The sequence below is a fragment of the Urocitellus parryii genome, chromosome 5, assembly GCF_045843805.1.
Source record: "Urocitellus parryii isolate mUroPar1 chromosome 5, mUroPar1.hap1, whole genome shotgun sequence".
Lineage (NCBI taxonomy): Eukaryota > Metazoa > Chordata > Mammalia > Rodentia > Sciuridae > Urocitellus > Urocitellus parryii.
Window position 1 is genome coordinate 7,876,963 of NC_135535.1, and position 60,948 is coordinate 7,937,910.

The 60,948-nt window shown below is 42.5% G+C and overlaps 1 protein-coding gene, 1 non-coding gene and 1 pseudogene across 2 annotated transcripts; 1 reads left to right on the top strand and 2 right to left on the bottom strand.

Moving 5' to 3' along the window:
- Positions 1-27,738: 27,738 nt before the first annotated feature.
- On the bottom strand, positions 27,739-45,995 carry Rbx1 (ring-box 1). Its single transcript, XM_026405966.2, has 5 exons — positions 45,880-45,995; positions 43,895-43,973; positions 36,722-36,792; positions 33,458-33,543; positions 27,739-27,929 (listed from the first exon to the last, which is right to left on the bottom strand). Exons 1-5 carry the CDS (start codon positions 45,955-45,957, stop codon positions 27,917-27,919), a joined length of 327 nt encoding a protein of 108 aa, XP_026261751.1. The 5' UTR covers positions 45,958-45,995; the 3' UTR covers positions 27,739-27,916.
- On the top strand, positions 38,206-38,307 carry LOC113194756 (U6 spliceosomal RNA). Its single transcript, XR_003302334.2, has one exon. It is a non-coding gene; the product is annotated as a U6 spliceosomal RNA (small nuclear RNA).
- Positions 45,996-46,127: 132 nt separating the features above from the next.
- On the bottom strand, positions 46,128-50,549 carry LOC113194731 (SNW domain-containing protein 1-like; annotated as a pseudogene).
- Between the last annotated feature and the right edge of the window lie 10,399 nt (positions 50,550-60,948).

Genomic DNA, 60,948 nt, shown 5'->3' on the forward strand with positions numbered 1-60,948 from the left:
TGTCCTTCCTTTATGATTTGTCCCTCAGAAGAATCCAATAGGGGATGAGGAGAATTTTCTCTTCATGAAACTATTCCAGCTCCTCACAGAAGAGTCATGAGGAGAAGCCTAACTCCTCAGCAATGGGACCTAAGCACTGAACACACATGGCTGCCAACTTCACACCAAGGACGACAACTGGGCGTTTCTTGCCCCCTAACTGAAAACACACATCTCCTGTCAATTAGTCTTATCAAACGCTGTCATGTGATCAAGATTTTGATTAAGCTATCAATTTACAGGAAATTCAAAGGACAGAGAGCTTGTTAAATTATACTGTAGGAATGCAGTCATGAAAACGCTGTGGGATGGGATAAAACAAAAGATGTGTTTGAGATGGAGGGGGAAAATAGAGATAAAAGAGAACGAAATGGCACCTCAATTAATTGCACAGTGCACTCTTATTTTTTTATTTGTGCTGGGGGCTGAACTTAGGGCCACAGGCATACTAAGCAGGCACTCTGCCACTGATTACACCCCCAAACCAATGTGGTCCTGTTTTTATCAAGCTTAAAAAAAAAAAAATTAGACTGGGGATCTCAGTGGTAAAAGCCCAGGTCTTGGGTTCCATTCTCAGTCTGGGTGGGATGGAGATGGGGGTCTGCAACAGGGAAACGTGTAATGTCATTTATGAGACCTTGGGAATTTGAATAGTGCTGGGCCATTTGGTTGTTACAATAGTATGTGGTGGAGTTCCTTCTTTCGTTCTCTCTCTCTCCTCTCTCTCTCTCTCTCTTTCGTTTATGTAGTTGTTTTCTTTTGTACTGAGTTACATCCTCTGCCTTTTTGTTGTTTTTCTTTCTTTCCCCAGCCCTTTTTATTTTATTTTTTAAATTTATTGTTATTTGTTTGTTTGTGGTACTGGGAAGTGAATCCAGGGGCGTTTTACCACTGAGCCACATCTGCAGCCCTTTTTAATTTTTATTTAGAGACAGGGTCTCACTAAGTTGCTAAGGCTGCCCTCGAACTGCTATCCTTCTGCCTCAGCCTCCGGAGTCGCTGGGCTTGTAGGCCAGTGCCATGTGGCCAGCTGCACAATTTTTAATCTTACTTAATTTTGGTGTTTTATTGAAATGCTGGGGAATGAACCCAGGCCTTTGGTCATGCTGGGCAAGGGCTCTGCCACTGAGCTACATCCCCACTCCTGGGTGCACCCCTCAACACCCCGCCCCTGCCACTGCGCTGGGGATCACGTCTGAACTTCGACTTGCCCAAAGCCACACCAGCTAGTACATGGCAGAGAAAGGATTTGAACCCTGGTCTATGTGCTTGACCCAGGAACTCCAGCTCTTTCCTCTGCGCTCCGTGGCCCCGGGAGCTGTATTTAACGTGGTGCGCTCCTCCATTCTTTTCTTCATTCAGAAAATAGCTCCCAATCCTCCGCCACCCTCCCCTGGACGCGCCAAGCCCAGTTCTGCTAACGTTACTGCCTACAGAGCAGGGCTGGGGGGTTAACAAAAAACAGGAGCTCCCAGGCAGCTCCCAGCGGTTGGCTTCGGGAGGCGTGGAAGACGGGGTGAAGGGAGGTGAAAGGCTCGGGGCAGCGCGGAGCAGGCCGAGTCGGCAGGGCCGGCAGGAGGGCCGGCGGCCGGAGGACCCAGGGGGACCTTGGGCGGCCCCGCGGCGGCGCTGCGCTCAGCCCCAGGAGGGCGCCCGGGCCGGCGTCTCCCCCGTTTGGCAGCGGGGATTGCTGCAGCGCCCCTCGCCCACACTTCCTCCTGACCTTCCCGGCCCTGGCCTCGCCGGGGTGGTTGGCCGGCTTGGCCGCGCTGCGCCCAGCCCGCGGCCTCCTTCCTCCAGGCCCGTTTACCTGGTGCGCAGGACGGTGCAGGGTGTGCACCTGCCGCCTCCCTCCCTCCCTCCGCCGGGAAGTCAGGGGTTACGGTGGGGGGCTGGGTCTGCCGTGATGGGGAGCATCGGGTCAGAGCACAGGCACTCGGGCCGGCAAGGAGCCGCCCCCTCCCCCGTGTTGACTTTGCAAAGCCCCCAGAGGCCCCTGTTGCCCAGGCCGCCATACCTGAGCTCCTCCAGGGCAAGGCCCGAGATCCCTTCATTTGTGGGTCACCAGTAAGCAGTGCAGGGCTTGGCATTTTGAGGGGGAGGGGTTAGGTACAGGATGGTGAAAGATTTTTCGGAATGAAGAAATGAAAGAGCCGGGCACTGTGGGGCACGACTGTAATTCCAGCGCCTCAGGAGGCTGAGGCAGGCGGATCGCGAGTTCGGAGCCAGCCTCAGCAAAAGCAAGGTACTAAGTAACTCAGTGAGACCCTGTCTCTAAATAAAATAGAAAATAGAGCTGGGGATGGGGCTCAGTGGTCGAGCACCCCTGAATTCAATATCCGGTACCACCCACCAAAAAAAAAAGAAAAAGAAAAAAAGAAATAAATTATGAGTGCACCATGTTAAATACAGTACCAGTGGTCACCGAACAAAGGAGAAAGGAGCTGGAGTTCCAAAGTCAAGCAGATAGACCTGGGTTCAAATCCTTTCCTGCCATTTACTAGCTGTGTGTTTTTTTTTTTTTTTTTTAAAGAGAGAGTGAGAGAGAGAGAGAATTTTTAATATTTATTCTTTAGTTCTCGGCAGACACAACATCTTTGTTGGTATGTGGTGCTGAGGATCGAACCCGGGCCGCACGCACGCCAGGCGAGCGCGCTACCGCTGAGCCACATCCCCAGCCCCTAGCTGTGTGTCTTTGGGCAAGTCATCTAAAACGTTCTGAGACTCAGGTTCCTCAACTGTAAAAAATGAAAGCATTCCAGCTGGGTGCCCCCCACCCCCTGCCTGTAATCCCAGCGTTTTAGGAGGCCAAGGCAGGAGGTTCCCAAGTCTGAGTCTAGTTTGGGCAATTTAGGGAAACACTGTCTCAAAATAAAAATAAAAAGAGCTGGGGGTGGTAGAGCGCTTGGGGGTTCAAACCCCAGTACTGAAAAAAAATATTATCTACCTTGTTTATAAGGAATGTTTGTAGAATATGTGGCAGGCACATATTAAGCTTAATAAATGGCCACTATTATTATTATTAGTGTTACTAATTTAACAAATATGTGTCAAGCATCTGCTTAAGTGCAGGGTACTTTTCCAGGCACTGGGGCCAGATCAGTGAACCAAACACTAAGATCCCTTCCTCTTGGGGTTACATTCAGTCAGGAGAGAGGGACAATAAACACTGCCAAAGAGCAAATGGAGTATTATGTTGGGAGGTGACAAATGCCTTGGGGGAAAAAAAGTAGAGTGGGGGAGGGTGAGAAATGAAGGAGGATGGTCATTTAATTCTTTTTAGTTTATTTTGTGGTACTGGGGAATGAACCCAGGGTGCTGTTCCACTGAGCTACACCCCCAGCCTTTTTGCTTTTTATCTGGAGACAAGGTCTGGCTGAATTGCCAAGACTGGCTTCTGGTTTGAGATCCTCTTGCCTCCAGGATTACAGCCTTTTGCCACTGTGCCCAGCTCTGATTTACCAGCTGCCAGTTTGAGCCTAGACTGTTCCGGGGAGGAGAGAGGCAGGGAGAAACCAGTGTTGTGGCAGTGGCGGAGGCAGGTCATTGTTCCAGAGAGAAGGTAAGGGTAGAGCCAGCCTTTCTCCTGAGGGGTTGGATGTAGAGTGTGAGAGAACCTGCCAAGGCCAGCTGCAGGGCTTGCCACCCACTGAGATGGGCCAGGCTGCAAATGAAACAGGTCTGGGAGCAGAAAGGGAGAATCAGGAGCTCAATTTTGAATGTACTAAGTTTTGTTTGTTTGTTGTTGTTGTTCTGTGCTGGGGATTGGGATCCAGGGCCTCAAGCGTGCAGAGTAGAGTACAAGCTGTATTACTGAGCTGCACCCCCAGCCAGATGTCTTTAAGATTTTAGGTATCAGTTAGACATGCTTGTGAAGATATCTGACAGGCAGTAGGAGTTTGGGAATCAGGCTGTGGATGTACATTTGGGATTTGGGATTAGCACTGTTACAACTATTTTTCCTCCACTCTTGCACTTGATTCTCACACCAGTTAATAAGTAAGGCAGGGCAAGGATCAATCCCTAGCTTGGTGGAATCTATGCAGGTATATACCCAAAAGAATTGAAAAGAGGTATTCACAAAAATACTTGCACATGAATGCTCACAGCACAGCAGCACTGTTCACAGCGGCCAGAGATGGAAACAACCCGAATGCCCATCACCCGAAGAATGGATATATGATCTAGTCAAAAAATGACGTATTATTCAACCATAAAGAACAATGAAAGACTGATGTATGTTACAAGATGGACCAACTTCAGAAACATGTTAAATGAAGAAAAGGAGTCATGAAAGATCACATATTGTATGATCTCATTTCTTTCTTTGTTTTTATTATTTTCTTCTGTAGGATTCCATTCATGTAAAATGTCTATAATAAGTAAGGTCACAGAAGCAAAAGCAGGGGTTTCAGGGAAGAAGAATGGAGAATAATTGCCAAATGGGTCAGGGTAGGCTGTGAATATATAAATGGTGCAGAACTACATTGGGGGTGGAACCCAGGGGTGCTTTACCACTGAGCTATACCCCTATCCCCCCCCCCTTTTTTTTAAAGAGAGAGAGAGAATGAACCTTTTTTTTTTTTTTTTAGATGGACACAACACAATGCCTTTAGTTTTATGTGGTGCCGAGAATCGAACCAGGGTCCTGCCTGTCCTAGGCGAGTGCTCTACTGCTGAGCCACAATTCCAGCTCCCTCCAATCCCTTTTTATATTTTGAGAGAAAGTCTTGAAAAGTTGCTGAGGCTGGGCTTGAACTTGGAATCCTCCTGCCTCGGCTATCCAAGTCTCTCGGATTACAGGCATGTGCCACAGCACCTGGCTGAATCCTAGAGTTTAAAATAGTTAACTTTATGTTGTATGAATTTTACCTCAATTTGAAAGAAAGGAAGGAACGGAGGGAGGAAGGAAGGAAGGAAGGAAGGGAGGGGGAAGCAAAAAGGAAGAAGAAATGGAGGAAGGAAGGAAGAAAAAGAAAGAAGACAACCTCTAGAAAGAAACTTGCCAGGCTCCTAGGTCCCAGCACTGTGCAGCTCCTGCTGCTGTTCTCCAAGAACCCATCAGTCTGGGGACTGTGACCACAATTGAGAGGTTCTTCAGCTATGGGAAAAGAGTAGCCCAGGGAAGCAGAGGGACCTGTCCCCTGTGATGTCAGTGTAGGGCAACTGGATTTCTCAAACCCGAAACCAGGAAATCTGGTCCGACAAGGATGGGATTCACGGCTGAAATCAGCCCTGTGGCTGGGGGTTGCTGGCGTCAGAGAACCTGCACTTCCTGGTCTGTTCTGGTTGGGAAGGAAGGAGCCCCAGAGCTTCCACATTTAACCCTTCAGGGCCCAGGGTTCCAAGATCAGGGAGTTTTTAGTCACCACCTAGGAGGAAATGGAAGCTCCAAGAAGATAGAGATCTTCTCCCAAGTCACAGAGGCAGTCAGTAGCTGAGCTGGGATTAGAAGGGAACTGACCTTTACACAGCACCGACTTCATATCCAGGGGCCTTGTCCTGCAAACAGTGAGTCAGAAGCTCCGTTCTACAACTGAGATTCAGAGAGGTTTCGTGACTGGCCAACTCTGCACAGCTCTGAAAGGCAGGGCAGGTGGCTGACCGAGATCCACCTGACCCCAAGTCTGCAGGTCTCTCCAGCGCTGGGTACTGTGGAGTGTTCAAAAGTCATTCCATGAAAGAATGAATGGCCGAGTCACACGCCTCTCTTTTCCTTCTGCCACACCTCCATCCTGATACACCCGCTTCAAGGTCAGCAAACATTCTGGGGCTCCCATGCTGTTGACATCGGTTGCCATCCTGACAGAACTTTTAGAAATAACAGCTTTTGGGAAAACAGGACAAAAACAGTGGACTCTTCTTTTGCTACTAGTGAAGACTCTTCTGTCCAAGTTGGCAAGAGTTAACACAAAGCCCCGAAGAGCCAGATCTCCTAACAGACCCTTAAAGTTATTAGCACTGACCCCCTTTGTTTGCTTGCCGCACCCTGTCACCTTCACCACAGATCTAGGTTTTAACAAAGTTTTTTTTTTTTTTTTTTTAGTCCTTTTTATTTTTAATTTTGAGACAGGGTCTCACTAAGTTGCAGAGGTTGGTCTGGAATTTGGCAATCTCCCTGCTTCAGCCTTGCTGGGATTACAGGCGTGCTCCACCCTACCTGGCTCAGATCCATGCTGTTTTTTTTTTTTTTTTTTTTAAGAGAGAGAGAGAGAGTGTTTTAATATTTATTTTTTAGTTTTCAGCGGACACAACATCTTTGTTTGTATGTGATGCTGAGGATCAAACCTGGGCCGCACGCATGCCAGGTGAGCGCACTACCCCTTGAGCCACATCCCCAGCCCTCAGATCCATGCTTTTAAAAACCCATGTCTTACAGCTAGGTGTGGTGGCACATGTCTGTAATCTGGGCTACTTGGGAGTCTGAGGCAGAAGCATCGCAAGTTTGAGACCAGCCTGAGCAAGACCCTGTCTCAAAATAAAAATAAAAAGGGCTGGGGGGATGTGGATCAGTGGTAGAACATCCCTGGGTTCAGTCCCCAGTGCCAAACAAATAAACAAAAACTCAGCATTCTTCTGGGGGTCACCACTTTCCAGCCACTCCTAGTTCCTTGGACCCCTGCAGCCAGCACGGCACCCCCCCTTCTTCTGAGTTATTCTCTCCCTTCTCTCCTTCCTTTCTTTCCTTTTCTTTTTTTTTTTTTTTTTCTTTTTTGGTCCTGGAGATTGAATCCAGGGTCACTCTACCACTGAGCCACATCCCCAGCCTTTTTTATTTTTTGAGACAGGACCTCCTGATGTTGCATAGGGTCTCACTAAGTTGCTGAGGCTGGCCTCAAACTTCTGATCCTCCTGCTTCAGCCTCCTGAGTTACTGGAATTGCAAGAATACACCCCCATGCCCCACTCAGATCATTCTCTTTCACTATCATTAAAAGATCTGTCCCTTTGAAGTTTTTACCTCCCAGCTACACTTATTCACTGACAACCTTAGACAAGCCTCCCTTTCTATTTCCCTCTCCTTCCCCAGTTCCTACCTGTGTTCTGTGTCTTTGCTGTCCATGTGAGGCCCATACTACAACCCCCCTGTCTGCTCAGCTCCCCGACATCCTTCTCCCTCCATCCCCACCATCCTTGCAGGGCCAACTCTTGGACTTTAGCATCTTATGCCCAAGTTAGAGGACCCTGGCCTGTCAGACCTTGGGTAGCCTTTCCTCTCACTGTGGCCTTCTCCTTTATCAATGTGTTGTTCACACTTCCTGCTTCTTGTTTTTTTTTTCTCTCTCTCTCTCCATTAGGGACTGAGCCCAGAGGCACATCCCAGCCCTTTTTATTCGTTCTTTATTTTTTAGCTGTAGATGGACATAATACCTTTATTTATTCGTTTTTATGTGGAGCTGAGGACCAAACCCAGTGCCTCACGCAAGCTAGGCAAGCACTTTTTTTTTTTTTAAAGAGACATTGAGAGAGGAGAGAGAGAGAGAGAATTTTTAATATTTATTTTCTAGTTCTCGGCGGACACAACATCTTTGTTGGTATGTGGTGCTGAGGATCGAACCCGGGCCGCACGCATGCCAGGCGAGCGCGCTACCGCTTGAGCCACATCCCCAGCCCCCATAGGCAAGCACTTTACCCCTGAGCTACAGGGCCCCAGTCCCTTATTCTTTATTTTGAGACAGGGCCTTGTTAAATTGCCTAAGCTGGCCTTCAACTTGCAATCCTCCTATCTCAGCCTCCAGAGGCGCTGGGGAAATAGCTCAGTTGTTAGAGTGCTTGCCTTGCATGCACAAGGCCCTGGGTTCAAGCTGCAGGAAAAAAAAAAGAAAAAAGAAAACTTCAGAGGACTTGGGATTACAGGTGTGCACCACCAAGCCCCGCTGAGTATTGCTTTGCACTGTTACAAAGACAAAATTTGTAATTTGAACCAGGATAAGTGGAGAACTGTACTTGACACTCCTCATCTTCCCAGACTCAGGGGGCAAGAGTTCTTAAGGGGAGGAGAAGAAGCATTCATCAGTGAGGGCATGGTCACCTGTGATCCTCCACAATGATCGCTCACTGATCCTCTGACATCTCCTTTTACATCCAGAAGCTGGAAGCTTTTGGAGAGCAACTCTATGTCATCTGCCCCAGGTACCTCCCTGATGGCACCCACCTGTCAGGCGAGAGGCTTCCGTTTTCCATCTGGGCCCAGTTCTCCCCCTGCACACCACCCCACCCCCTCACCCCACCCCCTGCCCTTGATCCTATAACCTAAATTCCTCCATTGACTCCTGGGTGTTTCTCAGGCTTCTTTAGTCTCTGTCTTTCCTGATTTCTTGCTAAGAATAAAACAAGAATCCTCATATCTACCTCCCTCCTTCAAACTGATAATCTTTTCTAACAAATAGTCTAGTTCCCCACCCTCCCAAGCCAAAGCACTTCCCCCATTTTTTTTTTTTTTGGCAGTGCTGGGCATGGAACCCAGGGCCTCCCACATGCTAGGCAAGTGTTCTACCACTCTACCACTGAACTACACTTTTTTTTTTTGTACTGGGGATTAAAACCCAGGGCAACTTAACCACTGAGCTGTATTCCCAGCCCTTTTTCTCTCTTAGAGACAGGGTTTTGCTAAATTGCTTAGGGCCTTGCTAAGTTGCTGAGGCTCCTTTTGAATTTGCAATCCTGTTGTCTCAGCCCTCTGAGCCTCTGTGATCACAGGCGTGCCACCCCACACATGGCTTGAACTACACTTCTAGCCCACAACAATCTTATTGCTGAAGTCATTGGTTTATTCCACTTTTCTGCAGCAGATGACTTCCTGTAAACTTGCCCTGTGGAAGGCGACATGATGGAGGGGTCTGTAGGAACTCATGGCATCCAGTTTGGGGAGAGCCAGAGGGAGCTCCTTGAAGGAGGTGACACTGGGGCAGAATCTGAATGCATAAGTAGAACTTGGTCACGCAGAGAAGGGGATCAAGGACATTTTTTAAAAGTAGAAGGAGCTTGGTTGGCATGGTGGTGCATACCTGTAATCCCATCTACTCAGGAGGCTGAGGCAGAAGGACTGCCAGCTGAACACTGGTGTGGGTAACAGAGGCTGTACCTGAATTCAAACTGGAGGGACAAGAATAATCATTGAGAAAAGGAAATATGGTACCTTAAGGAAGAGGGTTGGGTATGGATGTTTTCAAGAAAGAAGGAAAAGTGAAAAGTCCTCTGGGAAATAAAGAACAAGGAATATCTGTCCTGAGAGTGGATGCCCCACGAGAGCAGAGGACAGTAGCCCGCAGGAAGAATGTGGCTCTGGACAGACCAGCCAGAACCTCCTGGGCCACAGAAAGAATTTTGCTCTTGATTCTCAGTGCAAGAAGCAGCCTTTGAGGACAGGACAAGATCAGTTTGTCTGGCTGTGGAGGTGGACACTGGCAGTCCCAGCTACTAGGGAGGCTGAAGTGGAAGGAGGATCCTGTGAGTCCAGGAGTTCAAGGTCAACTTGGGTGACATGGCTAGACTCCATCTTTTGAAAAACCAAAACCAAAAGAGAAGAAAGCCATGAACAAAGTAAAATGAGAATAGATAAAGGTATTTGCACATCTGCAATGGAAAGAACTACATGTAAGCAAAGTAGATTCTTGCCAGGCACAGTGGTACATATCTATAATACCAGTGACCTCCGAGGCTGAGCCAGGAGGATCACAAGTTCAAGGTCAGCCTCAGCAACTTAGTGAGGCCCTGACAACTTAGTGAGATCCTTTCTCTAAAAAAAAAATAAGAGAGGGAGAGGGAGGGGGAGAGGGAGGGGGAAAGGGAGAAGGAGGGGGAGAGAGGGAAGTGGAGTGGGAGAGGGAGGTGGAGAGGGAGAGGGAGGGGGAAAGGGAGGGGTAGAGGGAGAGGGAAGGGGGAAAGAGGGAGGGGGAGAGGGAAGGGAGTGGGAGGGGGAGAGAGGGAGGTGTAGATAGAGAAAGCTCAAGCCTAGGGAGTGAGGGTGTCTGTGTCCTCTCTTGGATGATTAAACAAAAGGGTCTCTAAGGTCTGCAAGGCAGCTGTTAAGAACAGGGGCTCCGGGCTGGGGATGTGGCTCAAGTGGTAGCGCTCGCCTGGCATGCACAGGGCGCTGGGATCGATCCTCAGCACCACATAAAAATAAAATAAAGATGTTGTGTCCACTGAAAACTAAAAAATAAATATTAAAAAGAAAAAAAGAACAGGGGCTCTGGCCTGCCTTGGTGGCACAGGCCTTCATCCCAGCTACTGCACAGGCTGAGTTGGCAGGAAGATCTGAAGTCCAAGGCCAGGGCTGGGGTTGTAGCTCAGCGACAGAGCGCTCGCCCAGGTTCGATCCTCAGCACCACGTAAAAATAAATAAATAAAATAATATAAAGGCATGTGTCCACCTACAACAACAATAACAAAAAAGCCCAATGGCCAGCCTGGGCCACTGAGCAAGATCCTGTCTGGGGAGAAACACAGAAGGACACAGAGATGCGAAGCAGAGGCTGCAAGCTCAAGCTGGGCTGCAACCCAGGACTCTGCGGAGGCTCCAGGGAGGACAGACCTGCTTGCTGCCATCAAAAGGGGTCTGGCCAGGGTGACCTGAAGCCTAGTTTACAGACCTCTCCAGGGAGTCTCAGCTGCTCAGGCTGGGCCTTCTGCTCCTAGCTCTGGCCATGACCTTAGGGCTATCCCTCAGTACCTGCATCAAGGTCTTATGCATTTCTTTGTGTTGGAGCAGCCCTGGGGACCTGCTGGCCAAGGGACTTCCTGCCAGGCATGCCCCTCCCCACCTGTAAGCATATCCCTGAGCCCCAGGCCTTAAATAAATAAATAAATAAATAAGACTGGGAATGAAGCTCAGTGGTAAGGCATCCCCAGGTTCAATCCCCAGAACCAAACCAATCAACCAACCAACCAGTTTCAATCAAAAAAGATTCCAGCAGAATGGATTGGAGAGGGTAGTCACAGGGAGAGGATGGTGCCCTAGACCTGGGGAGAAGATGGAGAGATGCATGGGTTGGACAGGTGGAGCTTGGTGAGAAGTCTGATAGGAGGATAAGGAAGAAGATGGAAAAAGACTTGCTTGAACAATAGATGGATAGACGTGGTGCCATTGGTGCCATTTACGTGATGGTGAAGGTTGTAAGGTTAGAGGCTGGGCAGGAAGGACTAACACCTAAATAGAGGAACAGAAGGGAAACTTGAGATTTTGCGTTACAGAGGGCAAGGCAGCCACCCAAACCAAGTTTCTAGCATGAGATGGGCTAAAAGAAAAAATATGAGAGCCTGTGCCCTTCACCTTGGTGAAGTTTTCTCTCTCTCTCTCTCTCTCTCTCTCTCTCTCTCTCTCTCTCTCCAGGAACAAGGTGAAGGGCACACTTGTTCCAAAAGAGACTCAAGTGGTTCATTTTCTCCTTCCTCCCTCCCTCCTTTTCTTTCTGATGTGGGAATGGCACCCAAGGCCTCATGCATGCAAAGCACACTTTCCAAACCACAGTCCAGCACTAAGTCTCTAACGATTCCTGTAGGTAAATGTTAAGATTGGATGTGAGTGTCCCCCCCAAAGCTCATGTGGCAATACAGGAATGTTCAGAGACGAAAAATCTGCTCATGAAAACTATAACCCAGTCAGTGGATTAATCCATTTGATGGATTAATACTTTGAATAGATTATGGGTGGGTACTATAGGCAGGTGGGAGGGGCAGGAGGAAGTATTTTGGGGATTATATTTTGTCCCTGACTTCTGGCTATCTTTTTTTTCTGCTTGCCAGCTGCCATGAACTGAGCAGCTTTCCTCCTCCATGCCCTTCTGCCATGAAGTTCTGCCTCACTGCAAGCCAAGCCCAGAGTGATGGAGTCAGTGGGCCATGCACTAGACCTCTTCAATCACAAGCCAAAATAAAATTTTCCTCCTCTGAGTTGTTCTTAACAGATATTTTGATCACAGGGAAGAGCTAACTAACATGTAACTTTTTAATTTGTTTTCCGGTACCAGGGATTGAAACCAGGGATGCATTATCACTGAGCTTCTCCCCCAGCAGTTCCCAGGAAAATTTAAGGGAATGGACAGAAAAATCCTCCCTTGGATGTTTTTCTTTCATGACTATTTTCTGAATCTCTTGGTCTCTGCTATGACTTACCTTCATTAGAGTTTCATGAAAGGTGGCATTTGATCTGGCACAGGAGGGATAGGTCTACTTACTGTAGATTTAGTATAAATCTGAGTCGTGGTATTTCACCATTCAGGAACCAATGGTGTTGAAAGTCTGTGGGCAGCGGCTTTTCCAGTATGAGATACCTGTCTCCCCAGGTAGGAAGATCTCAACATGTGCAGATTTTCTTCCTTGTGAAAGTTATTAAGTGGAAATAACATGAGATTTGGAGCCAGGAGAACTTGTTCAAGTCCAAGCTTGCCTTTAACTAACTGTGTGCCCTTAGGCAAGTTTCTTAAATGCTGTGAGCTCCAACAGCTCCCTTTGCAAAGGGGGATTATTATTATTTCTGCCTATGATTATTATTATTTCTGGGAATCTCAGGGTCCTGCCACACTGCCTCCCAATTGAAGAAGTGTCAGAAATGAACAAGTGCTTATGCTTTACTCCTCGGACCTCAGGACTGTGGATCTTGGGAGGATCAGGGCTGTGACAAGATCAGCTATCTCTGGAGGCCAGTGCCCTGGGAGCTGGGCTGGTGTGAACAGGGCAGGTGACTCAACTGGTCACCCAGTTTTCTCTCACAGACACTTTAAATACAAGACTTACGTAGAGACTCTGGCAGCAGTGACACAGAAACCCTGAAATAAACACAGAAGAAAGCCAAAAGTAGAAGTCTCTGCAGTAGGAGTTTTGTGCATGCGGGAATCAGGAAGTAGCAAGAAGGGCAGAGAGGTAGTTGGTAATGGTGGTTGCAGAAGCCTCTGGCACCTTGCAACACACCCCCTCATCTTCTTATCCACCTGTAGGTTCAGAAAGTGGTTCCCTGGACATAGCCGCTCTGCCTTCGGGTACCTCATCTTGGCTTCTTTGTCCTGGGGTTTTTCCTGGAGCTGTGGAAACTTTTTTGGTCCTTTGTGCAGGGTGACCCAGAAGGGCCAGGGATTTAAACTCCAGCCTGTAGGAGTCAGTGAATTGGTAACTGGCTTCCCCTTCCTGAGGAGCAGTAGCATGCTATGCTAGGCACATCCCTCAGGCGGCCTCAGTATGGCTGAGCCCCAGGTGCCCACAGAAGTGACCACCTTGCTGGCCTTCCTGATTTCCCTGTCTCCCCCACCCCGCCTTGTCACCGTGCATCTTGAGATCTCCTTCAAAATAAGCTACTGGCTAGGGGTGGAGTTCAGTGGTAGAGGCTGTGCTTAGCATATGAGAGGCCCTGGGTTCCATCCCCAGCAACAAAATAAGTCACCAAATTATTATCTTAGGCTCTTCTTTTTTTTTTTTTTTTTTAAATTTTTGATATTTATTTTTTTTTAGTTATCGGCGGACACAACATCTTTGTTGGTATGTGGTGCTGAGGATCGAACCCTGGCCGCACGCATGCCAGGCGAGCGCGCTACCGCTTGAGCCACATCCCCAGCCCTAGGCTCTTCTTTTGTAGACTCTGAAGTCAGTATCGCCAGAAGAAGAGAAGCAGAAATGGAAATCTGCTTTGGGAGCTGAGAAGCAATGGACGTGTCTGCAGGGACCTGCAGAAGTCCTGTGGCCTCCTGAAAGACATCTTGGGTGAACTGTGCAGACAGGGAAGCTTCCTGTCAGCCAGACTGCCCAACAGGCCCGAGGGACCCAGTTAGTCACTGGTCCTTTCACCTAAGCAGCCTTCTCCTAAGGATAACCACATTTTGTTAAGCACCTACTGTGTGTCCAGTGACTTGCCAGGCACTTCGTGTCCATCTCACTCTCTAAACAATTTGCAAGAGAAGGTGATAATCTTTTTTTTTTTTTTTTTAATTTAAATTTTTTTTTTTTTAGTTTTAGGTGGACACAATATCTTTACATTTATGTGGTGCTGAGGGTTGAACCCAGTGCCTCATGCATGCTAGGCCAGCGCTCTACCACTGAACCACAACCCCAACCCTGATAATATTTATTTTTTGAAAAGAAAACAATGGCTGGGCCTGGTGGCACACACCTGTAATTCTAGCTACTGGAAGCTCAGGCAGGAGAATTACAAGTTTGAGGCCAGCCTGGGCAACGTAGGAAGACCCTGTCTCAAAATAAGAGGGTTGGGAGATGGTCTGGGGTTGTACTTCAGTGGTACAGTGGTAGAGCCCTTTTCTAGTATGTGTGACACTCTGGATTTGATCCTCAGCACCACAAAAGTATTGTGTCCACCTAAGTATTGTGTCCACCTACAGCTTAAAAAAAAAAAAAAAAAAAAAGGAAGGAAGGATAGGGATCTGCAGGTGGGGGCTTGATCCCTAGTGTTACAAAACCAAAAAACCCCAAGTGGATACTTGCATCAAGACAACCTGTAGATCAATAACCCTGTGGAAAATAGCTTGGTAATTCCTCAAAAAGATAAATATAGCTGGGTGTGGTGGCATTTGCTTGTAATCTCAACCATTTGGGAGGCTAAGGCAAGAGAATCACAAGTTCAAAGGCAACCTCAGCAACTTAGCAAGACCCTGTCTCAAAATAAAAAAGACTGGGGATGTTGCTCAGTGGCTAGGCATCCCTGGGTTCAAATCCAAGTATTTGAAAGAAAGGAAAGGGCTGGGATGTAGCTCAAGCAGTGTGTGGCCCGGGTTCTATCCTCAGCACCACATACAAACAAAGATGTTGTGTCCACTGATAACTAAAAAATAAATATTAAAAAAACTCTGTCTCTCTCTCTCTCTCTCTCTTAAAAAAAAAAAAAAACCTACAATTCTCCTGCCTCAGCCTTATCAGTCACTGGGATTACAGGTGTCTGCCACCCTGCATGACAGGAGTTAGTTTAAAAAAAAAAAAGAAAGAAAACATTTTGCTGAGTGAAATAAATCAGACACAAAAAAGGACAACTATTGTATGATTCCACTTACGTGAGGCACCTAGAACAGGTAAATTTGTAGAGACAGAAGTAGAGTGGAGGTTATCAAAGGTTGCAGGGAGGGGGAAAGGGAGTTATTGTTTAATGGGTACAGAGTTTCAGGTGATGAAAAAGTTCTGGAAATAGTGATTGATGGTTAAATATTTTGAATGTACTTAATATCATTGAATTGTATAGTAAGGTGGTTTAAATGGCTAATTTTTTGTTTTAAAAATTTGACCATGATTTCTACAACTTGGATTTTGTTTGATACTGATGACTGAACCCAGGGGTGCTTTAGCCATATCCCCAGCCCTTTTTATTTATTTTATTTTATTTTACTTTTTAGTTGTTGATGGACCTTTATTTTATTCACTTATTTGTATGTGGTGCTGAGAATCGAACCCAGTGCCTCACACATGTGAGGCAAGCGCTCTACCACTGAGCCACAACCCCAGCCCCCTTTTTATTTTTTTATTTTGAGACAGAGTCTCACTAAGTTGCTTAGGGCCTTGCTAAGTTACTGAGGCTGGTCTTGAACTTGCAATCTGCTGAGAGCCATAGCCAAGTAGGACGCATGGCATTTTGATTTGAAAGGTGACCCTGCTCAGGGATTAGGGCAGCTCCAGGTTTAGGGTGGATCCTGCTGGAATAGGGCGGCTCCAGGATTAGGGCGTATTCTGTTTAACCTCAGGAGCCCACTCCTTTAGAGTTCCCCTTGAGTTCTCCAAGGGTTCTGAGAGTATTTGGTACGCAGAGCGCAGAGCCCGGTGGAAGGCGTGTATTTTCCCAGAACGTGCATGGAGAGTGTCGGTGAGAGTTCGGGAATAAAGAGTTGCTGTTTGAACCAACAAGGCTTTGGTGGTGTGCTGAGAGCCACTGCCAAGTAGGAATGACGCATCGAAATTTCCTTGCCAGCGTACCCCATGTTGCTTAGAGGAAGGACTCGTGGAAATGGACTTGCCTTGGACATTCGCTGTGACATTGCATGTATGCTTGAGTAAGGTGACCTCGCTCAAGGACCAGGGTGGATCCGGGTTTAGGGCGGATCAGGTTTTAGGGAGTATCCCACTCCTTGGGTTTAGGGAGGTTCCAGGTTTAAGGTGTACCCTGCCAGGAATAGGGCGTATCCTACTGCCTCAGGCACGCCCAGTCCTTGAGTTCCCATTGAGTTCTCCTGGGATTCAGAAAGTATTTGGGATTCAAAGCCTGGTGGAGTACGTGAATTTTGGAGAAGAACGTGGATTTCCCCAGAAGGTGTTTGTAGAGGGCCGGTGTGAGTTCGGGAATAAAGAATTGCTGTTTGAATCTACAAGGTTGTGAGGGGCTCGTAATTTTGTGCCCAGCCAGACTGCAGCAGTGGTGGCTCGGTTATTTTTTATTTTTATTTTTTTTAATATTTATTTTTCAGTTTTCGGTGGACACAACATCTTTATTTTATTTTATGTGGTGCTGAGGATCGAACCCAGCGCCCCGTGCATGCCAGACAAGTGCATTACCGCTTGAGCCACATCCCCAGCCCCTTGCTCGGTTATTTTGTGCCCAGCCAGACTGTGGCATTTGGGGGCCCGTGCGGGGAACGTCTGAAGCTTGGAGGTAAGTGAAATTGCTCGCCCCTGAGGGAAGGCTAGAGAAAGGGTGACCATTTCAAAAAACAATGTGTTCTTGTTTTGATTTATTTTGTTTTTGTTTCAAGCTGCCTATCCCCAGAACTTTCTCAGGCAAACTGGGAAAAATGGTTGGCTCAAGGTTTGAAGTTTTTCGGCCCTGAGGAAGAGAAAATTGATACAACAAATTTTTATTCCGTTTTTGTTTCATTCAGTTTTGGTTTTGTTTTGTGTTATCTTATTGGGTTGCGTTATCTTTATATTAGATTAGAAATTAGTAAAAAACAAACTGAAAGAGTGTTAAGTAAATTGTTAGAGGTCCAGACTATGGTAGAAAACATGTCAGATCAAGCAAAAGAGAAGGTCTCTCCAGCTAGTCAGACAGAGGAAGAAAATTTAAAGGAAAAAAGCTTAGAGGAGAAACAGCTATCAGGGGGGAAGCTACAACAGGAGGCTGCTACTAACTCTGTTTCATCACCAGAGGGTGTAATTCAACCAACAGCTCCACCTATAGAAACAGCTAAGTGGCCCGCAACCCCCGTAGTTGATAGATGGAATCCTGAGGCAGGACTTCAAAGATTAGCATGCCCTGTACTGGAGCAGGCAGGAAGGCAACAAATTCACCATGCTTTAGATTTCAAAACAGTGAAGCAGGGCTGGGGATGTGGCTCAAGCGGTAGCTCGCTCGCCTGGCATGCGTGCGGCCCGGGTTCGATCCTCAGCACCACATACAAACAAAAATGTTGTGTCCGCCAAAAACTGAAAAATAAATATTAAAATTCTCTCTCTAAAAAACAAACAAACAAAAAAAACAGTGAAGCAATTAAAGGAGGCTGTAACAACCTATGGTCCACAAGCACCCTTCACTGTAAGCATGGTCGAATCTATTACCAACTTGGACATGACGCCAGCAGATTGGGCTAACATGTGTAAATCTGTGCTAAATGGAGGACAATATTTGTTATGGAAGGTTGCCAATGAGGAATTTTGCACGGAGACAGCTAGGCGAAATGCAGCAGCTGGTTACCCTCAAAGAAATCTAGATATGTTGTTAGGAAAAGGACGTTATGAGGGTTAACGGCAACAAATTGAATATGATCCTGCTATATATGCACAAATTGCTGCAGATGCAGTTAGGGCATGGAAGACTTTACAAGGACATGGAAATTTACAAGGCCGGTTATCTAAGGTGATACAGAGAGCTAATGAACCTTACGCTGAATTTGTAGATAGGCTTATTCAAACAGCTGCCAGAATTTTGGGGGATACATAACAAGCAATGCCATTAATAAAACAACTGGCTTATGACCAAGCAAATTGTTACTGCAGAGAGGTCATTAGACCATGGAGACATGAAGATTTAAACACATATATTAAATTATGTAGAGACATTAATGAACAAGGACAAGTCTTGGCAGCTGCAGTACAACAGGCTTTAGATGCCAGGCCAAAAACATGCTACAATTGTGAACAAACAGGACATTTTAAAAGGAATTGCCCCATAGGAAAAGGGTTTAACAAAACTAGGTATCAAAGGAATAGAATACCGGGTATTTGCCCACAATGCCGTAGAGGGAGACATTGGGCTAATGAATGCCGTTCTCAAACCACCATAGAGGGTACTCCCTTATCAAAAAACCGACAAGGACCAGGTATTTACCCACGATATTGTGGAGAAAGGCATCAGGCTCCATTGCCAAAAAACGGACTGGGGGGCCCAATGCTCCGGGGCCCACAACCACAAATATACGGGGCACTGGAGGAACCCAGCAACACCATCAGGGTAGTGCCCAGGACACATTGTCCATTAAATCCCTCATCAGACAAACGAGAGGGAGTGCAGGATTGGACATCTGCACCTCTGCCAGAGCAGTACTAACTCCAGAGATGGGAGTTCTAATCGTTCCCACAAGAGTAAAAGGACCTCTTCCCCAAGGAACAGTAGGCTTATTATTGGGACGTAGTTCTTCTACACTAAAAGGACTTATGATAAGTCCTGGGGTAATTGATCCCGATTATGAAGGTGAAATAAAAATTATAGCTAGTTCTCCAAGAGGTATATCAGTAATTTCACCAGGAGATAGAATAGCACAGCTGTCTCAGCCTTCCAAGTCTCTGGGATTACTGACATGCACCACCATGCACAGCCATAATTTCTAAAGCTTACACATATTAAAAAAAAAAACAGTAACAAATATGGGAGATTCAAAACATTGGGAACAACACAATGTTCTTCAATGGGTGAGTGGGTGAGTTGTGGTACATTCATATCATGGAATAAAATGGAACCAACTATTGGTATATGGCAACTTAAATTAGTCACAAAGGCATGATGTTGAATGAAAAAAGCCAGTCTCAAAAGGTGACATACTATCATTCTATATATTATGTTCTCAAACAGGGAAAACTATGGGAATAGAACACAGACTAGTTGGTGAGGGGGTTTTTATGGGTGATGGAACTGCTCTGATTATGGTGGTGAACATGCATAGAACTAATTTTTTTTTATTGGTACTGGGGACTGAACACAGGAGTGCTTAACCACTGTGCCACACCCCCAGCCCTTTTTGAGACAGGGCCTCATTAAATTGCTTAGGGCCTCACTAAGTTGCAGACGCTCATCTCAAACTTTGGATCCTCCTGCTTCAGTCTCCCAAGTTGTTGGGATTACAAGGCATGCGTCACTGTGACAGGCCATAAAACTATTTTTTTAAAAGTCAAGTTAATTGAATAATAATTTAAAATAAAAAATAGGGCTGGATGTATAGCTCAGTTGGTAGAGTGCCTGCCTCTCATGCGGAAGGCCCTGGGTTCAATCCCTAGCACAAATAAATAAATAAATAAATGGGGGAGGGCTGGGGATTTCGCTCAGTGGCAGAGCACTTGCCTAGTAGGCATGAGGCCCTGGGTTCAATGCTCAGCCCTGAAAAATAAAATAAAATAAATGTGAGATTCAGAGGAAGTGATCAGTCCAGGATCACACAGCTCTTCTGCGACAGGGCTGGAACTTGGACCTAGGTCCATCTACTTCCCAGGCTGCCTGGTTTCCCCAGCATGCTGCCCCTTAGGTGGATGGTGTGGGGATCAAATGAGATAATGGCAGGAAAGTCCTTTGTAAATAGCTCCGGGCTATACAAATGTCAGGCTTCCTTATTAATCAGAAATCTGGCTGCTTCCCCAGCCCCCAATTTAATGAAGAGACTTATTATTATTGACTTGGACACTCAACCTTGACCTTCAGTATATTAAGAACTGATATCCTAAAACACAAAACAAAGCAAACAAGCAAAGAACAACAATGGGTGGTATCTTTACTCCTTGCTTATAAAACTTCATGTCTTTCAAGAAAAAAAGAAGCTGAAAAAAAAAAGACTGGTGACAGCTTAAAATAAGAAGATTGCAGACTCTGCGGTATAGACGATGGTACTGAGGGGTGGTGGAGGGCGCGGTGAGCAGGACTCTTCAGAGAGACTAAGGGATGGGGAGAGGTGGGTGCGGGGGTGCACGCCTGTAATCCCAGGGGTTTGGGAGATTGAAGCAGGAGGATCACAAGTTCAAAGCCAGCTGCAGTAAATTAGCAAGGCCCTAAGCAACTCGGCAAGACACTGTCTGTAAATAAAATATAAAAAGGGCTGGGGATGTGGCTGGTTAATGCCTAGAATATCCTAGGCCTGGAGGGGCAAGGGCGTGGTGTCAACCTTGGGCCTAGGGATTTGGATACCAGCTTTGGACTGAGGCAAACGTTGATTCAAATCCTGCTTCTGCCCTTTCCTCTAGGGGGAACTGAGGTCACCTAAGCACTCTGAGTCTCAGTTTCCTAACTTGTAACATGGGGAAAATAACAAGACCAACCTCTATTTTGTGAAGGTTATGTAGAGAGTGAAATTCCCATCTAGGAATAGCACTGACAGTCAATGAACAATAAATCATGACAATAATAACAATAAAATAGAATAAACGACCAAGCTCTTGGACCCATATATAAAAGATAACACACGCATGGCTCCAAAGTGACCCACAACTGTTACAGGGATCAGGAAAAATACAGTCACTCGAGGCTTAACTGATGCTAAGCATTAAGAAATGCATTGTCGGGCACTTCTGAAGCTGTGCAAACATCATGGAGTGAACTTACACAAACCTACACAGAATTGCCTCCTCCTCACCTGGGCTGTACAGAGCAGCCTCTGGCTCCTAGACCACAAATCTGTGCAGCATTGTGGAGCACTGAGTACAGCAACAGTAGGGAACACAGCAGTCCATTCAATACTGCATTCAAATGAATACTGAATATGGGCAATTGTAACATGATGATCACATACTTACATATTTAAATATATCTAAACATGGGAAAGTTACAATAAAAATGCTGTATGAAAGATAAACAATACTTCGTACCAGCATTGTCACCAACATGCCAGTAAAGCATTTCACTATGGTATCACCATGACTCTGCCTTCATTAGGGGATAGGAATTTTTCAGCTCCATTTTTATTATTATTTGCAGTACAGGGGCTTTACCCAAGGCCTTGCATGTGCTAGGCAAGCACTCTTCCAATGAGTACTTTTTAATTTTTTGTAAAATATTAAAAAAATTTCCTGGGTAACTAGAGTTATGGGCATGCGTCATTGTGACTGGCTCCACTTTATTTTTTATCCTATTTTTTGGTGCTGGGCATTTTACCACTAAGTTACATCCCCAGACTTTTTAAATATTTTATTTAGAGACAGGGTCTCACTAAGTTGCTTAGAGCCTTACTAATTTGTTGAGGCAGGCTTTGAACTTGCAATCCTCCTACCTCGGCCTCACAAGTTATTATAAGCTTGGAATTATAGGCTTGCACCATTAAGTCTGGCTAGAAAATTAATTATTAAGGCACCTGAAAAAATTTCAATTCAAGTCTGCAAGTATAAGATATGATAGGTCCCTCTTATGTAATGGAGAGTTCCTTGTTTCAGAATCCAAATGTAGACAGAATTAGTTTGAAGAGTTGCTTTTCTGAGGTTCTTTATGATACAGTAAAGTGGAAGAAAAGAGATGCTGGGCTGGGTTTGTGGCTCAGTGGTAGGCCGCTTGCCTGGATGTGTGAGGCACTGGGTTTGATCCTCAGCACCACATATAAACAAATAAATCAAATAAAGCTTCATCAACAACTAAAGAAATATTAAAAACAACAAAACAAAACAAAGAGATGCTTTGGTGAAAGGAACCAAGTTTCCAGATTTCCTCAGAGCCTGGGTTCTGAGGAAATACACGCTCACACTGGGGGAGATTTGGAAAATTTCAGAGAAAAGAGGAAGTTTTGGTGATGAAGCCCCTCAAAGGAAGGCAGTTTCTCAGTCTTCATTTGGGGGTTGGAGTACCGCAGAGGAGCGGGGTGAGGGAGTTCAAAGTACATGGATCAAAAGATTCTTGGAAGGAGCACAGAGGGAAGGATCAGTCTAGTTGGAGCTAAGTGTAGCTTTAGGCCAGGGAGGCACGGGAGGTGGCACATGGATCAGCAGAACAGTGAGCTGAGGGGCAGCTGCAGGTCACAGGAGATTGCTAACTGTGAGTTCGCTGGGGCAAGTGGCTCACCAAAAGATACTCTAGTAGTTGGTTGAAAATTGGTCTACATAGGAAGGAGATAAGGGGTATGTATGAATCAGAGTTCTCTAGAGAGAGAATCAATAGGTAATAGACTGAATGTCACAACCCATTTTATCACTTGCTATTGGCCTTGAATGCTGCAGGTGACTGTCTCTGATAAACAGAGGTGGTGTTTCCTACATTGCTCTGGCTACAAGGAAGATGGAAATTAGGGAGGATTAGTTACAAAAGGGGGAATGAATTCTGCTGTCATTAAGGTGGGGAGTTTCCCAGCCAATCGTAAGGGGCATCAAATCAGATTTATATTGGATCTGGGCGTGCTGGTGCTCCCCTGTGATCCAAGGGAGTTGGGAGGCTGAGGCAGGAGGATCAAAAGTTTGAGGTTGGCCTCAGCAAATTAACAAGGCTCTCAGCAGCTTAGTAAGACCCTCTCTTAAAATGAAAAAAAAAAAAAGACTGGGGGTGTTGTTCAGTAGTTAAACACCCCTGGTTTTAATCTCTCACACCAAAAAAAAAAAAAAAAAAAGAAAAAGATTCATATTGGGTTGTAACCAGGAGTCTAATGACAGTGTAACCAGTCAGAGGAAACTGCAGTCATTTTGGAGGAAACAAAGTGGGCAGCATTGAGAAAGGAGGTGCCAAAGCGAGAGTACATGGCAGAACAGAGAGAGAAAACAATGACTCATTAGACGCAAAGGCAAAGGAAAGGAAAGTATCCAAAATGCTTCCTGAGTCCCTTTTGGTTTCAGGAATTAGATAAATGGCAATGCCACTAACCCTGTTAGGTAATCTGGGAAAGGTGAGTTTGGGGAACATGATGGGGCCGGTCGTTTTTGGATGTGCTCTGTTGGAAGTGTCTGAGAGACTCTGGCTGTTGATAGGCCACACATGCATTTGGATGCCAATTTCCTACACATGGTAACACAGGGGTAGCCTAACAGGCTCTCCAGGAAAAGGGCAAGTCTGGTTTGCAGCCTTTTGTTTTCTTTCTTTTTTTTTTTTTTTTTTAAAGAGAGAGGGAGAGGGGGAGAGAGGGAGAGAGAGAGAGAGAGAGAGAGGGAATGTTAATATTTATTTTTTAGTTATTGGCGGACACAACATCTTTGTATGTGGTGCTGAGGATCGAACCCGGGCCGCAGGCATGCCAGGCGAGCGTGCAACCACTTGAGCCACATCCCTAGCCCCCTTTTGTTTTCTTTTTAATTTTTTTTTGATGGTACTGCGGATTCAACCCAGGGTACTTTACCACTGAGCTACATCCTGACCCTTTTTATTTTTTATTTGGAGACAGAGTCTCACTAAGTTGCCCAGGTGACCTCGAACTTGTGATCCTCCCACCTCAGCCTCTTGAGTTGCTGGGATCACAGGCAGGTGCCACTGTGTTCGGCTAGTGTTTTCTGACTTCCATGGTGTAAATACACTCACTCTGGCCAATCTCAAGCTATCAACATAAGGATACTAACAGGGGATTTCCTAAGATCAGCTCTTAGGAGCCCATCTGAAGGTCCAGGATGCCCTGTGACTATGGGGGAGGATGGGATCTCCTAGGTGGAGTATAACCTCTGACCAGAGAGCAGTATCTTCAGGAGATGGGAGAAGAGTTCCACAGGGACAACTGTCAGAAGGAAAACCAAGAAGACAGGGCTTCATGATCAAGCTCAGTTGGGGTCACATCAACCTCTGTAGAATTAACTTCCATTTTCCATTCATTTATCATCTTAGCAGTCCCTGCTGCTAGACTTGGCCTACTCAAGAGCAGACACTTTGTCTAACTCAGCTCTCTGTTTCTGTGGCATAGCACACAGTAGGTGCTCAGTAAATAACCCCAGTAATGATGTTTAGATCAAGATTCAAAGAACTTAAACTAAATTTAAGTCATAAAGTCTGCAGCTGGCAAGAGGAAATTTCATAGAGATAAAAGACATGGAGATTTATTTGGCTGCAACTAAATCCTATCATAATGATCAGTGCGGTGTAGTTCACAGGTCAGCAGAAGGAGCATCCTGAGTAGAGAACAGGAATGTAGAATGTACCTTCTCAGGTCTCAGGTCTATCCCAGATCAACTCAGAATGTGCCTCTTTTTTTTTTTTTTCGGTACCATGGATTTAACTCAGAGGCGCTTAACACTGAGACACATCCCTGGCCCACTTGATATTTTATTTTGAGACAGGGTTTTACTAAATTGCTTAGGCCCTTGCTTAAATTGCTGAGGCTGCTTTGAATTTAGGATCCTCCTGTCTCGGCCACCAGAGCTGCTAGGATTACAGGTGTGTGCCACTGCACCAGTTAGAATATACCTCTTAAAAATTCCTAACTTGACATTCTTTTTTTTTTTTTTAATTTTTTAATATTTATTTTTTAGTTCTCGGTGGACACAACATCTTTGTTGGTATGTGGTGCTGAGGATCGAACCCGGGTCGCACGCATGCCAGGCAAGCGCGCTACCGCTTGAGCTACATCCCCAGCCCCTAAAATTGACATTCTTGCTCACTGAAAGTTTGAGAGTGGTCTCTAGATCCCCTGTGGAAGGGCAGCATTTGGTCTGAAGAGGTAGTAACCTCCACCCTCCTCCACCACACAGCATCTTCAGAGGGCACTGGCCAACTGGAGGACTTTTAAGGAAGGACAACAAAAATGATAAAAGGTCAGAAATCACAGCATGTGAGGACTTGTTGAAGGACTCAGATGCTTCAGCTTGGAGAAGACTGGGAGTCGGGAAAGTGACATGTTAACTGTCCTCAAATATTTGAAGGGCTTGCCCAGGGAAGGAAGATTTATGTTCACAAGTTTCAGGAGGCAACATAAGAATAACTGGATATATAAGTTAGGAGCAGACATTTTGGCTCAATGCAAGAAATTTTCTTACCAGGGTTTAATAGACGCTTCTTGTTTTGTCTGCCCCACGTCATTCTGGTTCTTCTGAGAACTGTTACTTTCTGTTCCAACTATGAGGCAGTCCCTATATTTCTGTATGAACCTACCAATTAGATCAGGAATGGGCACCTGTCCCACAGGGATTTTTGGAATCAGAATTTGCAGTTAGCTTCTCTCCTGTGGGAGGTGACAGAGGAAGTGGCAGCATCTAGAGATTTCCTGTCGTGTATGAAGCTCATCTCTGCCGGAGCAGAAGTGAGAATCCCAGCCATGTGGATTCCCTGATTCCCTTCTTAGATTCAGCTGTATCTCAGGTCCTTTCTTCTACTGCATTACATAACCCACCTGCCCTTTAAGAAATTTCCCTTTTGCCTAAGCAGAAGCTGGACTTCTGTAATCTGCAACCAAGAATCCTGATGAACACCCAAGCAGAACTCTCCAGATGTCACCCATTGTGAAAAGTAAAGCATTTGTTAAGAAAGTATTTATGCAGTTTAAATGCCCACTGGAAAGGGCTTAAAGGAAGGGATTTCTGTAGAGGGTGGTGGCCCTAAAAATGATAGCCACAGTGACAGGTGTTTCCAATGTCACCAGGAACAATGTGGCAGCTAAGTGGGAAAGACAGGTTTGATTCACATTAGACATTGAAATTCTTAATTATTTTTTGGTACTGGGGATTTAAACCAGGGGCACTTTAACACCCCCCCCCCCTTTTTTTTTGAGACAGGGTTTCACTAAGTTGCTGAGGCTAGCCTTGAACTTGTAATACTCCTGTCTCAGCCTCCTAAATCACTGGGATTAGAACTGTTTGTGCTATGGCACCTGGCTGAAGTTCTTAAATATTAAGCTAGAGGTTCTTATAATTTCTAGTCTCAGAACTCCTTTTATGATCCTAAAAATTGAAAACTCCAAAGAGTTTTGTCTGTTTTTTGATGCTAGGAATGGAACCCAGGACCTCACACATGCTAGGCAAGCACTTTACCACTGAAATATTCCCCAGCACCCACTAAGTGGTGTTTTTTTTGTGTGTGGTACTGCAGATCAAATTCGGATTGAACTCAACCACTGAGCTACAACCCCAGCCCTCTTTTGGCTCTTTTTTGAGACAGGGTTCTCTTTTTTTTTTTTTTTTTTAATATTTATTTATTTCTTAGTTCTCGGCGGACACAACATCTTTGTTGGTATGTGGTGCTGAGGATCGAACCCGGGCCGCACGCATGCCAGGCGAGCGCGCTACCGCCTGAGCCACATCCCCAGCCCCAGAGACAGGGTTCTCACCAAGTTGCTCAGGCTGGTCTCGAAGATTTATGATCCTCCTACCTAAGCCTCTTGTATTACTGAGTGTGCTACCACACCTGGCAAAATGGAGGAATTTAAAAAATAATTTAAAAAGTACAGAAACATCACATATTAACATAAATACTTTTATTAAAACCATGTTTAAAACAAAACAAAAAAAGAGTAGTGAGTAGCACTGTTTCACATTTTTACCAATCTCATTTATGTCTGATTTAATAGAAGACAATGGGATACTCAAGTTGGCTTGGTCATTCGATACATTGCTTTGGTTGAAGTAAATAAAGAAAAAATGGTTTCAGCTGAACTTGCGGGTGGAGAGAGAACCTCATAAACCCCTGAAAGGGATTCAGAAACCGCCGGGAACCCTCAGGCCATACAAAAACCACTGCAACAAACTCCACTGCTTCTCACTTGAAGTCTATATAGCCATTTACTTAGTATTAGAACAGGCAATCCTTCCATAACCAAGACATTTGAATAAATTGCAAAGGGGTGGTGATGAAGGAAACCCGAACTCTGGTTAATTCAATATAAAATGACATCAGTTTTTCTCTTTTATAGTGCCTGGGATGGAACCCAGGGCCCTCTCCATATCACTGAGCTACACACCTAGCCTCAGAATGTTTTAAAGATAAGTTCTTGTTCTGTTGCCCAGGGTGGGCTTGAACACCTGGGCTCAAGTAATCCTCCTGTCTCTGCTTCCCAAGTAGTTGGCATTATAGGTGCATGCCACTGTATCTGACTGAACAAACATTTTTAGCTGAAGATTGGATTAGGGCCTTACATATGCTATGCAAGCACCTTACTACTGAGCCTCAATTCAAGTCTGACAAGTTTTTAACTTGAGTTCAAAATTTCTATCAGTAAAGTTTATACATTACAAACTTTTAAAGCTTACTTTTCCAAGCTAAGAGAAAGTAACATCACATACAATCAGAGTTAACATTTGTACAGTAGTTTTACATCATACAAGGCCTCTTACTATGCCCACATGATGTCATTTAGTCCTTAGAAGCCCACATTAGAGGAAAATTCAAAGCAGAATCACTCGCCCGAGATTGCCAACAGGAACAGGCTATGGAGCCAGACCCAGTAGAGTTTGATGACTGCAAGTCCCATGTTCTTCCCTTATTCAGCTGCCACTGCTGTCACACAGGAGGAACACAGAGCTGACCAGTCTTCGAGTGACAGTGATCCACACTGCCCCTTGCTAGGCCAGATTCCTTGTGATCAAGTGATGCACTCTAGGGCATCTCTGCTCTAGCACTTCACAGTAAAATGCTTTCCAGTTTGGGTAGAGGGGAACTTTCGCTTATGTCCATTTTTTTCCACACACACAAGAGACAGCATCCATTCTAGAATTCAACTGGACTTTATTTGACATACAATACAATATGGTTGCAGGAAGCAAACTGAAAAGACAAAGGAGAAAAGACACAGTTCTATCTATTTTATAATTAAGTAACAGGAGGGCAAGTCACTAAATAAACAACAAAAACAGTTAAGCTTGATGGAAGAATTCTTTTTCTAGTGTCCATACCTGAAAGACAAAGTAAATCACTTCTTTAATCTCATGGTAATTTCCTAAGACTATAAAACCTCTTTAAACATATGAGTGAAAGCCTCACAGTTAGAACTTCGGAAAGAAGGGCTGGAGATGTGGCTCAGCGGTAGCGCGCTCGCCTGGCATGCGTGCGGCCCGGGTTCGATCCCCAGCACCACATACCAACAAAGATGTTGTGTCCGCCGAGAACTAAAAAATAAATATTAAAAAATTCTCTCTCTCTCTCTCTCCTCTCTCACTCTCTCTTTAAAAAAAAAAAAAAAAAAAAAGAACTTCGGAAAGAAGTGTCCACAACTGTGCTCCAAGACCAGGCAATGAAGCTGACCTCTGCCCATCCTTCATAGCTTCTCCCCTACAACCCTCCTGGTGACAGTGTTCCTGAGGCACCACAGCTGCCCGTTATCAGCAGATGCTGGGCAGTATTAGGGAGGTGAGAAGGAAAAGCTGCTGCTGGTGGCCGTGAAAGGGAACTCCATCTGTTCACCCTCATCAGTGGCTCAGAAAAGGTTTGAGAGCTGCCTGTCTCCCCTGGCCATGGCAGCCTATTTTCACCTCAATTCTAGTGTTCAGGAAGTTTGGTAAAGCAAATAATGAGGATAGCAACTGAAGAGACTTCAATTTCAAAATCTATCATCAGCTCTAATCATAGCTCTGATTCCACTTAGCACTACACAAAGTGAACTGTGGTGGGGAAACAAGGCATGAATTTCAGGGGGGTTCAAATTTCCCCAGAAGCCCAAATTTGACCCTAACAAGATTATAAAATAAACAAGGCCAGGAATTTTTTTTCTACAAATAGATTTCTGAAACACAAGATCCTTCATTATTATCTTTCTCAATCTTTTTTTTTTTTTTTTTTTTTTTTTTTTTAATGGTACTGGGGAGCTGGGGCTGTAGCTCAGTGGTAGAATGCTTGCCTAGCACGGGTGAGGCACTGGGTTCGATCCTCAGCACCACATAAAAAGTAAATAAATAAAATAAAGTTATACTTCTAGATTCTTTCTACAGCCCATCAACATTCACTGAAACCTGAGAGGAATTCGATAAACTGCCTTTTTTTTTTTTTTTTTTTAAAGATGATATTCATGGGCTGGAGATGTGGCTCAGCGGTAGCGTGCTCGCCTGGCATGCGTGCGGCCCGGGTTCGATCCTCAGCACCACATACCAACAAAGATGTTGTGTCGGCTGAAAACTGAAAAATAAATATTAAAAATTCTCTCTCTCTCTCTCTCTTCTAAAAAAAAAAAAAAAGAAAAGAAAGAAAGAAATCTGACAGTACTGGATGATGTAAGCTGAGATCCTGAGTTCTAGTACCCTTGTTCTATCCATATGACAAATAATTTTAACCAGAGACAAACTGCCTCAAAAGAACCAACACAGCAGGGATCAGTGAAAAAAGACTCCTGGGTTCATCCCCAGTACCTGCTCCCCACTTCCACCAAAAAGAAAAAGGAAGAATTTGTTCCACTTGAATTTTTCCCACCTGGGAAAATTACCAGTTAGGTAAAATGGCAGTGTCGAAACCCAGCCCAAGCTATTCATCACGTTCCTTAATTCTTCTTCTTCTTCTTTTTTTTAATAACTTCATTTTTTAATGTGGTGCTGAGGATCAAACCCAGTGCCTCATGTGATGGGAAGTGCTCTACCCCTGAGCCACAATCCCAGCCCACATTCCTTAATTCTTGGCTAGCCCTAGGTTCATATAATGGGTAGCACAAACCCTGCCTAAAATGGAGCCTTGAGGGAGGGGGGATAGTAGACAATAGGACAGACAGCAGAATACATCAGACACTAGAAAGGCAATATGTCAATCAATGGAAGGGTAACTGATGTGATACAGCAATCTGTATACGGGGTAAAATTGGGAGTTCATAACCCACTTGAATCAAACAGTGAAATATGATGTATTAAGAACTATGTAATGTTTTGAACGACCAACAATAAAAAAATAAATAAATAAATAACAAAAAAAAAAAAAAAAAAATGGAGCCTTGAGTCTGCTCTAAGGCAGAGCCAATTACAAAGTCCCTTGAAAACTTAGAAAAGTTCTTCCACCTGGTCATGTATTAATGTCACAGACATTTTTATGTCTTACACTACTTGTATTTACGTTACTTTGCGTATAGTCTGAGGTAGACAGTGAATATTTGGTAAGTTTCTCAAAAAACGATCAAGCATTTGATACCTCTCATGTTCTTTACCAAAATAAATTATTGAGGGCTGGGGCTGAAGCTCAGTGGCAGAATGCTTGCCTAGCATGTGTGAGGCACTGGGTTCGATCCTTTTTTTTTTTTTTTTTTTTTTTTAAGAGAGAGTGAGAGAGGAGAGAGAGAGAGAGAGAGAGAGAGAGAGAGAGAGAGAGAGAGAGAGAGAGAATTTTTAATATTTATTTTTTTTTTAGTTCTCGGCGGACACAACATCTTTGTTGGTATGTGGTGCTGAGGATCGAACCCGGGCCGCACGCATGCCAGGCGAGCGCGCTACCGCTTGAGCCACATCCCCAGCCCCTGGGTTCGATCCTTAGCACCATAAAAAAATATGTAAATAAAATAAAGTCATGCTGTCCATCTATAACTATATATATTTAATTATTGAATCGGGGCAGGGGTTGTGGCTCAGTGGTAGTGTGTGCCATCTGGCATGTGTGAGACACTGGGTTTGATCCTCAGCACCACATAAAAATAAATAAATAATAAAAACTATTGAATCTAAAAGCAAAACAACTATACTAATAAACAATTCCCAAACATTTTATGAACTAAATAACCCAATATTTTTGTTTTTAAAATTGAATAACACCTTATTTATTTATTTTTATTTTTTATTTTTAGGTGGACACAATATCTTTATTTTTTTATTTTTATGTGGTGCTGAGAATCGAACCCAATGCCTCACGCATGCTAGGCAAGCGCGCTACCACTTGAGCCACATCTCCAGCCCCTGAATAATATCTTATTTATGACTCATTTTTAGCAAAGAGGCACAACAGTACATGTCTGTAATCCCATTTACTTGGGAAGCTGAGGCAGAAGGATGGTAAGTATGAGGCCAGACTGAGCAACTTACACTCAAAATAAAATAAAAAGGGCTGGGAATGTAGCTCAATAGTAAAGCATCCCTAGGTTCAATTTCCAGTGCCATACAGAACTTTTTTTTTTCCCCTTAGTCCTGGGGAGTGAACTCAGGGGCACTCAACCACTGAGCCATATCCCTCGCACTGTTTTGTATTTTTATTTAGAGATAGGGTTTCAATGAGTTCTTAGTGCCTCGAAGTTGCTGAGCTGGGTTTGAACTCGCCATCCTCCTGTCTCTGCCTCCCAAGCCTGGGATTATAGGCGTGTGCCACCATGCCTGGCCAAAGAACTCTTATTTACATGAAATTCCCCTTTCCATAAATAAATGACAATGAAAATGACCAATAATTTGACAGATAAACAACGGGCAAAGGGCTGGAGATGTGGCTCAGCGGTAGCGCGCTCGCCTGGCATGCGTGCGGCCCGGGTTCGATCCTCAGCACCACATACCAACAAAAATGTTGTGTCCGCCGAGAACTAAAAAAAAAATAAATAAATATTAAAAATTCTCTCTTAAAAAAAAAAAAAAAAAAAAAAAACAACGGGCAAGATACATAAATATGTACACATACACCCTCTCCCAGGCAGTTCAAAAAATTGTTTGAAACACTTAAAAAAAAATTTAAATAGTTATTTTTTTGTAATTGGCCACAATACCTTTATTTACTTCTTTATTTTTATATGGTGCTGAGGATTGAACCCAGGGCCTCGCATGTGCTAGACGAGCACTCTACCGCTGAGCCACAATCCCAGCCCCCATGCTGAAAAATTTTAAAAATATAAGTTAAATCCTAATTTTCACCTGTCAGAGTGGCTAAGATGGAAAAGTTTTATAATAGAGCATTGGCAGGAAACCAAGAATGTGACATTCTGCTTCACTGTCAGGAGGGAGTGTAAATGAGTACCTATTCTTGGGAAAGGAAAAACTGACACTATTTATCAAAAGTAAAAATTTACATATTCCTCACCCAGAAATTTCTCTTTAGGAATTACTGCTACATATATACCTGGACATGCCAAAGGAGATTCATGTATAATGATGTTCATCCCTACACATTGCTTTTAACAGTGAAAACTGGAAACCCAAATGTCAATCAGCAGTGACTGATTTTAAAAAATGATGGCACATCTACATAAAGAAAGAAGGCAGTTTGTTATATCTTCAAAATATAAAAAAATGAAAAAAAATAGTGAATCACTGAATAGGAGGGTTAAATTTATGTTAAGAAAAAGAAATACCTATATATATGCAACTACATGTACGGAGATAGAAAGAGCTACTAAGCAGCTGTTTTGTTTTGGTTTTTTTAAAGAGAGAGAAAGAAAAAGACAGAGAGAGAGAGAGAGAGAGAGAGAAAGAGAGAATTTTAATATTTATTTTTTTTAGTTTTTGGCGGACACAACATTTTTGTTTGTATGTGGTGCTGAGGATTGAACCTGGGCCGCACGCATGCCAGGCGAGCGCGCTACCGCTTGAGCCACGTCTCCGGCCCCTAAGCAGCTGTTGATGGTGGTTACTCATAAGGTATGTGGTGGGAGATTCATTTTTGTTGACTATCCTTCCAATCACTTGAATTATTAAAAGTTTACCATGCCATGCTTTATTTATATAATACAAATTTAATCAAAGGGCTGGGCATAGTGTTGCATGCCTATAATGCCAGCTACTCAGGGGGCTGAAGCAGCTCAATCTGGGCAACTGAACAAGACCCTGTCTTGCATTTGTCTAGCTTTTTTGAGGTCCTAGGTTAAATCCCAAAATATTAAAAAAGCACCTCTAAATATTAAAAAAAAAAAAAAAGATAGCCACAAAAGCTTTACTAGAATTAATCATATAAGCTAAACCAATAGGAATGTGATTTTAGAAATTCAGCTGGGTACAGTGACTTGGGAGGCTGAGGCAGGAGGACTTTATAAGTTGCTAGGGATGGCTTTTGAACCTAAAGTAAGCAATCTAGCGAGACCCTGTCTCAAAAAATAAAAAAGGGCTGGCAATGTTGCTCAGTGGTAAAGTGCCCCTGGATTCAATCCCTGGTACCAATAAACAAACAAACAAACAAATAAATAAAAGCTTGCATATTCCAATATTACCTACTTTATTATTATTTTATTATTTTTTGAGACAGACAGGGTCTCACTAAGTTACCCAGGCTGTCCTCAAACTTGCAGCCTTCCTTCCTGCCTCGGCCTCCTGAGTTACTGTCACAGACACTAGAAGGTGGAGAAACCCCAGGTTGCAAACTTAATGTTGGCTAATCCTCTGTGCATTTTCCACATAGGCAAGTTCTTGCTTAGTTAACTAAAAGTTAGTTTAAAAAACAAGCCATGTTCCATGTCTCCACCGTCTTCCAGCCTGAGGTGAGTCAGAAAATAGGCCTAACTATAAAGCCCAGGTTTTTTATAACGATGCTAACGGCCAGAGATACCTACTTTTGGAATTCCCACTCTCTGTTGTCCAATGGGCACACCTGCCGTGTTTTGAGCCAGCGAGAGATGCAGTGGAAGTGAAAAGCATGCTGAAAGAAAAAAATGTATTTTATTAAAAATAACTCTGTGCAAGCTTCACCATCTACTGACAACACCTCTCACTAGACAGTGCAGCAATACATACCATGGGTTGGAGAACAAGAGCAGAAAACAATGGGCAAAAGTTCCAGAAAGGATCATATCCTTGTACAAGGATATTTCCAACAAAAACATTTGTTAGAAATGCCATTATTACTGAAGAAATTATTTACGGAGCACAGATTATATTCTAGCAGTGAGCACTCTCCCCTTTAAGGAATATGGAATATATTAGGGGATGCTTCTACTTTCCTTGAGAAATGACCTGAGCACACACAGATTTCCAACTTCCCCAATCTTGGTCACCAGTCACCAGTCTCCTCTCACCCTTGAAGAACGAGGATCAGGGAGTAAAGCCTACTCCTCTCCATCTATAGGGAGTGCACTGCCACTGCTACCCACCCAGGACTAAAACAGGCACCTCCCCAAACCCAACTCAACTCTAATCAAAGGAACTTTAATACTGATATTACAAGAGCTCGGCACTCAATAAGGCTTTAATGAGGATTTTGTTGTAAAAAGGAAAATTGCTGTTTAAAAAAGTACTCTGAAGGACAAACTGTATACAAGCAGCTCAAAGGGCATCAACAGACTATTTTCATGACTAAGACAGGAAGTAAAAAGGCAAGTGTCCCAAGAACACTGATAATGGATAGGAGCTAGGAATTGGCTTCGATTTGGGAAAAGGAGAATCTGTGTGTAGCCTTTTGGTGTGAGTTGATGACATGCAGATGCTAGTTAAAACTGCAATGGACACTTTTCTTCCTCCTGCCTCACTCATATGAGAACATCAAGAGGAGCAGCAAGGGTTCCTCCTCATTTAATCTGTAATTGCAGGGCTGCAGTGGGGCACAGGAGAGGAATACAGAGACACCCCAACAAAACCACCAAAGCTTTTGTAGGCTTGGTTTAATAACAGCTTTGAAATCTGATGTCTCCCAGAATAGTCATGGAACCTAAGAAACTTACAATATAGATTATTGTCTTGTGAACTACCTTTTGGCAAAAAAACTCTAATTCAGTAATTAAGAATGGGCTCATAGCTAGCACACTGTGGATTCTCGTTGTTCTATTTTTACAGAATGACAGCCTTCTGGAAGATCCCACTCCTGCAGACTCTCATACAACTCAATGTGAAAAAGGATTCTCCAAGAGGCAGAAAGTGGAGACATTTTTCTCAACCCCAGGTGCTGGGAAAAGGCTCATGCAAGCACATGCAAGATACCCACCTCTGTCTCCCACTTTCCCTAAGCACTCTGCCAAAGCACAGGATCCTTTACCCAAGCCCATGAGATGACATCAAGTGCTCAAGGGCAAGTAGGGGCTGCAAATGAGACTTCAGGGCAGGTGACAACATCCCTGAGCATTTTTTGATCCCAACTTTCTTCCTGTTAGTAATCTAAGATGTACTAATGGGTGTATTTAGCAGACAAGGTACAATCCACAGAGGATTCTTGACAGTACTCCACAGTTTACAGATATTGACATATATTACCTCATTTGAGCCTCACAGCAACTCTGGCAAGCAGGCATGACAGATATTATTATCTTAACTTTACAGACAGGAAACTGAAACCCAGTCAAGTTAAGTGACTTGCCTAATTCATGGAGCTGGTCTGTAGAAGAGTCAGAATCAGCACTCAAGACTGGCTTCTAGCACCCTATGCTAGTTCTCCTTTATGGCAGGATCTCTAAAAGACCCTTTCCTTAATAAAACTTGAGGGGAAATCCACCCCTTTTCATTCCACACAAAAGAACATGATTCTAAATATATGCCTGAATGTTACAGAGAGCAAAGAGCCCAATATATTTTCTTTACCTCCACAAACGATGAAAGTCATCCTTTGGCCAATACTAACCACTGTGAAACTGGACAAAGGGTCCTAACATAGATTGAAGAAAGTGCACCACAGGCATGGGTAGAGAAGGCATTTCAAACCCACACAAAAGCACTAGGAGCTACCACGTGACCTCTAAACTCCAAATTTCTATTTATTTAGATTTTTTAACACATGTTTATGCTGACTATGTGCCCAAAGTTCTAAATACTTTTTAACATTAAACCACTTAATCCTGATTACAGTTCTATGTTGCCTGCTATCCGCCCCATTTTACATGAGGGAACCAAGAGTAGAGATGTTAAATACCTTGGCTTCAAGTCACTTAGTAAATAAGACAAAGACAGGGATTGGTAGTCTGACTCCACAATCTATGACTCCTTGCGTCATGCTGGAGTTGTGGGTCCTTTGTCCCCTTGGCATAGGAGGCCTGGACAGGACAGTTTCAACTACTGTGATTAGGACTGTATGGTTCTAAGGATGAATTTTTAACATTTGCTAGAAATAACACATTTGATGTTTGTTACCTTCACAGCTGTCACACTCTGAAGGCTACACACTTAGTTCAGCCATGCTACACAAAACATTTCTGGCATGAGCCATATTTTTCTTTTCTTTTTCTGTTTTAAAATTCCTTTCTATTTTCTTTTTGGGCACTAGGGATTGAACCCAGGGGTGCTTAACCACTGAATCACATTCTCAGTCCTTTTTATAAAAATTTTTATTTTGAGCAGGGTCTTGATAAATTGCTGAGGCTAGCCTCAAACTCATGATTCTCCTCCCTTAGCCTCCCAAGTCACTGAAATTACAGGTGTGTGCCACCACATCTAGTTCTTTTATTTCTTCTTGATGAGCCATATTTAAAAAAAAACCCTGAGTACAGTTACATTTAAAACACACACACATACACTTAAAAACTCAATTTATCCACCGATCTTAGTTCCACAGACACTTGACCTTAAAAAAAAGGGTCTGTTCAGAAGGTAAACAGACCATTCCCAAGACCAGGCAATAGGCTTTGTCTCCCAAAGACAAACCCTCACAATACTGCAAACAAAACTAGGTGTACTTCATAATTAAGACAAACTAGTATTTCTTTGCAATAACTAATTATGTTTATCCTGTTACAGGTGAACAGTATGAGGATTTAAAATCTTTTGTACTATTTGTATACGTTTTGGGAGAAAGGTTGGCTAGTCATTTTTTTTCCTAGTTATTTTCAAGACTGGCAAAGCAGGAAAAGTGGCAATATGTTTACAAGCCATGCTGATAGGTAAAGATGTTTCCTTACGTTACAGACTCCCCATGCAACGGTACACTCTTCGGAAGTAGCAGATGCCTGGTTAGCTTGACACTCTATGCCTGTGGGAACAAAAGCAATAGCATCACTGGACCTGAGAGCAGCAACCTTTCAGCCTGGAGCAGCCAAGCAATCCTCAAGTGGTTAATTAGCCATAATTGTTTTTTTTTTTTTTTAAATAAATGTGAAAAAGGACGAAGAACATGGAAGACAGAAATGAGTTTAGCAGCAAGATTTCTTAATTTTTGCTTAAAAAATGTGTTAACAAATAGGAAAAATGTGTTTAAAATCTGAGCATAATCTGAATTGCTAAAATGTGAATGATTCCTCCTAATTTGGTAAATTTAGTTAAGTCACCTCATGACTCTTGTTATTCTCAGGGCTGGTGTCTTTTCCCTATTCCTGAAAAATGCTTCCCCTTGGGTCCTTACAGCACCTATGCCTTACAGCCCAAAGTCCTAGATGGGTAACACTTCAGTCCCTAAAGGGATCAGGAAGGAACCTGTGAACTGGGCAGAAGCAAAGTAAAAGGTGGAGGGGTGAAGAGGTCCTTGTGCACTTTTGTGTACAAGGATCAACTCAAAATTATTGAAAACATTATCAAGCAAACTTGTTAAGCTGATAGTTAGATTTGAGGCCCACCACTGTGTGATGCTAGCTGCCTGTGAGGCAATTTTGTCTAGGAAGTCACACAAGTAACTGCAAATGTATGCAAATATTGATTTTATAAAGAAGGAAAAGAAGAGAATTTAAAGAGGATAAAAATCTGAGATTGAGAACTGATGAGTAAAGCTCTACTGGGGATAAATATTCAAAGAATAAGGTTTGTTAATATAGAATTAGCTTTTTCTGAAGATGATAACCAAAAGGAGTTTCCCTTCTGAAGAATAAAAAGCTTTAGGGAAGACTATAACTATTTAATAGGGTATAATTACTTCAAAGTGTCATAGGGAAAATGGCAAAACTGTAAAAAAATAATATTGAAATGTTAATGGGTATCCTAGGGGAAGAGATATCATGTAATAAAGGCTCCCCCCACCATTCTTCAAGATTACAAAAAGCAAAGGATCTGAAATCACAGAACTTGCTTTTGCCACTCAGATTCACACTACAGAATAACTTGGTTTGTCATCTGAAAAGAGTAGAGAGACTCTAGGGTCTGTGAAGTTAATTCAAGAATTTATTGGGGAAGTAGGGAGGAAGCACTGAGGAGTGATACTGACCAAATGATATTGTTATATTGTGTGCATTTATTTCTATGTAACAACAAATCCCTATAATACAAATAACTATAATGCAATTAAAAAAAAAAAAAGAAGGCTGGGGTTGTGGCTCAGTGGTAGAGCGCTCGCCTAGCATACACAAGGCACTGGGTTGGATCCTTAGCACCACATATATGTAAAATAAAGATATTGTGTCCACCTAAAACTTAGGAATAAATATTAAAAAGAAAAAAAAAACTTATTGGGGCATGCTTGCTTCAGCAGCACATATATTAAAGTTGGAATAATATGGAGAATAACAGCATAACCTCTATGCAAGAATGACAGTGAATTTGTGAAGCATTCCATATTTTTAAATTCACAAACACAAAAAAAATTTATTGGAGCTGTGAATACACTATGATATTTAAAAGGAGAGAGAATAAAATCTGATGTCAATTTGGATCCTATAACATGAGGACTACATATTGTGAAACTAGCAAAGTAAAATTCACAGTTAAAAAACAAAACGGTATCAAGGTACAATCATCTACATAAGTTTTAAGACTATCTGGCTGTGGCCATGACACTAGTCACCTCAGGAATTCCTCAAGCCCCCTACGTGATACAGCCTGTTCCCTCCTCTGCCTCCTCTGTCGCTCTCTATCCTTCAGGCTCCAGTTTAAATCCCTACTTCTTGACTGAAGCTTCTTCTAACCCCCCACACTTGAGTCATTTTCTTTTCCTTCAAATACTCTAAATACTTATTTTTTATAACATTTATCAAAAGGCATTTTGAGTTAGGCACACTGTGCCTGCCCATAATTCCAACAACTTAAGAGGCTAAGGTAGGTGGATCACAAGTTTGAAGCCAGCCTGTGGCAACTTAGCAAGACTCTTGTCTTAAAATAAAATAGGAAAAAAAAAAAAAAGGGCAGGGGATGTAGTTCAGAGGTAGAACCCTCTGGAGATCAATCCCTGGCACCACCAGAAACAAATAAAAAATTGTTTTCAGATTTTTGGTGCGAGAGAGAGAAGACCAGAGTTGAGTCAAGTTAGTTTATAAACAGGGGCAGGAACTGTTCACTGTCAACCCAGAGCAGACAAACAACTGCATACAGCTCTGACAAGGCAGAACTTATTTTATGTGATTTATAAAGCCTGGGAACTTTTAAACTCTGATACAAGAATGGTACCACCAAAGAACTGCTAAGGAAGCAATGAGCTTCTTTTCAAGAGTGGACAGATTTCACACCTCCAATGATAGATTCAGTTTTACAAAGATGGCTCGGTCTTATAGGTAAAGGTTGGGTTCAAGATGAAGGTACCCTCTTAACTTGGAATAAGATTCATTGTACATCCTACTGACATGTATAACTAAAAGGAACAAATGAAAATATTTACAAAAAGAAAGATTCACAGATAATGGAGAAAATAACAACTTGCAGAGTATGTATTTCAGCAACTATTTAAAACAACTAAGATATGGGACAATGTAAAATAAATTCAAAGCTATAGGAATGCTTGTAGTAGCAATGCAGACTCAATAAGTCTTCAGACCAAGAATATTTTGTAGGAGTCTGACTGGGGTACAGCCACAATATTTCTTTATTTATTTACAGTTATATATATAATTATTCTTTTAATGCCAGAGCAGATTTATTGGAAAATGGCCATTGCTAAATTAAAAGTTTTGTTTTCCAGGCTGGGAATATAGCTCTATGATAGAATGTGAGGTCCTAGGTTCAGTCCCCAAACTTGTTTTCATCTTTAACAAAAAGTCTTTTTATAAAAATCATAAATCCAATAATTATTTAAAGTTGTAGCACCAGAATTCCCTTCAGTGTCAGTATTAAAGGGGTACATTTCTTAAGAGTAAAGACTTGATCTCAGTTATTATTTTGACCTAGTGCCTGGCAAAATGCCAGGATATATTCATTCAAATGAAAAAGGACATGATTTAAAGTGAAAATACATTCATTATATTTTGTTATGAAGAGTTCAATATTCTACTTCACTGGGCATTTAAAATATGAGACAAAACAGGTACCTGAGAGTCTACAATGATACCACAAGCATTCAAGTTTTAAGAAAAGATAACATTTAGATGGTATTTGTCTTTCATGGTCTTCCCAAGAAGTGTGTTCTCTTGCATCCAGAGAGGCACACAATGACTTAAATATTAAGGTTGGGGGTAAAAATCTATATAAAATCATTAACTATTTTCAGATGAGAATCCCAAGAAAGTAAAATTTCTCTGGGTGCAACTTGAAAATGCAAGGCATAGAAACTGGCAAGCCCATAATCAAAACCCCCACCCAAACACATTTAAAACCGTGTTTTTTCTGTGATGGGTTCCTTCCATCTACATTAAACACAATGGTTGTGGCCGATTTGCTTTGACTGCAGTGTGAAAAGGAAAACAGGGTCAAAACTCAAAGCAGCCAAGGGGCTGGAGACATGGCTCAAGCGGGAGCGCGCTCGCCTGGCATGCGTGCGGCCCGGGTTCGATCCTCAGCACCACATACAAACAAAGATGTTGTGTCCGCCGAGAACTAAAAAAAAAATAAATAAATAAGAATCTCTCTCTCTCTCTCTCTTAAAAAAAAATAAAAACTCAAAGCAGCCAAGAGAAGTCAACTACTGGCACATGCCATGATTGCTAATACAAAATATTCAATTCATGCTTGCTTATAAGCTGCAATGATCAAAACATTCTGCCATTTTGTTTTTATAATTTACCTAGCAAACATTTAGTGAGAACTTACTAGGTACTGGACACCATGCTAGATATACAATACTACATAACATGGACATGATAAAGAATACCTAATTAAATCATTAATATGAAAGCAAGCCACAGGACATCTTGGGATTGTTTAATTGAACTGCCATAGCCTGTATGCTTTATGTAAGTATGGTTAGGAAAATATCTAAAATATCTTTGAGGTCAGGCACAGTGGCACACGCATGCCTGTAAACCCAGCAACTTCGCTGGAGGAGGCAGAATTACAAATTCAAAGCAAGATCTGGCAATTTAGCAAGACCTTGTCTCAAAATATAAATGACTGGGGACCGGAGATGTAGCTTAGTGGTAGAGTACCACTGGGTTCAATATCCAGTACCCTTACCAAGCAAAATGAAAGTTAGTTCAAGGTAAAATCCAAAAATCAACTATGGGTTAGTCTTACATGGCCCAATAATGTAAGCATTAGCTACATGTGGCTTTTGAACAACTGAAATGTGGCTAGTCTGAATTGAGATGTGCTGTTAAGTATAAAATACACACTAAATCACTAAGACTTAGTACAAAAAAATGTAAAGAATGCATTAACCAGGGCTGGGGTTGTGGCTTAGCGGTAGAGCGCTCACCTGGGACATGTGAGGCACTGGGTTGATCCTCAGCACCACATAAAAATAAATAAATCAAATAAAGGTATTGTGTTCACCTACAATCAAAAATATATTTAAAAAAAAAAGGATGCATTACCCAGTCCTGTATCATACTTTTAAACATTGAATACACGTTGAAAATATTGTTTATCACAGGTTAAATAAGATACAATATTAAAATCAATCTAACCTGTTTGTTATTAATGTGGGTAACCAAAATATTTAAAATTCTGATCGTGCTCATATTTGTGGCTAACACTGGATTCTGTTGTGTCAGACAGTAGCAGGGAGAAGAGGTGCAGAATGTTTCAGGCAGAAAAAGAAATATTAAGGGTCCTAAAAAAAGGCTTGGCAGGGCTGGGGTTGTGGCTCAGTAACAGAGCGCTCACCTAGCATGTGAGAGGCTGGGTTTGATCCTCAGCACCACATACAAATAAATAAATAAATAAATAAATAAAATAAAGATTTTTGTTTAAGTTGAGTCCAACTACAACTTTTTTTTTTTAAATATTTTATTTATTTATTTGTTATTGGCAGACACAACATCTTTGTTTGTATGTGGTGCTGGAGGATCGAACCCGGGCCGCACGCATACCAGGCGAGCGCGCTACCGCTTGAGCCACATCCCCAGCCCCCAACTACAACTTAAACAAAAAAAAATTAAGGAAAAAAAATGAATGGCAGCCAGGCACAGTGGTGCATGACTAATTTCAGCTCAGGAGGCTGAGGCAGGAGGATCCCAAGCTCAAAGCCAGCCTCAGCAATTCAGCAAGATCCTGCTCAAAATAAAAAAAGTAGGCTGGGGAGGTGGCTCACCAGTTAAGCACTTCTGGGTTATCCCCAGTACCAGAAAAAGAAAAAAAAAGTGCGGCACTTCAGGAATGGAAAGAGGACCCAAGAAACTACTGGTGAGCAGGAAGTGGGTCGAGATGAAGCTGGAAAAGAATAAGATTTAAAAAAAAAAAAAAGTGCCTATAATTCTAATCCTATAAGCTTAAAGTTTCTTTGCCCTATTTCTGATCTCAATAAGAAACCATTTTAGTACCCAGAAGAAAAAGTAACATCAATTGTTTCTCATATGACCAGTATTATTCTTCCTTTTTTTTTTTTGGTACTAGGGATTGAACCCAGAAACACCTAACCACTGAACCACATCCCCAGCCCTTTTTAAATATTTTATTTAGAGACAGGGTCTCACTGAGTTTCTTAGGGCTTCATTAAGTTGCTGAGGTTGGCTTTGAACTCAAAATCTTTCTTCCTTAGCCTCCCGAGTTACTGGGATTACAGGCATGCAACACCATGCCCAGCATTCTTGCCCCATCACCACAGTCTACCAACAACTATAATCAGATCTAAGTGTTGACTTATTTGTAAAACAAAATATGTGGAGATTTAAATTAAATTTCTTTACCTCAATTAATTATCTAGTTAGATGTTGGCAATGATGAAATTTTTACTATATTTGGATATAATACCAAGAATCCTTACTCCTTGGACTTCTTTTTTGTGGTACTGGGGACTGACCCCAGGATCTCCTACACTCTAGGCAAGTGCTCTACCTCTAAGCTATACCCTAGTCCTTTTTATTTTTTTGAGACAGGGTCTCACTAAGTTGACTCTGGCCTCACTGCAGTCCTCCTGCCTCAGCTTCCTGAGTCACTGGGATCACAGGCATGCACCACCAACCCTGGCTAGACCTTTCTTCATACAATTGTCACTGAGTATGTGAGGTGAATTGGTTGCAGGACTGCCCTGCCCCAACCAATCCTATAGATATCAAAATATGAGGATGTGCAAGTCCCTTATATAAAATGGTGTAGTATTTGCATCCAATCTCTGCAATCCTCCCACAAACTTTAAGTACTCTAGATTACTTATAATACCTAACAGAATTAAATACTATGTAAATGGTTGTTATAATGTATTGCTTAGGGAATAATAACAAGGAAAAGATTTGTATATGTTTGTAAGAAATGCAGTTTCTGGGGTGGGGATGTGGCTCAGTGGTAGAGCAATTGCCTCACAGGTGAGGCACTGGGTTTCAGCCTCATACTCCTGGGCTCAAGTCATCCATCCGCCTTGGCAGATTGAGTAGTTAGGACTACAGGTGCATGCTGATACACCCAGTCAGATGCAATATTTAAAATAACAAACTTGCAATCTGTGGTTGTTTGAACCTGTAAACACAGAACCTGAAGAAGGGCCAACTATAAATATAGTCCAACAAAAACTAACTCAGAATATTTTAGCTTAAAGTTTATTTTCTTCCATTCACATTTGAGTATAAGATGGGAAATATATAGGAAGAAACACAGGGCCTCTGTGTCCACAATTCATTCTAAATGTGTCCTTGGCATCTTCAGATTCAGTAACTTATTCTGAGAGCTGGGTATGCTTCTAGGATGTCATGAAAAACTACTTTATTTTGATCACACCAACAGACTAGATGCAGAAACCCCAAGTGCTTTATGGTTTATATCTCCTTGTGAAAAAGAAAATTGGTCACATCAGGATAGCCACAATCTCTGTAACCGTCTCAACTTCCTCCCATCCTTCTCCAATTACTTACAAAGATCCATAATGTGGTTCCTGCAGATGGCACAGTTATCAACCACAATATCCCAGGCCCAGAGGGCTACTGCATTCCACTGCAAAGAGAAAAAGGGGGAACAATGCACTCTCCTTGTAATGTAACACACATGCTCCTTAGGATATCATGCTGCAGCTGAAATCATAGGAACAGGGACCACAAAACAAAGGCATTTTTGGACATTACTCTTCTTTTATTATATCAGAGGACAACAGTAGGCTACCTATATGCTTTCCCATTCTTTAATAGATTGAGCATATGAACATAGAAATTAAAGAGTATTATTTTAATTTTCCCTACAGTTTAAAATAATTTTTGCTGCATCAATGTAAGCAAATTAAGTTTAATGAGAACAAGCTTAAATTACTGTACAGGTTTCCCTGGCAGTTACAGAAGCTCAAAATCTGCACAAACACTGACAGTTCAAGGCAGCTTTGGAAGTATGAGCAGGGAGTGAAAGCTCAGAACACAATGAACTAAGATGATGATTGGATCATAAGTGGGTAATCATGGGATAAGCTGGATAACCAGTTACCCAGTGTCAGTACACAGAACAAGGTCATCACTTAAATCTTAGGAGATTACTTATTAACAATTGGTAGAATTTACTAGATTTTGTTTAGTTCTTATCAAATAAACGATGTCCTTAGCTTTTGGAAGTTCAGCCTTTTTAGTTAATTCCAGTAAGAGTTTATCAAAAATGTATTTAAATAGTACAACTCTCTCGCCTCTACGATATATATACAGCCAAACTCCCCTTTCTCTACTAATTTGGTGCCACTTCCCAAACCTCCATCTCTTTCAAACCCAACTCTCATGGTCTAGAAACTTCTTCAGCATTTTTCACACCATAGCTTCAACTCAGAAGAAAAACCCTACTTCTATTATTCTTCAATATGGCTGCTGGCTGCAGTGACCACAATGAGATGCCAAAAAGAAAAAGACAAAAAAAAAAAAAAATTAAAAAGCCCAAATGCGGGGGTGGGGGGTGAGGTGGGGTGGAGAGGAGATACTGTCTTGTGCTTAGCTAGATGCTACACGAATATATCTTCCCTCCTTCAAGATCTTCATTTTGACAGATTTATTGACTTCACCTTAGGCGGGATTCACACTTTTCTCCCAAACTGTTGGCAATATACTAAAAGGGATCTCATGCAAAAAGACACATTCCACATTTTTCCTTTCCCACTCTTACCAGGTTACTTGAGACTAGTACTCAACTCTCCTTAAATGCCACAAGAAACGGGCTCGCATTTTCCATTGACCAACTACCACCACGATTTAAATTTTTTTTTTGTTGTTGCTGTTAGAAGGGGATCTGGCTGAACATGCCTGAGAACCACAGGACTGGGGCGACTCTGTAACACCCGGCAGACATCTCAGAAAAGCCAAGCTTTACAGTCGAGAATTTAACTCGGTGGGGCAAGGGCCGGAGAGGGAGCTAAAGGAGGCCTCCCTTTGGCGAGGACCACGTCGGGGCTCCTTAGAGTCAGAGGAACCCCAAGCTCCAAGAAGGGGCGGGGCAGGGGGATCACCGGGTGGGCTCCTCCAGTGCGTGGTATCTCAGCTTCCCGGCTTTCGCTGCACTGCCCCATCCTCCACCCGCCGCAGTCGCCCGGGCTCCCCATTCCACCCACCCCACCCTGCCCTTCCCCCACCCTCAGCCTCTCCAGTGACAGCTCAGGCGCTTGGCTCCCGCAGCCAGCTCGCAACCCCGCGCATCTCAATAAGCACCTCCGTGATTGGCCCCTCCGCCTCCCAGCGAAACCAACACTGTACAGAACAGTGGGCCGCCGTCCTGCCGATCAACTCTAAGGCCCGCCCCCCGGCTTCCTTTCATGGGACCCGGTCCCAGGAACGCCCTGAAATGAAGCCTTTTCCTTCGCGCCTCGGTTATCCCCGGGCCTGCCAGTCAAATCCGCGCCTCTCTAGCTTCCCTGAGGAAGGCACTGGCGAGACCCAACCTTTTTCACTTCAAAGCGCTTCTTGCCCGCGCCGCTGTTGGTGCCGCTCGGGGTATCCACATCCATCGCTGCCGCCATTTTGGAAACAGACGGTCCTTCGCCCGGCCACTGCGCCTGCGCAGCGGCGCACGCCGCTCTCCCCCTCCCCCCAGCTTGGGCACCTCCTCCCATGCCCCTCCCCTCACTGGCGCGCGACGGGGCGGGGCATGTGGTCACGCCCCTTAAAGGCGCTGGCGCGGGATCCCCCCTCACGTCGGCTGGGGAGGAGGCGGTGGCCTGAGTGGCCGGGGCGGGGCCGGGCGGAGCTGGGAGACGTGAGCTAGCTGGGTGGAAACGTTCAGTCGGACCCGCGCTAGTCGTCCTCCCTTGGGAAGCTCGCGGCCGTACTCTTTCGGCTGGGGCGGCGCCTGTTTCTTCGGCCTCGTCCGGGAGCCGGGACCAGCCGTGCTGCTCGTGAGGCCCGATCGGTGGAAAGGGCAAGATGGGCCCGATTCGCCTTCCGTACGCCCTGGCCCGCTCCCGAGCCTGCCCCGAGGTGCAGTCACCGCGGAGGCCTGAGGCAGGGGCTTGCCAGGGCCCAGGCACCGTCGGGTTTCCTGATTCAGGTTCAGGAAATGATTCGGCGGTGAGGAAGGATACCTCCGAGTGCCCTCCCCAAGGCCGAACTGAGCGGCCCTGCCTTCACCTTCCTACCAGAAATGGAGGAGGCTTAGCAGCCTGGGAGATGCCAGCTCCCGACAGCCCATAGTATCAGTTGGTCCCAAATGGCCTTTGGTAAGGTACCCAAGTTCAGTTTAAAGTATTTGAGTACACATCCCTATTCTTTCATTGGTCATGTGTAGAGCGTCCTTCCTCCCTAATTTTTGTCCTATTTCCACTTCTTGCACTGTAGTCAAAGTGGGCCATCTTTAGTTGACGAACTTGAATTTTGTTGAGGCTGACACGTATTCTTACTGTGTGTTCCCAACTGGCCAAAGCACCTGTGTACTTTATATCAACTTTCCTATGTCTAGACCAAGCCTCCCTTTTACATCTCTAACCTTGCAGAGGATGACGCCACTATTTCATTCTTAAATTTCATATAATTCTACTTGAAATTAGACTCATCTCTTCATTTTTTATATGACGCTCAGAATGGAACCCAGTGGCTCACGCGTGCTAGGCAAGCGCTCTACCGCTGAGCCACAACCCCAGCCCCTTACATATTCTCTTAAAAGACAACTGGAGAGTAATGGAGTGTTCTTAGTCATAAACAAGAACACCATCACAACTTTGGAAAGAAAAATTCTGTGAGTCAGGCGTGGTGGTGAGCGTCTGTAATCCGGTATGACTCAGGAGGCTGAGGCAGGAGAATGTCAAGTTCAAAGCCAGGCTCAGCAATTTAGGGACTACCTCAGCTAGTTAGCAAGACCCTGTTTCGAAATAAAAAAGGGGAGCCGGCACAGTGTTGCACGCCTATAATCCCAGCGGCTGGGGAGGCTGAGGCAGGAGGATTGCAAGTTAAAAGCCAGCCTCAGCAAAAGTGAAATGCTAAAGCAACTCATTGAGATGCTGCCTCTAAATAAAATGCAAAATAGGGCTGGGGATGTGGCTGAGTGGCTGAGTGCCCCCTGAGTTCAATCCCCAGTACTCAAATAAATAAATAAAAAGGGGCTGGGGGGGCTGGGGGTGTGGCTCAATGGTAGAGCACTTGCCTAGCATGTGTGAGGCACTGGGTTCGATTCTCAGCACCACATATATGAATAAAATAAAGGTCTATTAACATCTAAAGATTTTTTTTTTAAAAAAAAGGGGGGCTGGGGATGTGGCTCAGTGGGTAAGTGCCCCTGAGTTCAATCTTTGGTATCAAAAAGAAGTAAATAAATAATAAATAAAATAAATGTGAGAACTCAAAATTTATAGGAACCCTACAAAATTTTCTTAACCCAAATTTTATTTTATTTTATTTAATATTTATTTCTTAGTTCTCGGCGGACACAACATCTTTGTTGGTATGTGGTGCTGAGGATCGAACCCGGGCCGCACGCATGCCAGGTGAGCGCGCTACTGCCTGAGCCACATTCCCAGCCCATAACCCAAATTTTAATAATTCCATGTTAAGGCTGCGAATATAGCTCAATTGGTAGAGTGCTTGTCTTGCATGCACAAAGCCCTGGGTTCAGTCTCTAGCAGCGTGCACACCCCCCACACACACACACACACAGCCCATGTTAAAACTGTCACTAATTTATTGTGTGCCTACGGACCACTACAGGGGTACTAGAAACCCATAGTAAACTTAAGTGTGGAAGACATACTATCTATCATTCTTGAATTGAGTATGTACCACGACCTATTTTAAAACAGGAAAGCCACAGTGATGAAAAGTCAAACTCCTACTGGAGAAATAATATACAAGCCATCAAATAAATACATCCGGAAGTCTAAAGTATTGATAAATGCTATGAAAAAAATTAAACTAGATAATGAGATTGGGGAAGGAGGCAGCAACATTGATCTGGATGATTAGGTAAGGTCTCTATGAAGAGTGACATTTAAGCTGAAGTCCTTACAATGGCCTAGCTGGCCCTGGGGGATGTACAGACATGTCTTGATTAACATGGATACATTCTGAAAAAGGCATTATTAGGCAATTTTGTTGTTGGGTTAACATAGAGTGTACTTAACACAAACCTAGATCATACATTCTATTATGTAGATGCCTAGGATAGATTGTAGATGCCTAGGATAGATTGTAGATGCCTAGGATAGATCGTATAGCCTGTTGCTCCTAGGTTGCAAACTTGTACATCATGTTACTGTAATGAATACTGTAGGCAACTATAACACAATAGTTTTTGTATATCTAAACAGAAAAGGTACTGTAAAAATGCAACATAAAAGCACTGGGGATCTAGCTCAGAGGTAGAGCACTTGCCTTACACACACAAGGCCCTGGGTTCAATCCCCAGCACCAGGCATAAAAGATGAAACATGGGGGGTATGGCTCAAGTGGTAGCGCGCTTGCCTGGCATGCGTGCTGCCTGGGTTCGATCCTCAGCACCACATACAAAGATGTTGTGTCCGCTGAAAACTAAAATATATATATATATATATATATATATATATATATATATATATATATATATATAAAATTCTCTCTCTTTAAAAAAAAAAAGATGAAACATGGCATCCTTGTATAGGACACTTACTATAAAAGGAGTTTGTAGGACTGGAAGTTGCTCTAGCTTAATGAGTGAGTAGTGGACTGAGGATCTTTTAGAGTCATAGTGGTGACTTCCAAAATCTTGTCCAAACCAAAAGGATATTCCTCAAACTGAACTGGTCCTTTCTGACTCCTCTATTTTCTAATCCAGAAAATTTGTCAGGAACAAATCTTTTGGTCTTTATTCTGGCTTCTAGGTGCTCACCCTATATTTTTTACTGGGCCTATAAATACTCTGGGCCATATCTTTACCACCTCTCCTAGCTAGATCATCAACATTGTAAATGGCATCTTCTCCACTTTCAGATCCACTGTCCATACCTTTGGATTGGCTGAAGAGCCTTTGATCAGACTGAGCTTCATTGGAATTCTGATAATTGGGCTCAAGAGCAATAAATTCACTAAATTCTTGATTTTAATTTCTCTGCAGAAATTAATATTGACCTCTTATCAGGAGATGCTATGGAAGAATTCAGTCATTGCTGTCTCTCTTTTTGCTTGTCATGCCAGATTTTATCCCTCTCACATGCCTCTCCATTCTCTTTCCCCCCACATCTTTTCTTTCTTCAGGCATGCATTGCCAGCTTCACAAGCCTTCTTCAGAAACAATGTATAGAGATTTAGCCAGTTTAGAAAATTTTTGATTGATGGATACTGTCTGTAATCTTTTTTTTTTCCATCAGCAGCAAGACATTTGTCTCATGGAATTGTATAACACTTCATTTTCCAGTGGGAAATACAAGAAATCTTTCCTTCTTGCTCCCTTACAATCATCTTTCAGCCAGAATAATTCATGACAGGTGCAGAAAGAGAACTTTCTTGTTAATCATGAAGGCTCCGTTGGATCTTTCTGCATTTTTTACCATCCAAGTAAACCTCCCTTTAGCTCTGGTGTTGAAAGCCACACATGCTGAGATTGTGTGCGTCAGATATCCTGAGCAGGAGCCAGTTTATCATATTCAAGAACTGGCTTGATGCAACATTCTACAATACTGTTTTTTTTTAAGGTTATTCTTATCTTCTCTGTTGTCTTTAATAGTTTCTTCATCGGTTCTTTGCAGGTCTAGATCATCTACATTCATAACCTCTTTTGGAGCCAGTTGAATGTTTTGCTATAAATGACTTCCCCCCACCCAATTCTGGGGATTGAACCAGAACTTTGCACATGCTAGGCAAGCATTCTACTATTGAGCTACATCTCCAGCCTCTCCTCCTCTTTTTAAGGCAAGGTCTTGATAAATTGTGGAGGCTAACCTCAAAGTTGCCATTCTCTGCCTCAGCCTCCTCTCCTACGGGGCCAAATGACCTTGTCTTTTGACCATTCTAATTGAGCAGTGATATCATATTTAATTTTTCCTTCAGAACCCACTTGAATGGTCAGTGCATTTGATACTTTTTTTTCCCCATTCCATAATCAGTAATCTCTTGAAAAACTCCCTCCATCTCCAAAATCTGCTGTACCCATAGTGGGGAGGTTCTCTTCAGGAAAAGACCAATGAGGACTGCCGTGATCTCTGAGATCTTGCTTTTCCTTCAGGCTCAGGTTGGTCCTGAGAAGGCTGAGTAGGTGCAGGTAAAAAGCTGCTGAGTGGGCTGGGGATGTGGCTCAAGCAGTAGCGCACTCGCCTAGTATGCGTGCGACCCGGATTCGATCTTCAGCACCACATACCAACAAAGATGTTGTGTCTGCCAAGAACTAAAAAAAAAAAAAAAAAAAAAAAAAAAAAAAAAAGCTGCTGAGTACCATCTTCTTCCACTAACATTTATATAATTTTATTTAAGTTTTAAAAGTTCTTCAGCAGGGCTGGGGTTGTGGCTCAGTGGCAGAGCGCTTGCCTCACACATGTAAGGCCCTTAGTTCCATCCTCAGCACCACATAAAAATAAATAAACAAAACAAAGATTTAAAAGTGGGGAGGAATGTAGGGATGAAAGAAATGAAGCAACAAAAAGTTGCAAGTTGTTTGCTTTGTAAAACTACAGTGCTACAGTGGGGAAATGGGTGGTTTTAGCAACAGTTCCATGGAGCTATGAAAACCTCATGTATGGATCTCTGTTTTAGAGATTTGCCTGCTGTGGCAATTCACTATGGCATTCTCTACACTAGATTCTGCTGCATAATCTGCAGACTCCATACAGATTTCTATCCTTCATCATTTCACTCAGTTTATAATGTAATAGGTTATAATCTTACTTTAGTTTTATTTCTTGCATCCACAGATTTATTCAACAGATATTTGTAAAATATCTACACAACTGCTGTGTGTCTATTACAGCATGCTGACCTAGATAAAAAGGCATCTGACTTAAAAATTTTAAGTATTTACTTGCAAAATACTCCTTTCATCATTGAATGTATGGTATTAGTAGCAGTCAGACAACAGCCCACTAATGATAATTCCAATGAATTTTAGGAAATGGGAAGTACAGGGTATTTTGAGGCAGAAAGCAAGTTTGAGGATCAGAGGAAGTTGTTTTAGAGGAAATGGTTTAGGACTAAAGAATGAGCCAATGAGACAAACAAAAATGGGGACAGTGGTATGCTGGTAAGTGTTTCAAAACCAGCTCTTTTTGTTGTTGTTTTTTGAGATAAGGTCTTGCTAGGTTGCCCAGGCTGGTCTTGAACTTGAAATCCTCCTGCCTCAGCCTCCTGAGAAGCTGGGATTACAGGCATCAAAAACAACTCCTAAAACAAGTTCTGATTTGTAACTCTAACAGCCAGCATGTAAAATTACTGAAAATTTAAAAATCGCTCTTTTGAGCTGGTGCAGGCTGGCACTCATGCTCTCCATCACACACACACACACACACACACACACACACACACACACACACAGGATTGTGGAAAAAGGTGGCATTCCACTGTGCATGCTCTAGAGGAAACACCATGCAGAAGTGACTAGATGCTGGAGAGAGCATAGTGCACTCTTAAAGAAATCTGGAATGGGGCTGGGGATGTGGCTCAAGCGGTAGCGCTCTCGCCTGGCATGATTGTGGCCTGGTTCGATCCTCAGCACCACATACAAACAAAGATATTGTGTCCACCGAAAACTGAAAAATAAATATTAAAAAAAGTTAAAAAAAAAAGGTCCATCAACAACTAAAAAATATTAAAAAAAAAAAGAAGAAATCTGGAATGGCTGGAGTATAAAAGAGAATAACAGTCTGGGGTTGTGGCTCAGCCGTAGAGCGCTCACCTAGCACGTACAAGGCCCTGGGTTCTATCCTTAGCACCACAAATAAATAAATAAATAAATAAAGGTATTATGTCCAACTACAACTAAAAAATAAATATTCTTAAAAAATTTAAAAAGAAAATGACATAATGTAAATTTGCAACGATGTATATGAGTCAATTGTTAGCATTTTTCTTCATATTTAGTGATTTCATCTTGGTGGCTTGAAATCAGTCACAATTGTAGGATTTACATCAGAGAAATCAGCAAATGTTACACATTAAGGTTCCCCTACTTCCCAATGTTGGTTGTTAATTATGTATCACCACCATCACTACAGTACCTTATCATGGTAAAGCCCAGGCTGCAGAAGACCTTTTAATGAAGCATAATTTGGTGTTTATCCTTAGTGAATGGTGCCATTGGAGGTTTTAACCAAGTGAATCACATGCTCAGATATGCCTTTTTAAAATTGCTAGCGAGAACTTCAACTTCTGGGAGGATAGAACAGATGTACTTGTCCCCATTCCTCTTAGTATATAATTAAAACTCCCTGAACAAGATTTATTAAAAATATAGGAAGATTTTTAAAGTTGAAGAGAAGGCAGGGTAGCTAGGGTCTTCAGGACATGAGGGATGACAAGGTAATTAGTTTTCTTTTAACCTGATATATCTCAGACTTGGAGCTAAAGAAGACTTGGCAACTCTAAATGCCAATGAGTGCAGACAAGAAAAGAAAAAAAAAATCCTCAACAAAAGCCTGCTCTCTTTAGCCAAAGGACCAGGAAAGGTCAGCTTAGCAAAGAGAAAACCTTTAGACAATAACTGCTCTACTCCATCCAAACAATACAGGAGAGAGGGGAAAAATAAAAGAGCCCCACCTCCAGTCATCCCAGCAAAAACTGGGTGGAAGATGGGGAGTGTTGCCTAGTATGGTGAGGCACTGGATTCAATCCTCAGCACCACATTCAAATAAATAAATGAAATAAAGGTACCGTGTCCATCTACAACTAAAAAATATTAAAAAACAAACACATGTCCTGACACCACCCATCATGGTGTATGAGAAGGTTAGTAAGGGAACTGAAACTTTCATTTCTTACATCTGATAATGAACTTTCCTACCCTCCTGATGTAAGTGGGGACCATAAGGGTCTGGACTTCCAGCCTTGCCCAGCAGTAGAGATGCCCATTCCCCTCTCTGCTGGGGTGGTGTCACAGGAAGCCTAATGAAGTGTAAGGACTTTTGCCATCACCCAGTGTTAATGAGATCTCCCCCTCTGGAGTGTCATGTGGAGAAATGGAACTTCTACCTTGCTCACCATTAAGGAGGAACACCTCTCCACCCTCGGGAATTAAGGGGGACTTAATGGGAGTACCTGTACTTCTCCCTCTACCGAACAGTAGTAAGATAGAATCTCCATTCTCCCCTGCCAGAGCAGTGAGTGTCAAAGAAAGCCAATTAAAATACCAGGTTTAAATAAGATCCAGAATCTTATTACAACATAAAGATATTCAATTTTCATTGAAAATCAATTTAGCAACCATTAGATTACAAACTAAAAAAGTCAATCAATAGATGTCAGCACTGATATAGCAGAGATGTTAGAATTACTTGACAAATATTTTAAAATAACCATGATAAATATATCTCAATGAACAATTACATACTTTAGAAACAAAAAGAAAGCATTCAGCAAAGCAATAAAAGATATAAATAAGGGCTGGGGATGTGGCTCAAGCGGTAGCGCGCTCACCTGGTGTGCGTGCGGCCCAGGTTCGATCCTCAGCACCACATACAAACAAAGATGTTATGTCCGCTGATAACTGAAAAATAAATGTTGAAATTCTCTCTCTCTCTCTCTCTCCCTCTCTCACTCTCTCTTTAAAAAAAAAAAGATATGAATAAGATTCAAATGGAAGTTTTAGAACTGAAAAATGCGATGACTAAAATATTAGTGAACAGGCTTAACAGCAGACTAGATATAACAGAATTAAAAAAAAAATCACTGAACTGGAAGATAAAACAATGGAATTATCCAATCTGGGGCTGGTGGTTTAGCTCAGTGGCAGAGAGCTAGCAATGTGTGAGGCCCTGAGTTCTATCCCAGCACCACAGGAAGGAGCTACCCAATATGATCAAGAGAGAGAATACAGACAGGAAACAAAACAGAGAGCCTTGAGGACTTGTGGGACTATCCCAAAATATCTAACATTTGTTTCATCAATTTGAGAAGGAGAGAACAAAGAAGGCTTGGCTGAAAAGGTAGTTGTTAAAAAAAATGCCTGAATACTCACCAGATTTGACAAGAAACATAAACCTAAAGATTCAAGGAGCTGAGCAAACTCAAGAATATCCATGCAAAGACACATCATAAACTTCTGAAAACCAAGGACAAGACATTTTGAAAGCAGCCAGAGGAAAGGATACTTTACACATGAGGAAAAAATCATTTGAATGGTAGGAGATTTCTCATCAGAAACAATGCAAGCCAGAAAGAAGTGTCAAAATGCTTATCAGTGCAAAAATAATCAATCAATCCAATAAAATTGCTAATCTAGAATTTGACACCCAGTGAAAAGCAGGAATGGAGTGGCAGTCAAGATGGTCTCAGCTGGGCGTGGTGCCACACACTTGTAATCCCAGCAGCTGGAGAGGCTGAGCCAGGAGGATCATGAATTCAAAGCTAAACTTGGAAACTTAAAGCAACTCAGTGAGACTCTGTCTCTAAATAAAATATAAAAAAGGGCTGGGGATGTGGCTTACTGGTTACACATCACTGGGTTCAATTTTTTTTTTTTTCTGACCTGAGAGGATTCTTTTTATTAGGACTGCACTGCACTGGTACAAAAACAAACAAACAATAAAAGATGGTCTTAGATAGGGGCTGGGGATGTGTCTCAAGCGGTAGTACGCTCGCCTGGCATGCGTGCGGCCCGGGTTCGATCCTCAGCACCACATACCAACAAAGATGTTGTGTCTGCCGAAAACTAAAAAATAAATATTAAAAAAATTCTCTCTTTCTTTAAAAGAAAAAAAAAGAGCAAACACTTAAAAAGCTATTCAAAGAAATGTACTTGAAAAAAACTACATTTAAATATAAATATAATTCTAAAAAAAAATCTGTCAAATAATCCATAGGAGGATAGGAAAACAAACAGAAAATCAACAACAAAGAGAACAAATATAAAACAAACAAACAAAAAATAAACTAGCAGACTTAAGCCCTAACAGATCACTGATTACCTTAAATGTTAATGGTCTAATCCAGGTATAGTGCTGCATACCTGTAATCCCAGTTATTCAGGAGGAGGAGGATCACAAATTTGAGACCAGTCTGGACAACTTAGCAAGACCCTGTCTCAAAATAAAATTTAAAAAAAGCGCTGGGGTTGTAGCTCAGTGGTTCAGCACTTGCCTATCCATGTTTGTGGTTGGAGACTTCAATACCTATCTCTCAACAATAGACTGTGCAACTAGACAGAAAATGAAGAATGCAAAACTCAACAATACCCTCAACTCAACAGGTTGTGATCAACACTCTGAGAACACAGCATCTAACAACAGCAGCATACACATTATATTTTAAGTGCCATGGAATATATGCCAAGATGAACCATATCCTGAGCCATAGAAAAAAATCTTAACAAATTTCAAAGAATTGAAATTATACAGTGTGTTCTCTAACAACAGTGGAATCAAACCAGAAGTCTATAACAGAAAGATAACAGGAAATTCTCCAAACATTTGGAAACTAAATAACACATTTCTAAGTAATCCATGTGTCAAAGATGAAGTCTTAAGGGAAATTTTTTTAAAATAAATGAACTGAATGAAAATGAAAACACAACATATTAAAATAGGTAGGATCCTGCTAAAGCAGTACTGAGAAATTTGTATCACTGAATGTACACACTAGAAAAAGGAAAAAAGATGATTTAGTTCCCATATTAAGGACGTAGAAAAGGGGCTGGGGATGTAGCTGAGTGGTATAGTGCTAGCCTGACATGCAGGAGGTCTTGGGTTTGGTCCCTAGCGATGCAAACAAACAATCTAGAAAAAAGCTGGACTTGGTAGTATGTACTTATAGTCCCACTCCTAGGGGAAGCTGAGGAAGAAGGATCACTTGAGCCCATGAGTTCAAGACCAACCAATAACATAGACTCCATCTCTAAATAAATAAATAAATTGAATTAATACTTTTAAAATTACTTAGAAAAAAAAGAACAAATAAATCCAAATTAAGTAGAATGAAAGAAATAGAGATAAGAGTGAAACTCAAGTCAGGCATGGTGGCGTATTCCTGTAATCCCAGTGATGCGAAGGCTGAAGCAGGAGGATTCCAAATTCCAGGCCAGCCTCAGCAATTTAGGGAGACCTTCAGCAACTTGATGAAACCCTGTCTTGAAATTAAAAAAAAAAAAAGGGACTGAGGTATATGGGATGAAGCCTAATGGTAAAGCTAGATTCAGTCTTTAGAAAAAGAACAACAACAACAAAAACTAAAACAGGGAAGAAAATCAAACAAAGATTTTTGGGAAAGATCAATAAAATTAATAAATTTCTAGAAAGACTGAAAAAAAAGAGAGAAGACAGTAATTACCAATATCTGAAATGAAACAGAGGATCATTACATACACTATAGATCTAAATAGTCAAAAAGCACAAATTATCACAACTCACCTGAGATGAAATGAATAATTGAAATAGCCCCATAACTATTAAGGAAATTGAATTTGTAATTTTAAAACTTCCAAAAAAGAAGTCTCCAGATTGGGATGATTTCACTAGAGGACTCTAGTAAATGAGTAAGAAGAACTAATACAATTTTACACAATTTCTTCTAGGAAAAAGGAGAGTACTTTCTAATTAATTTTACAAACTAGTTTCACCTTGATAACAAAACCAGAAAAAGACAGCATAAAGCTGGAAAACTACAGTGTGTGAGGTGGTGCTCACCTGCAATCCCTGCCACTCAGGAGGCTGAAGCAGGAGGACGGCAAGTTTGAAGCAGCCTGGGCAGTTTAGTGACACCCTGTCTCAAAGAAAAAGGATTGGAATGTAGTTTTTAAGTGGGAAAGTGCCCCTGGGTTCATGCCCTGCTTCCCCATAAAGGAAAACTACAGACCAATAACTCTTGTGAATAAAGACACAAAAGTCTTTAGGAAAATATTAAAAAAAATAAATTTAGCAATATATAAAAATAGTTATTCACTGTGACCATGCAGAGTTTATTCCATGGATAGGAGGCTGGCTTAATGGTTTAAAACCAATGGATGTTGCCATATTACAGGCTCAAGAAATGTCACATGATCAATAGGTGCAGACAAAATATTTGACAAAATTCAACATCCATTCATGATAAAAATTCTCAGAAAAATAGGAATAGGTGGGGAATTTCTCCAACTAGATAAAGAGCATCTACAAATCAGGCATAGTGGTGCATGCCTGTAATCCCAGCGACTCGGGATTACAAATTCAAAGCCAGCCTCAGCACTAAGTAAGGCTCTAAAAAATTTAGTGAAACCCTGACTCAAAATAAAAAAATAAAAAGGACTGAGGATAAAAAAATAAAAAAGTGCCAGGCGCAGTGGTACATGCCTGTAATCCCAGTGGCTTGGGAGGCTGAGGCAAGAGGATCATAAGTTCAAAGCCAGTCTCAGCAATTTAGCAAGGCACTTAGCACTGTCTCTAATAAAATATTTTTTTTAAAGGGCTGGGGATTGGCTCAGTGGTTATGCATCCCTGAGTTCAATCCCTAGTACCAAAAAAAAAAATTTAAAAAAATAAAAAATAGAAATAGAAAGTGGCTCAGGGGATGGGGGCTGTAGCTTAGTGGCAGAGCACTTGCCTAGCACGGGTGAGGCACTGGGTTGAATTCTTAGCACAGCATAAAAATAAACAAATAAAATAAAGGTATGCTGTCCATCTACAACTACAAAACAAACAAACAAACAAACAACCCCCCCCAAAAAAAAAACCAAAAAAAGGTGGCTCAGTGGTAAAGGGCCTCTGGGTTCAAGTCCCTAGTATCTCCTCAAAAAAATTTACAGAAATATGGGGTTGGGGTTGTGGCTCAGTGGCATAGTGCTTGTTTAGCATATTTGAGGCACTGAGTTCAGTTCTCAGCACTGCATATAAATAAGTGAATAAAATAAAGGTCCATCAACATCTAAAACAAAATTTCTTTTTAATTTACAAAAATACCCTAATATGGGGCTGGGGTTGTGGCTCAGTGGTAGAGCGGTAGAGCGCTCACTTAGCACGTGTGAAGCCCTGGGTTCTCAGCTCCACATAAAAATAAATAAATAAAACAAAAGTATTGTGAAAAAAAAAACACCTTAATATTGTACTTAATGGTGTAATATGAAATGTTTTCCTCTAAATTTGGGAATAAAAAAATATAGCACTGGAACATGGGGGACAAACCATATCGAAATCATAGCACATACCTTCTATGAAAAATTAACTCAACATGAACCATGAACTTAAATATAAAATGTAAAACTAAAACTTTTAGAATGGGGGAAAAAAATCACAAGACCCTATATTAAGAAGATGAAAAGACAGCTGTAGAGTGAAAGTATTTACAAAACAAACCTCTGACAAAACACTAATATCTAGACTAGAGGTAGGAACTCTAAATGCAAGTCAAAAAACAATCCAGTTAGGAAATGGCAAAAGAGATGAAGCAATATTTCATTGAAGAGCATCTACATATGGCCAATGAGAACACGAAGAGGCGTTCAGCATCATTAGCCATTAGAGAAATTAAAATTTACATCACAATGAGGTATTGACACACACCTATCAGAATGGCCAAAATAAAAATTGTGATAAACCCAAATTCTTGCAAAAATGTGAAGAAACCCCATAACTCACATATTGCAGGTAGGGACACAAAATGATATATAGAGATTCTGGAAAACAGTTTGGCAGGGTTTTTGAGGTAGTGGGGATTGAAAACAGGGGCATTTTACTATTGAGCTGCATCCCCAGACCTTTTCATTTTTTAATTTTAGTCCTTGTTAAATTGCCCAGGCTGGTCTGGAACTAGTGATCCTCTTGCCTCAGCCTCCTGAGTAGCTGGGATTACAGACAGATGCATGACATTATTTTTGAAAAGATTAACTAAATAGGGACTGAGGTTATAGCTCAGCGGTAGAGCGCTTGCCTAGCACATGTGAGGTACTGGGTTGGATCCTTAGCACCACATAAAAATATTTAAATAAAACAAAGATATTGTGTTCATTTACCACTAAAAAAAAAAAAAAATCTAAATAAATAAATAAATAAAAGTAAACCTGCAACTCACTCCCATACAACCCAATCATTGCATCCCTGGGCATTTATTTCTGAGAAATGAAGGCTTCTCTTCACCTATACCTGAATGTTTATAGCAACTTTATTTAAAATGTCCCCAAATTGGAAATAGTCCAGACAGATGTTCTTCAGTGGGTGAATGGCTAACCTCTGTTACATCCACACCACTCAGCAATCAAAAGGAGTGAACTATTGATAGGTAACAACTGGGTGAATCTCTAGAGAAATCATGCAGAATGAAAAGAAGCCATCTACAAGGTCATATAGTGTGTGATTCTATTTACTTACCATTCTCAAAATGACACGATTATAGAGAAAGGATTAGTTCTTGCCAGGAGTGAAGGAGCGGGTAGAGGTGGGAGAGAAGTGGATGTGGCTATAAAAGAGCAGCACGAGGGCTCCTTGTCTTGATGGAAATGTTCAGGATCTTGACCACATGTCAATATCCTGATTGTGATATTGTACCAGATTTTGCAAGATATCAGCAGTGGAGAAAACTGAATAAAGGGTGCACAGGATGGATCTCTTTGTATTATTTCTTAAGAATTGCATATAGAGGAGATGGGTGAGGTGGCACATGCCTGTAATCCCAGTGGCCCGGGAGGCTGAGGCAGGAGGATCGTGAGTTCAAACCCAGCCTCAGCAACTTAATGAGGTGCTAGGCAACTCAGTGAGACCCTGTCTCTAAATAAAATACAAAAAATGGCTGGGAATGTGGCTCAGTGGTCAAGTTCCTCTGAGTTGGGCTGGGGATGTGGCTCAAGCGGTAGCGCGCTCGCCTGGCATGCGTGCGGCCCGGGTTCGATCCTCAGCACCGCATACCAACAAAGATGTTGTGTCCGCCGATAACTGAAAAATAAATATTAAAAAATTCTCTAAAAAAAAAAAAAAAAAAGTTCCTCTGAGTTCAATCCCCAGAACCACCCCCCCCAAAAAAGAAATAAATAAATAAATAATAAAAATAATTGCCTGTAGAATTTACAACTATTTCAAAATAATAAGATTAACGAAAAGAAAGTATTAGGTATGTTTTGGCATGCTTTCATTCTTCATCCTGAGAACTTGGCTTTGTCTTCAAGGAGAGCACACTCTAGTGAGCAGCTGGACACGCATCTGCATTGTTTAACATCGTGTTTGTTCTGATCTTTCCAGAGTTCCTCTGCTTTGTTTTGGTGGAAATGTTAACTCCTGTTCCCCTTTCTACCTCCATTCCAAATGGTCAATATCCTGATTGTGATATTGTACCAGATTTTATATTGCGATATACGTTTCAGGACCCATTGTGAAATGAAAATGAAGAGCCCTGTGTTCAAAAACTATTGAGAATTTCAAGACAGTGACAACAGAGTGTTAAACCACCTGCTG

Bases quoted from the DNA above. Each gene is read 5' to 3' on its own strand.
- Rbx1 (XM_026405966.2), bottom strand. From the start codon at position 45,957: ATGGCGGCAGCGATGGATGTGGATACCCCGAGCGGCACCAACAGCGGC. The intron at 43,974-45,879 runs GTTGGGTCTCGC...TTCTCTTTGCAG, and splicing joins AGCGCTTTGAAGTGAAAAAG to TGGAATGCAGTAGCCCTCTG. The intron at 36,793-43,894 runs GTAAGTAATTGG...TTGTTCCCACAG, and splicing joins GAACCACATTATGGATCTTT to GCATAGAGTGTCAAGCTAAC.